This window comes from Phyllobates terribilis, unplaced genomic scaffold, assembly GCF_046119375.1.
Source record: "Phyllobates terribilis strain yellow unplaced genomic scaffold, ASM4611937v1 Scaffold_4__5_contigs__length_816908805, whole genome shotgun sequence".
Taxonomy (NCBI): Eukaryota; Metazoa; Chordata; class Amphibia; order Anura; family Dendrobatidae; genus Phyllobates; species Phyllobates terribilis.
The window spans coordinates 26,603,543-26,675,631 of record NW_027362764.1 but is presented as its reverse complement, the minus strand read 5'-3'; the positions used below and the strand labels follow the sequence as shown (position 1 = coordinate 26,675,631).

The 72,089-nt window shown below is 51.8% G+C and overlaps 1 protein-coding gene across 1 annotated transcript; it reads left to right on the top strand.

Annotated features, from left to right (window-relative positions):
* The first annotated feature begins 15,178 nt into the window (after positions 1-15,178).
* Positions 15,179-51,439, top strand: LOC141264834 (uncharacterized). Its single transcript, XM_073677189.1, has 3 exons — positions 15,179-15,507; positions 42,981-43,078; positions 49,273-51,439. The coding sequence occupies exons 2-3, from the start codon at positions 43,015-43,017 to the stop codon at positions 51,198-51,200; spliced, it is 1,992 nt and encodes a 663-aa protein (XP_073533290.1). The 5' UTR covers positions 15,179-15,507; positions 42,981-43,014; the 3' UTR covers positions 51,201-51,439.
* The last annotated feature ends 20,650 nt before the right edge of the window (positions 51,440-72,089 follow it).

Below are 72,089 nucleotides of genomic sequence, written 5' to 3'. Positions count from 1 at the left end.
GTCTGAGGACTACCCTCAGGAGGGAGCACAAAGAGGACATAGCTACTGAAGGGAAGTAGCGTGAATAAAGAGCTGTAAATAGTTACCCGTAAGGGTACAAGAACTGCTGCTAATTAAAATATGGTCCCCGTTGGGACTAGTGAACTGTTACCCGTGTGTCCCTATCCCTTAACAGGCTGAGGACTGTGAACAGCCATTCCTTATCCCCACTGGCCGAGGACTGAGAGCGGCCATATCCTGTAAATAATTATGTGTTTCTAGTAATTTATGGGAGTCTTTGGTGGATTTACCGGGAATCCTTTGTACATAGTTGGAGCGTAACCCAGGACGGACTAAAGACTGTTAAGGACTCGGGGCAGGACAGACCCCTACCTGGTTACGTCTCCCTGTTTTGGTGAAATGGACACCTTGCTTTTCTTCAAAACTGCACCTGGTTGCGGACACGCCGTAACCATCTTTATGTGTTTTTCTTATTGTATTATTATTGTTTATACCTTGTTATGTTTTTCTAAAAATATGTTTAGTCCCGGAGTACTAAATTTCACTAGGGGGGAATGTGGCACCCCAGGGGTCTGGTTTCCACAGTAACAGCAATGTTATGTCTGAGAGCAGGTGGGAGGTCTCTTGGTCAGGAATCCTATGCATGCCACACCTCCTGCCCAGTCCTGGAAGGGGAAGAACTTCCCCTATAAAAACCTGGGGCTGAGGCAGGGTTAGAGAGTTCAGAGGGAGAGTGCAGCCAGGAGGGCTGACAGGGAGCTGTGGCTCCGGCTGGGCCCAGCTCCTGGGCCATGCCAGAAGTAGAGACAGAGAAGAGAAGCAGCTATGGGAAGAAACATCAGGAGCTCTGTGGGAGCAGTGTTACAAGGAGTCAGGGGCTGGCAGCTGCAGAGCTCGCCCTGACTGAGAAGATTTCTTACCGGACCCGGAGTCCGAGGCTGTGGGGACTAACTCCTACCCAGCAGCAGAATCCATCAGGCAGGGGATTTCAGGTCCTCTGGCCAAGAAACCCGAAGGCACGGTCACACGCATGGGACCAGCACCGCCGTCGTGGAGCGGAAGCTACAAGAAGGCCCCGAGTCACCGGCCATACGGGTGAGCACCACACGGTACACTCAGGGACGTGGGCTACTTATACCCGCTTCTAGCAAGGCAGCCAGAAGAGTATCGTTAGTTTGGGAGGCCTACAACTCCGCCTGGCCAGGGGAGATCCCATCTGCTCAAGGACTGACCAGGCCCCAATCGCTAGCCAGTACTCCGGGAGGGTCTATCGTTGTCACCAGTAAAGACCCTGAACTACACCGTACCGTCTCTGAGTGGTTCCTGCTACCCCCATCATCCACGTCGGCTGCCCTGAGGCCATACCCCTCCCATTGGGGGTTATACCATCCCCGCTGCACGATCCTTCCACCGGCCTCAGCGGTCTGCCCTGCAGCGGCAGCTCCAAAGCTGCATTCAACGGGTGGCGTAGTCATCCAACATCTACTGCTAATAGACTCGCCACTTAGTTTGACTCCCTGGGCACGGACCGGGTCACCGCCACGAGACTACTACCCCCATCTGATCCGGCTCCGGGTAAGCCCCCGTGCACGCGATGCCGCACGACACAGAAGGCCCAGGGGCGCGTCACAAGCATGCTGGGATAACACCGGAGCATGCTGGGATAACACCGGAGCATGCTGGGATATCGCCCGAGCATGCTGGGATAACACCCGAGCATGCTGGGATAACACCGGAGCATGCTGGGATACCACCCGAGCATGCTGGGATAACACCGGAGCATGCTGGGATATCACCCAAGCATGCTGGGATCACACCTTATCCATGCTCTCTCATCCCTAGTTGCCAGGTGCTGCTGCCATCTCTCTACCTCGTTAGCGGTGACTGTAATGTCTCCCTCCTTGCACCGATCCTATGACAGGAAGCGACTGGCGGCAGGGAGAATAAATCGTCATTTTCTCTGTGTAGCCAACGCTTTTCCATTACGCCGTCTAGCCAGGCTTTACACCCTATGTACCTGCAGATTTCCCCATATCTGCAGATAAATAGCATTTTTCAAGGTGACAAGTTACCATTATAGGGACTCTGGCAGTACGGAAGGACTGATCGAACAAAGTCCTGCCGCTCAGTGCTCCAAGTGCGGCCAATCATGTAACTATAGTACAATCTGGAAAAGCATAACAAGTAATAAAACCGTTTATGGTGGGCTGTAGTGTGGACCCCAAGAGTCAGCTCCCCTGGTGAGCCCCAGGCACCCCAGTCCGACCCTCGAAATATACATATATACAGTAGATCACACCGTGATAGGAGGATTCAGAAAAGGTCACATGATGGAGGAACGAGGACGTCACCACCAGAGGAGGCGAAGAATCACTGATCCCGGGAATATAACAAATGGCAGAATATAAAGTGTGTAACATTACTGAGCACCATGTACAAAGTGCTGAGATAAAAGATGGAAAACAGATCTAAAAAGTGCACGGTGCTGATCACATGACACAAATATCAATATATATTCATAAAGTTATATGTAAATATGAATATATAATAGTAATGATAAGAGCTATCATTACACTGCTTCATCTGTATTACAGTGCGCTACCTATAAATGGCCACACGAGGGCAGCATACTCCAATATATTGCAAAGTACTCAGGAAAGGAGCTGCCTAAAGCGCATTGCTGAGTCAGGGCTGATCTGGCCACCAAAGTTATCAACCAGATATACACTGACCAATCATATAAACACAACACTGATGTTTTCTCCCATTTTTCATGAACTGAACTCAAAGATCTCAGACTTTTTCTATGGACACACAAGGCCTTTCTCTCTCCCTATTGATCACACATGTGTCTAGATCTGTGTTAGTGAGCTCTTCTCCTCTGCCGAGATCATCCGTCCTCCTCACTGGTGTGACATATCCAGATAAAGTGTCTAGATCTATGTTAGTGAGCTCTTCTCCTCTGCCGAGATCATCTGTCCTCCTCACCGGTGTGACATATCCAGATAATGTGTCTAGATCTATGTTAGTGAGCTCTTCTCCTTTGCCGAGATCATCCGTCCACCTCACCGGTGTGACATATCCAGATAATGTGTCTAGATCTGTGTTAGTGAGCTCTTCTCCTCTGCTGAGATCATCCGTCCTCCTCACCAGTGTGACATATCCAGATAATGTGTCTAGATCTGTGTTAGTGAGCTCTTCTCCTCTGCCGAGATCATCTGTCCTCCTCACCGGTGTGACATATCCAGATAATGTGTCTAGATCTGTGTTGGTGAGCTCTTCTCCTCTGCCGAGATCATCCGTCCTCCTCACCGGTGTGACATATCCAGATAATGTGTCTAGATCTGTGTTGGTGAGCTCTTCTCCTCTGCCGAGATCATCCATCCTCCTCACCGGTGTGACATATCCAGATAATGTGTCTGGATCTGTGTTAGTGAGATCTTCTCCTCTGCCGAGATCATCCGTCCTCCTCACCAGTGTGACATATCCAGATAATGTGTCTAGATCTGTGTTAGTGAGCTCTTCTCCTCTGCCGAGATCATCCATCCTCCTCACTGGTGTGACATATCCAGATAATATGTCTATATCTGTGTTAGTGAGCTCTTCTCCTCTGCCGAGATCATCTGTCCACCTCACCAGTGTGACATATCCAGATAATGTGTCTAGATCTGTGCTAGTGAGATCTTTTCCTCTGCCGAGATCATCCGTCCTCCTCACCGGTGTGACATAACCAGATAATGTGTCTAGATCTGTGTTAGTAAGCTCTTCTCCTCTGCCGAGATCATCCGTCCTCCTCACCGGTGTGACATATCCAGATAATGTGTCTAGATCTGTGTTAGTGAGCTCTTCTCCTCTGCCGAGATCATCCGTCCTCCTCACCGGTGTGACATATCCAGATAATGTGTCTAGATCTGTGTTAGTGAGCTCTTCTCCTCTGCTGAGATCATCCGTCCACCTCACCTGTGTGACATATCCAGATAATGTGTCTAGATCTGTGCTAGTGAGATCTTTTCCTCTGCCGAGATCATCCGTCCTCCTCACCGGTGTGACATATCCAGATAATGTGTCTAGATCTGTGTTAGTGAGCTCTTCTCCTCTGCCGAGATCATCCGTCCTCCTCACCGGTGTGACATATCCAGATGATGATCAGACGCACGATTATTGCACCGGTGCCATAGGCGGCCACAACAGAAGTCCACTCTAAAATGTACTGTACAGTATTGTGAGGCCCGGGGGGTCAGGAAACCAGTCAGTATCTGGGGTGACCACTATTTGCGGCACGCAATGCGACTCATCCCCTTCGCATAGAGTTGATCCGGTTGCTGAATGTGGCCGGCAGATTGTTGCTCTGCTCCTCTTCGATGTGTGAAGTTGCTAGATATTGGCAGGAACCTGAACACGTAACATGTACGCCGATCCAGAGCATCCCGAACATGCTCAATGGGTGACGTGTCCGGTGAGCCCGCTGCCATGCAGGAACTGGGATGTTCCCAGCTTCCAGGAATTGTGTACAGATCCTTACAACATGGGGCCGTGCGTTATCCTGCTGCAACATGGGGCCGTGCGTTATCATGCTGTAACATGGGGCCGTGCGTTATCATGCTACAACATGGGGCCGTGCGTTATCCTGGTTCAACATGGGGCCGTGCGTTATCATGCTGCAACATGGGGCCGTGCGTTATCCTGTTGCAACATGGGGCCGTGCTTTATCCTGCTGCAACATGGGGCCGTGCGTTATCCTGCTGCAACATGGGGCCGTGCGTTATCCCGCTGCAACATGGGGCCGTGCGTTATCCTGCTGCAACATGGGGCCGTGGGTTATCCTGCTGCAACATGGGACCGTGCGTTATCATGCTGTAACATGGGGCCGTGTGTTATCATGCTGCAACATGGGGCCGTGCGTTATTATGCTGCATCATGGGGCCGTGCATTATCATGCTGTAACATGGGGCCGTGCGTTATCATGCTGCAACTTGGCGCCGTGCGTTATCATGCTGCAACATGGGGCCGTGCGTTATCATGCTGCAACATGGGATCATACGTCATCCTGCTGCAATATGGGGCCATATGTCATCCTGCTGCAACATGGGACCGCGCGTTATAATGCTGCATCATGGGGCATGCGTTATCATACTGCATCATGGGACCGTGCGTTATCTTGCTGCAACATGGGGCCATACGTCATCGAGCTGCAACATGGGGCCGTGCGCCAACCTGCTGCAACATGGGGCTATGCGCCAACCTGCTGCAACATGGGGCTGTGCACCAACCTGCTGCAACATGGGGCCGTGCGCCAACCTGCTGCAACATGGGGCCGTGCATTATCCTGCTGCATCATGGGGCCGTGCTTTATCCTGCTGCAACATGGGGCCGTGCGTTATCCTGCTGCAATATGGGGCTGTGCGTTGTCATCCTGCTGCAATATGGGGCCATGCGTTATCCTGCTGCAACATGAGTGATGGTGGTGGATGAATAGCACGACAATGGCCTCAGTATCTCGTCACGGTATCTCTGTGCATTCACAATGGCATCAATAAATGCACTATGGTCCATAGCATACGCCTGCCCATACCATAACCCCACCGCCACCATGGGCCACTCGATTCACAACCTTGACATCAGCAATCCGCTCACCCACACAACGCCATACATGCAGTCTGCCATCTGCTCTGTACACTCATCCGTGAAGAGAACATCTCTCCAGACGCCATCCAATGTCAGCATTTGCCCACTCAAGTCAATTCTGACGTCAAGCAGCAGTCAGGTGGAGACCCCAATGAGGAAAACGAGTTGCAGTCAAGTGGAGACCCCAATGAGGGCGACAAGCTCCAGTCAGATGGAGACCTCATCAAGGAGGATGAGCTCCAGTCAAATGGAGACCACGATGAAGACGATTAGATTCAGTCAGGTGGAGACCCCGATGAGGACAATTAGCTCCAGTCAGATGGAGAACCCGATGAGGACGATTAGATTCAGTCAGGTGGAGACCCCGATGAGGACAATTAGCTCCAGTCAGATGGAGAACCCGATGAAGACGACGAGCTGCAGTCAGGTGGAGACCCCGAGGAGGAGGATGAGCTCCAGTCAGATGGAGACCCCGATGAGGACGATTAGCTCAAGTCAGATGGAGACCCTGATGAGGACAATTAGCCCCAGTCAGATGGAGACCCCGATGAGGATGACGAGCTGCAGTCAGGTGCAGACCCCGAGGAAGAGGATGAGCTCCAGTCATATGGAGACCCCGATGAGGACGATTAGCTCAAGTCAGATGGAGACCCCGATGAGGACAATTAGCTCCAGTCAAATGGAGAACCCGATGAGGATGACGAGCTGCAGTCAGGTGGAGACCCCGAGGAGGAGGAGGAGCTCCAGTCAGATGGAGACCCCGATGAGGACGATTAGCTCAAGTCAGATGGAGACCCCGATGAGGACAATTAGCTTCAGTCAGGTGGAGACCCCGATGAGGACAATTAGCTCCAGTCAGATGGAGAACCCGATGATGATGACGAGCTGCAGTCAGGTGGAAATCCCAATGAGGACGAACTGCAGTCAGGTGGAGACCCCAATGAGGAAAATAAACTACAGTCAGGTGGAGACCCCAATGAGGAAAATAAACTACAGTCAAGTGGAGACCACAATGAGGAAAATAAACTGTAGTCAAGTGGAGACCCCGATGAAGGCGACAAGCTCCAGTCAGATGGAGACCTCATCGATGAGGACGAGCTCCAGTCAAATGGAGACCCCGATTAGCTTCAGTCAGGTGGAGACCCCAATGAGGACAATTAGCTCCAGTCAGATGGAGAACCCGATGAGGACGACGAGCTGCAGTCAGGTGGAGACCCTGATGAGGAGGACAAGGCGCAGTCAGGTGGAGAACCCTGATGAGAAGGACGGGCTGCAGTCAGGTGGAGACCCTGATGAGGAGGACAAGGTGCAGTCAGGTGGAGACCCTGATGAGGAGGACAAGGTGTAGTCAGGTGGAGACCCTGATGAGGAGGACAAGGTGCAGTCAGGTGGAGACCCTGATGAGGAGGACAAAGTGCAGTCAGATGGAGAACCCGATGAGAAGGATGGGCTGCAGTCAGGTGGAGACCCCTATGAGGACGGGATGCAGTCAGGTGGAGACCCTGATGAGGAGGACAAGGTGCAGTCAGGTGGAGACCCTGATGAGGAGGACAAAGTGCAGTCAGATGGAGAACCTGATGAGAAGGACGGGCTGCAGTCAGGTGGAAACCTCAAGGACGACTAGCTGCAGTCAGGTGGAGACCCTGATGAGGAGGAGAAGGTGCAGTCAGATGGAGAACCCGACGAGGAGGACGAACTGCAATGAGGTGGAGACCTGAAGGACGACTAGGTGCAGTCAGGTGGAGACCCCGATGAGCAGGATGAGCTTCAGTCAGGTGGAGACCCCGACGAGGAAGACGAGCTACAATTAGGTGGAGACCCCGAGGAGGACGAGCTCCAGTCAGGTGGAGACCCCGATGAGCAGGACGAGCTGCAGTCAGGTGGAGACCCTGACGAGGAGGACAAGCTGTAGTCAGGTGGAGACCCAATGAGAGCGATGAGCTTCCCTGAAACGCTTTCTGACAGTTTGTGCAGAAATTCTTTGGTTATACAAACCGATTGTTGCAGCAGCTGTCCAGGCGGCCGGTCTCAGACCATCTTGGAGGTGAAGATGTTGAGGTCCTGGGCTGGGGTGGTTACACATGGTCTGCGGTTGAGAGTGACCTCTCTATAGTACTGGGGGCTGGTGACTTCTATAGTACTAGGGGGATGGTGACCTCCCTCTATAGTACTGGGGGGCTGGTGACCTCTTTAGTACTAGGGGGCTGGTGACCTCCCTCTATTGTACTGGGGGGCTGGTGACCTCAATAGTACTAGGGGGCTGGTGACCTCCCTCTATAGTACTGGGGGGCCAGTGACCTCTCTCTATAGTACGGGGGGCCTGTGACCTCTCTCTCTATAGTATTGAGGGTTGGTGTCCTCTCTATAGTACTGGGGGGGCTGGTGACCTCTCTCTATAATACTGGGGGGTCGATGTCTTCTCTATAGTACTGGGCGGCCTGTGACCTCTCTCTATAGTACTGGTGGGCCAGTGACCTCTCTATAATACTGGGGGGCTGGTGACCTCTCTCTATAGTACTGGGGGGCTGGTGACCTCTCTATAGTACTGGGGGGCTGGTGGCCTCTCTAAATAATACTGGGGGGCTGGTGACCTCTCTCTATAGTACTGGGGGCTGGTGACCTCTCTCTATAGTACTGGGGGGCTGGTGACCTCTCTATAATACTGTGGAGGCTGGTGACCTCTCTATAATACAGGGGGGCTGGTGACCTCTCTCTATAGTACTGGTGGGCTAGTGACCTCTCTCTATAGTACTGGGGGGCTGGTGACCTCTCTCTATAGTATGGGGGGACTGGTGACCTCTCTATAGTACTGGGGGGCTGGTGACCTCTCTCTATAGTACTGGGGGGCTGGTGACCTCTCTCTATAATACTGGGGGGCTGGTGACCTCTCTCTATAGTACTGGGGGCTGGTGACCTCTCTCTATTGTACTGGGGGGCTGTTGACCTCTCTATAATACAGGGGGGCTGGTGACCTCTCTATAATACAGAGGTGGCTGGTGACCTCTCTCTATTATATTGGTGGTCTAGTGACCTCTCTCTATAGTACTTGGGGGCTGGTGACCTCTATAGTACTGGGGGACTGGTGACCTGTCTCTATAGTACTGGGGGGCTGGTGACCTCTCTCTATAGTACTGGGGGGCTTGTGACCTCTCTATAATACAATGGGGGCTGGTGACCTCTCTTTATAGTACTGGGGGGCTGGTGACCTCTCTCTATAGTATTTTGGGGCCGGTGACCTCCCTCTATAGTACTGGAGGGTCGGTGACCTCTCTCTATAGTACGGGGGCCGGTGACCTCTCTCTCTATAGTATTGAGGGTTGGTGTCCTCTCTCTATAGTACTTTCGGGGGCTGGTGATCTCCCTCTATAGTAGTGGTGGGCTGGTGACCTCTTTCTATAGTATTGAGTGTTGGTGTTCTCTCTCTATAGTACTGGGGGGCTGGTGACCTCTCTCTATAGTACTGGGGGGGCTGGTGACCTCTCTCTATAGTACTGGTTGGCCAGTGACCTCTCTATAGTACTGGGGGGGAGCGGTGACCTCTCTATAATACTGGGGGTCCGGTGACCTCTCTCTATAGTACTGGGGGCTGGTGACCTCGTTCTATAATGCTGGGGGCTGGTGACCTCCCTCTATAGTACTGGGGGGCTGGTGACCTCGCTCTATAGTACTGGGGGGATGGTGATGTGGCACCCCTGAGGGTTTGGTCGCCACAGAGGTATTGCATCTCACCCAGAGGTGTGGTATCTCACTCTCAGGTAAGGAAGGAGTATGGCTCAGGACCCTAACACTACATCCACTACACCACATTTCCGGGGGACAGGGCGACAGTGCTCCTATGAGAGAGCACAACTGTCCCTGATCCCTGGCTGGAGTGGGGGGGGCACCTAGAGAGGGGGAACTAGGTAGTGGATGGGTGGAGGACGAAGATCCTGGGAGCACTGAGTAGGAGGTATAAAAGTAGGAACCATTTGGTTCAGTAGAGTCAGTCAGAGGAGGAAAGTGACAGGATCAGGGGCTCTGTATGAGCTCTGCTCCACAGGCAGGCCCTGCCAAGAGGCCTGAGCCTGGAAAGGAAAGGGAGCAGGACGGCTCCAGGAACGAGGAGAGAGGGGACCCTAGGGGTACGGGCCGTGCAGCTGCCACCCGTACGCCAGCCACTGCCAGTAGGTAGGGGGGTCAGGCCAGAAGAAGGGAACCGGATCCCTCAACCAGCAGAGACTACAGGGCTCAACTGGGAACCGGAGGCTGCAGAACTTCAAGTACAGCAGGCCGCCCACACCAGCCTCCAGGAAGGTAGCCACATAGGGCCAGGGGATGGAACACACGTCGCCCGCCAAGGCCCGAGGACACTGGACAGAGGTGCCGCTAGGTGTGAGGTACAAGGAGAGAGGCCAGAGAGGACACACTGAAGGGGGTCCTGATAAATACTCTGGAGATACATGAGGGTCGACCGAGCCCCTCACTGCGTGAGCACAGGACGCCGTGGGCTCTTACACTGGTCCTGTAAGTGGAACTTCTTAACCGTGAGTAAAAGATCTGGGACTGTGACGCGCCCCCTGGGCCGTGTGTGTGTGGGGATACCCGGAACCGGACCTTTTGTGGATGCTGGGGGCTGTAGTCCTTGCGTGGCGGGGACCCGGTCCCGTGGCTCAGGGTGGTCAACCCAAATGGCGGTCTATTTATAGGGTTTTGTGATTAAATATCCGACTATGCCACCCGTGGATTGCGGTCAGAGTGAACCGCCGCTGCAGGGCAGACCGCTGAGGCTGGTGTTGTGGGTGCAGCAGAGGGTGGTATAACTCCCCACGGGAGGAGTATAGCCTCAGGACAGTAAATAGGGATGTTGGTGCTGATGGTGCGCGGGAGCAGCAGTAACCACCTGGAGTCTGTCATGCAATTCAGGGTCTTTACTGTTGGCGGTATTAGGGGACCCGTCCGGAGTACAGGTTAACAATGGAGGCCTGGTCAGTCTCGGAGCAACTGGGAAATCCCGCTGGTCAGGGGGAGTTTGTAGGCCTACCGTGCTGACTTCACTCTTGGCTATCCTGCTGTAGTGTGGTGGTAGCCCACGTCTCTGAGTGTACCGTGTTGTTCTCGCCCGTATGACTGGCGACTGAGGCCTTCTGTACTTCTCACCCCTCCGGAGCAGTGGTGGTCCCCCTCGTGTGGCTGAGCCTCCGGGCTTCCTTGGGCCAGAGGACTTGAAGTCCCCTGCATGGTGGTTTTATGCTGCTGGGCTTATAACCCTCACAGCCTCGGACTCCAGTGTCCGGCTTTGTAAGTCTCTAACCAGGACGAGCTCTGCTAGCTCTCCTCCTGGCCTCGTGTTCCTCCTCTGCCTACAGGGACTCCTCAGCCTGCTGCTGACCTGTCCCTATCTGCAATTTCACTGGAACCTTGTCTGGAACTTGTCTCCCTAACCCCGTCCCAGATCAAGTTTATAAAGGGCAGATTTCTCCCCTCCCTGGACTGAGGCAGGAGGTGCTGAATGCTAATTGTCCCCAACCAGGGAACCTCCCACCTGCTCTCAGACATGACATTGCTGCCACTGTGGCAACCAGACCTGGGGTGCCACAACTGCATCATCTGGACTCTGTGATTCTTCTTACACCGCGACACCCTGCACTATCACCACCATCATCCACTCACGCTGCCCTGAAGCTACACTCTTCCTGTGGGGAGTTACACTACCTTGCGGCGCATATTACCAGCTTCAGTGGACTGCTCCGCAGCGGCGGTTCCCAAAAACCGCATTCCACAGGTGGCGTGGTCGGACATTAACATTTATACACATAGACTACCCTGGCTTGACCGCCCTGGGTCACGGACCGGGTCGCCGCCACGGTGACTACAACCCCCAGCATCTACAAGGCCCAACTCCGGGTACCCCCCCACGGCCCAGGGGGCGCATCAGTGACCTCTCTAAATTGTACTGGGGGGCTGATGACCTCTCTCTATAGTACTGGGGGGCTGGTGACCTCTCTCTATAGTAGTGGGGGGCTGATGACCTCTCTCTATAGTACTGGGGGGCCAGTGACCTCTCTATAGTACTGGGGGGGCCGGTGACCTCTCTATAGTACTGGGAGGGTCGGTGACCCCTCTTTATAGTACTGGGGGCTGGTGACCTTGTTCTATAATACTGGGGGCTGGTGACCTCTCTCTATAGTACTGGGGGGCTGGTGACCTCCCTCTATAGTACTGGGGGGCTGGTGACCTCTATAGTACTGTGGGACTGGTGACCTCTCTCTATAGTACTGGGGGCTGGTGACCTCTCTCTACAGTACTGGGGGGCTGGTGACCTCTCTATATAGTAATGGGGGGCCAGTGACCTCGCTCTATAGTATTGGAGGGCTGGTGACCTCGCTCTATAGTACTGGGGGGCCGGTGACCTCGCTCTATAGTACTGGGGGGCCGGTGACCTCGCTCTATAGTACTGGGGGCTGGTGACCTCTCTCTATAGTACTGGGGGGCTGGTGCCCTCGCTCTATAGTACTGGGGGGCTGGTGACCTCGCTCTATAGTACTAGGGGGCTGGTGACCTCGCTCTATAGTACTGGGGGGGCTGGTGACCTCTCTATAGTACTAGGGGGGCCGTTGACCTCTATATAGTACTGGGGGGGTCGGTGACCTCTCTTTATAGTACTGGGGGCTGGTGACCACGTTCTATAATACTTGGGGCTGGTGACCTCTTTCTATAGTACTGGGGGGCTGGTGATCTCGCTCTATAGTACTGGAGGGGTTGGTGACCTCTCTTTATAGTACTAGGGGGCTAGTGACCTCTCTCTATAGTACTAGGGGGCTAGTGACCTCTCTCTATAGTACTGGAGGGGCTGGTTACCTCTCTCTATAGTACTGGAGGGGCTGGTGACCTCTCTTTATAGTACTGGAGGGCTGGTGACCTCGTTCTATAACACTGGGGGGCTGGTGACCTCATTCTATAATACTGGGTGCTGGTGACCTATCTCTATAGTAGTGGGGTGCCGGTGACCCCTGGTCTGCGATGGTCTCCATGTCACAGAGGCTTCTTCTCTCCTAATTTCGGCACAGAGCTGACAATATCCCCCCGGCCCCCGCCTGACAGCTTCAGACAGCTGCACCATCACCCTCATCATCCTCAATGGCCAGCAGGAATCTCCATATGTTCCCAGTCCTGTGCAGCTGCCAGGAGTCAATCAAGAAGAGGAGGAGGAGGAGGAGAAGGAGGAGGAGGAGGAGGGTCCCTGCAATCTTCAGGAGGTTACGTTGGACTCCGAAGCTGTCAGTGCCTGCACGTCCTCCATCACTAATCAGCCTCTCCAGGACCCCGCTGTCTGCTGTCCTCCAGCACTAATCAGCCTCTCCAGGACCCCGCTGTCTGCCGTCCTCCATCACTAAGCAGCCTCTCCAGGACCCCCGCTGTCTGCCGTCCTCCAGCACTAATCAGCCTCTCCAGGACCCCGCTGTCTGCCGTCCTCCAGCTCTAAGCAGCATCTCCAGGACCCCGCTGTCTGCCATCCTCCAGCACTAATCAGCCTCTCCAGGACCCCGTTGCCTGCCGTCCTCCAGCACTAATCAGCCTCTCCAGGACCCCGTTGTCTGCCGTCCTCCATCACTAAGCAGCCTCTCCAGGACCCCGCTGTCTGCCGTCCTCCAGCACTAATCAGCCTCTCCAGGACCCCGCTGTCTGCCGTCCTCCAGCACTAATCAGCCTCTCCAGGACCCCGCTGTCTGCCGTCCTCCAGCACTAATCAGCCTCTTCAGGACCCGGCTGTCTGCCGTCCTCCATCACTAAGCAGCCTCTCCAGGACCACGCTGTCTGACGTCCTCCATCACTAACCAGCCTCTCCAGGACCCCGCTGTCTGCCGTCCTCCAGCACTAATCAGCCTCTCCAGAACCCCGCTGTCTGCCGTCCTCCAGCACTAATCAGCCTCTCCAGGACCCCGTTGTCTGCCATCCTCCAGCACTAAGCAGCCTCTCCAGGACCCCGTTGTCTGCCGTCCTCCAGCACTAAGCAGCCTCTCCAGGACCCCCGCTGTCTGCCGTCCTCCAGCAGTAATCAGCCTCTCCAGGACCCCGCTGTCTGCCGTCCTCCAGCACTAATCAGCCTCTCCAGGACCCCGCTGTCTGCCGTCCTCCAGCACTAATCAGCCTCTCCAGAACCCCGCTGTCTGCCGTCCTCCAGCACTAATCAGCCTCTCCAGGACCCCGTTGTCTGCCATCCTCCAGCACTAAGCAGCCTCTCCAGGACCCCGCTGTCTGCCGTCCTCCAGCACTAAGCAGCCTCTCCAGGACCCCCGCTGTCTGCCGTCCTCCAGCACTGAGCAGCCTCTCCAGGACCCCGCTGTCTGCCATCCTCCAGCACTAATCAGCCTCTCCAGGACCCCGCTGTCTGCTGTCCTCCAGCACTAATCAGCCTCTCCAGGACCCCGCTGTCTGCCGTCCTCCAGCACTAAGCAGCCTCTCCAGGACCCCGCTGTCTGCCGTCCTCCAGCACTAATCAGCCTCTCCAGGACCCCGCTGTCTGCCGTCCTCCAGCACTAATCAGCCTCTCCAGGACCCTGCTGTCTGCCGTCCTCCAGCACTAATCAGCCTCTCCAGGACCCTGCTGTCTGCCGTCCTCCAGCACTAATCAGCCTCTCCAGGACCCCGCTGTCTGCCGTCCTCCAGCACTAATCAGCCTCTCCAGGACCCCCGCTGTCTGCCGTCCTCCAGCACTAATCAGCCTCTCCAGGACCCCGCTGTCTGCCGTCCTCCAGCACTAATCAGCCTCTCCAGGACCCCCGCTGTCTGCCGTCCTCCAGCACTAAGCAGCCTCTCCAGGACCCCGCTGTCTGCCATCCTCCAGCACTGAGCAGCCTCTCCAGGACCCCCGCTGTCTGCCGTCCTCCAGCACTAAGCAGCCTCTCCAGGACCCCGCTGTCTGCCGTCCTCCAGCACTAATCAGCCTCTCCAGGACCCCGCTGTCTGCCGTCCTCCAGCACTAATCAGCCTCTCCAGGACCCCGCTGTCTGCCATCCTCCAGCACTAATCAGCCTCTCCAGGACCCCGCTGTCTGCCGTCCTCCAGCACTAAGCAGCCTCTCCAGGACCCCGCTGTCTGCCATCCTCCAGCACTAAGCAGCCTCTCCAGGACCCCGCTGTCTGACGTCCTCCAGCACTAATCAGCCTCTCCAGGACCCCGCTGTCTGCCGTCCTCCAGCACTAATCAGCCTCTCCAGGACCCCGCTGTCTGCCGTCCTCCAGCACTAAGCAGCCTCTCCAGGACCCCGCTGTCTGCCATCCTCCAGCACTAATCAGCCTCTCCAGGACCCCGCTGTCTGACGTCCTCCAGCACTAATCAGCCTCTCCAGGACCCCGCTGTCTGCCGTCCTCCAGCACTAATCAGCCTCTCCAGGACCCCGCTGTCTGCCGTCCTCCAGCACTAATCAGCCTCTCCAGGACCCCCGCTGTCTGCCGTCCTCCAGCACTAATCAGCCTCTACAGGACCCCGCTGTCTGCCGTCCTCCAGCACTAATCAGCCTCTCCAGGACGCCGCTGTCTGCCGTCCTCCAGCACTAAGCAGCCTCTCCAGGACCCCGCTGTCTGCCGTCCTCCAGCTGTAAGCAGCCTCTCCAGGACCCCCGCTGTCTGCCGTCCTCCAGCACTAAGCAGCCTCTCCAGGACCCCGCTGTCTGCCGACCTCCAGCACTAAGCAGCCTCTCCAGGACCCCGCTGTCTGCCATCCTCCAGCAGTAAGCAGCCTCTCCAGGACCCCCGCTGTCTGCCGTCCTCCAGCACTAAGCAGCCTCTCCAGGACCCCGCTGTCTGCCGTCCTCCAGCACTAAGCAGCCTCTCCAGGACCCCGCTGTCTGCCGTCCTCCAGCACTAAGCAGCCTCTCTAGGACCCCCGCTGTCTGCCCTCCAGGTAACTCTCTGTTCTTCGCCTCCAGATTTGTCGGTTCCTGGGATTGTGAGTAATATGTGATTTGTGGGTGAGGACTGATTCATTTTGTAGTCGCGGAGCCCCTCTTTATTATGGGGCGGTGCCCTCCTGTATGTGGGGGGACTCTAGACCTTACATGGCGGGTTGGGAGTTTATGGTGTTTGAGGAGATTTATTGGGCCCTGGGTGGAATAACATCACAAGAGGACACAGACCGGCGGGAGGGGATGAGAAGGATCCAGCAGTTCTAGGGTTAATGCGGTGGGATTTCTGCAGACCCTCATACACATGGGCACATGTTCTGTACGGGAGAGGGGATAAGTGGTGGGAAGACGTCCCTAGTGCCGCTTATCTCGGGGAGAGTGGAGTATTTTCCTCCCCGGTATATGGGGGCGCCACACAGAGGTGTGGTGGGCTTCCTGGCCCCCCAGCACACTTGTGATTTGCACACTTAGTCACGGGCCGACGAGCTGCTCTCCCTAATCCTGTCAATGTTCAGTGAAAACTGAGAGAAGCAGAAGAGAAGCTCGATGTCAGGGGGCCGCAGATATAAAGACCGCATCTGAGTGAGGTGGGCATGTGACGAGGGCTGGAGCAAGGACATTACACTATTAGGATCGGCTGCAGGGCTTCATCTTATAATTACAGGGTCGTCCAGGGTTCAGATGAAGTCTGCAGTCTCTCTATGTCTTCAGGCTTCTGAATTCTCACAGCGCCGGCACTGCTCACTTCTAGGATTCTCCCCCGCCGGTGGCAAGAGTGGACGGTCATGTCACCACAAGTATGGATCTGTATACTTCTGGCCACATTCCGACTAGACGTGTCCGGCCTCGCTCAATTCATTGTCATTGAGTGAGGCCACACATGTCTAGTCAGCATGTGACCTCATGTATACAAATCGCCAGCACGAGAGAATCCTGACAGCGTGCGGTGCACACCGTGAGAAGTCAGAAGTCTGCAGTCACAAATAATGACTGCAGACTCATCACAAACATGGACGACATCTTTAATGCTCCCAACATAAATGAAAATGTGATAATTATTCAGTATCAGAAATAACATTTACATCCCGGTACCTGATAGATGACGTTGTCTCCGGAGTCGTCTCTTTCTTCTCTTCTTCATCTTGTCCAGACGCCATAATGACTTTTCTCATCCACAGCCGTCTCTGCAGACTTCCATCTTCTCCGGTCTTCTGCAGTGTCATTATAATGCTCCTGAATAATAATATCTGCCCTACACTGAGCCCCTGAATAAATAATTGCCCCTCACTATATTCCCTACACAAAATATCACCCCGCACTGTCCTCTTATGGTACATGCCCACCACACTGCCCTATCCTCTCCATACTGGGCCCCCTCTTCACACTGTCCTCTCCATACTGGGACCCCTCTTCACACTGTCCTCTCCATACTGGGCCCCCTCTTCACACTGTCCTCCCCATACTGGGCCCCCTCTTCACACTGTGCTCTCCATACTGGGCCCCCTCTTCACACTGTCCTCTCTATACTGGGCCCCCTCTTCACACTGTCCTCCCCATACTGGGCCCCCTCTTCACACTGTGCTCTCCATACTGGGCCCCCTCTTCACACTGTCCTCCCCATACTGGGCCCCCTCTTCACACTGTCCTCCCCATACTGGGCCCCCTCTTCACACTGTCCTCTCCATACTGGGACCCCTCTTCACACTGTCCTCTCCATACTGGGCCCCCTCTTCACACTGTCCTCTCCATACTGGGCCCCCTCTTCATACTGTCCTCCCCATACTGGGCCCCCTCTTCACACTGTCCTCCCCATACTGGGCTCCCTCTTCACACTGTGTTCCCCATACTGGGCCACCTCTTCACACTGTCCTCCCCATACTGGGCCCCCTCTTCACACTGTGCTCCCCATACTGGGCCACCTCTTCACACTGTCCTCCCCATACTGGGCCCCCTCTTCACACTGCCCTCTCCTCTCCATACTGGGCCCCCTCTTCACACTGTGCTCTCCATACTGGGCCCCCTCTTCACACTGTGCTCTCCATACTGGGCCCCCTCTTCACACTGTCCGCCCCATACTGGGCCCCCTCTTCACACTGTCCTCCCCATACTGGGCCCCCTCTTCACACTGTCCTCCCCATACTGGGCCCCCTCTTCACACTGTGCTCCCCATACTGGGCCACCACTTCACACTCTCCTCCCCATACTGGGCCCCCTCTTCACACTGCCCTCTCCTCTCCATACTGGGCCCCCTCTTCACACTGTGCTCTCCATACTGGGCCCTCTCTTCACACTGTCCTCCCCATACTGGGCCCCCTCTTCACACTGCCCTCTCCTCTCCGTACTGGGCCCCCTCTTCACACTGCCCTCTCCTCTCCATACTGGGCCCCCTCTTCACACTGTGCTCTCCATACTGGTCCCCCTCTTCACACTGTGCTCTCCATACTGGGCCCCCTCTTCACACTGTCCGCCCCATACTGGGCCCCCTCTTCACACTGTCCTCCCCATACTGGGCCCCCTCTTCACACTGTGCTCCCCATACTGGGCCACCTCTTCACACTGTCCTCCCCATACTGGGCCCCCTCTTCACACTGCCCTCTCCACCCCATACTGGGCCCCCTCTTCACACTGCCCTCTCCTCTCCATACTGGGCCCCCTCTTCACACTGTGCTCTCCATACTGGGCCCCCTCTTCACACTGTGCTCTCCATACTGGGCCCCCTCTTCACACTGTCCGCCCCATACTGGGCCCCCTCTTCACACTGTCCTCCTCATACTGGGCCCCCTCTTCACAGGCGGCTGTGTCTCATGTGCCCCGCTGATCCCCCGCTGCCGCTCCTGTGGCGCCCCTGAGGGTTCGACCGCCACAGGAATGCTGCACTTCTTTAATGGAGTGTGGTGTTCCTCCTCTGAGGTAAGCCTGGTGTGATGGTAGTGACCTAGCCTTTTGCATCCAACACCACATTCCACCAGAGGGAGCTAGTATGCACTAGTGCTGCTCCCCTGGTTACAGGGAGACTGGGGAACACAAAGTGGTAGGAACCAGTTAGTGGGTGTGGGTGGAGGAACAGTTAGTCAGTTACACTTATAATTTCATATTTAATAGAATGCCATCTTTGATCTTGGTCTTTTTGGTTGCTGTAAAACTACTGTGTGTAATGTGACTCCCGCCCGGGAGTGCAGATCCTATGTGGGCCTGCACCGGCAAGGGACACAGCCCTCGTACCCTGGCCTTGGGACGAGAGGGCGGTTGCAGACAAGGAATGTCTCAACCCGGCCAAGGACCAGGATCAAGAAGGCCCGGGAGCTTTAGAGTGTGGCTCTGACGCACCCCCTGGGCCTGTGCTGTGCAGGGGGATACCCGGAGCCGGATCGCTGGGGGTTGTAGTCCTCCGTGGCGGTGACCCGGTCCGTGCCCAGGGCGGTCAAACCAGTGGCGGTCTTAAGTAATAACAATGTCCGACTACGCCACCCGTGGATTGCGGTCAGTGGGGACCGCCGCTGCGCTGCCGACCGATGAGGCTCATGTTGTTTGCGCAGCCGAATATGGGATAACTCCCCACGGGAGAAGTATTGCCTCAGGGCAGCTAATGTGGATGATGGGAGTGATGGTGTGAGCGTCCCAGAAGTAATGGTGCTGGTGCGGCGATGAAACACAGAGACGTGTGGTGCAGTTCAGGGTCTTTACTGATGGTATAAAGCAGACCCTCCAGGGAGTACTGGTTAGCAGTAGGGGCCTGGTCAGTCTGTGAGCAAGCAGGACCTCCCCTGGCCAGGTGGAGTTGTAGGCCTCCCCGACTATCTGCACTCTTTCCTGGCTACCTTGCTCTATGCGGGTAGAAGTAGCCCACGTCCCTGAGTATACCGTGTGGTGCTCACCCGTATGGTCGGTGACTTGGGGCCTTCCGTTAGCCTCCGCTTCACGATGGCGGTGCTGGTCCCTCGCTTGTGACCGTGCCTTCAGGTTTCTAAGGCCAGAGGACATGGAATCCCCTGCCGGTTGGATTCTGCTGCTGGACCTGAATGTCCCCACAGCCACGGACTCCGTGTCCGGGTAAGTGTCTTCAGCCAAGGCGAGCTTTCTAGCTTCCAGCCTCTGGCACTCGCTCCTGCTCCTACAGAGCTCCTGTTGTAACTTTCCCTGTGTCTGCTGTCCTCCAGACCTGACTGCGTCTCTGTCTGGGACTTCACTCTAGGCTCTGACTGCTCTACTTGTTCTGCAGGCTCTGTCTCTGTCTGGGACTTCACTCACTAATCCTGCCCCAGACCCAGTTTATAAGGGCAGATTCCTCCCCTCCCAGGTCTGGGTGGGCCGTGTTGCATGCTTAGGGCTCCTGACCAGAGAAACCTCCCACTTGCTCTCAGACATAATATCTCTATTACTGTGGTAACCAGACCCCTGGGGTGCCACATTCCCCCCTAGTAAATTTTAGTACTCCGGGACTAAACACATTTTTAAAGAAACATAAATACAGGGTATAACAATAACACAATAACATATTTACAAGAAGCTTTAGTTCTTTAAAGGTCACGGCGTGTCCGCCACCGGGTGTCCATATCACCCAAGGTGAAGTTTTAAGCGAAGTAGGGGACCTGTCCAAAGCAAACCCCTTGCGTTGGCCTTGGGCGTGGCTGCAAGGCTGGAGCTAGCTACTTTGGGCCGCAAGTAGGCCACGCCAGACAGGTTTTCCCTTCCGCGGCCGTCTTCGCAAGAGGCACCAAGGTGCAACTATCTACAAAACTGTTCCGGTTATCCAGTGTCCATAACCTGTTAGTCCAAATAAATCTGCAGGGTAACTGAGAAACATAATTAATAACAGGCAACAAACATAAACCATAAACAGTTAAACAGATAAATTCACAGTGCATGAGTTTAGATTTTCCAGCGAGCGGGCATCTGACCTCTAGTGACTCTAGTGGACCTACGGAGCTCACTAACTGGTTCTGCACTACAGGGTGTAGGAGGTGTTATGGGTAAGCTGAGCAGATGTCTGCGCACTCTTTGGCTCACTAGAGGCACGGCAGGCTCACTACTAGCAGAGGGTTGATTCTCCTGGGCTGCTGGTGTGGACTCTTCTGCCTCCTGGGCCGGCTGCTCTTCCAGCTCTACCTGGTCTTCTGTAGGCACTTGAGGGGCTGGCTGGAGAAAGGTGAGGACGGGCACCACGATAGCGTTGTTTACTTGTGTCCAGGACCGGGGAAAGTCTCCGAGTATGGTGCTGATCATTTCCTCCTTTTCCTCTACTGGTTGAGGGTCTTCCTGATCTTCATCCGTGTTTGCAACTTCTCGGGGCACTTTTTCAGGTGGTCTCTGGAGACAGTGGCTGTGGTCTCTCCTCCATCCTTGCTGATGACGTACACCTTTGGATTATGGTGGCTTGAGGGCAGTACGGTGTACGGGTCCTTTTCCCACTGGTCGTCCAACTTATGGAGCCGCCTTTTTCTTTTCAAGACCTGCTCTCCAGGTACCAGGGGAACAGCGGGAGCATGTTGGTTATAAGTCCTCTCCTGCCTTTCTCTTGATTGACAGAGACTTCGCTCGACGCTCTCCTGTACTTTCCGGTACTGCTGCTGCCGTTCTGTATCCCAGTCTGCCTCTGGCGAGGTGTCCTCGGGTATCAGGACTCCCATATCCAGGTCAATAGGCAGCTTACCAGGTCTTGCTCGCATTAGGTAAGCCGGGGTACAGTTGGTGGAACCTACCGGGATGTGGTTATACAGGTCCACCAGATCAGGCAGTTTCTCAGGCCACAGACTGCGTTCTTCCAGGGGCAATATTTTTAGCAGATCTATCACCACCTGGTTCATCTTCTCGCAGAGTCCATTGGTTTGGGGGTGATTTCTTGCAGCCATACAGGTTGCAGAACTCCTGGAAGACCTCCGCTTCGAAGGCTGGTCCTTGGTCCGTCAGCACTTTGTCCGGGTACCCGTGTGGGCGGCAGAAGTGCAGCTGGAAGGCTCTAGCTGCTGTTTGTGCTGTTAAGTCTTTGACGGGGACCACCACTAGGAATAGGGAGTAGTGATCCACGATGGTTAGGGCGTAGACATACCCGCTTCGGCTTGGAGCCAGTTTAACATGGTCCAGAGCGACCAATTCCAGCGACTGCCTGGTGATGATGGGCTGCAGGGGAGTCCTCTGGCTGGCACGGTCCCTTCTTCTTAGATTGCACGGGCCACAGTCTGGCTCCTCTCATGCCTATCCAGTAGAACCGTTCACGCAGCAGGAACTCCAGCTTCTTCCATCCGAAGTGCCCTGCCCCATTGTGGTAGGCCTCCAGCACCATAGCTGCGTCCCGTCTCGGTACCACCACCTGCCAGATCAGTTCATGTGTCCGGGAATTGACCATTCTGCGGCACAACTTCTCCTTATAGAGAAACAGTCTGCTCTTTTCCGTCCACAGTTGCTTGGTCTCTTCCGGAGCGTCTGAGTCCAGGCGGGCGTCAGCCTGGGTCAGCATCTCCTTCACCAGACAGACTGCGGGGTCGCTGTCTTGTGTCTCCGCCCAGTTGTAGTGGGGTAAGGGGTTGAACGTAGCGGATCGCTGGCCCCTCACACGGTGGGAATACTGGGTAATCCCATGACGGTGAAACGCAGGGAGTTCGATCTCTTCCAATTCTTCTGGATCCTCCCCTTCGTCCTTTAGGTTTGGCATCCTGGACAGGGCGTCCGCGTTGGTATTGGAGCGTCCTGCCCGGTACTTGATCGTGAACTCAAAATTGGACAGGCGGGCCATCCATCTCTGCTCCAGGGCACCCAGTCTTGCAGTGTCCAGGTGTGTCAACGGGTTGTTGTCCGTGTACACGGTGAACCTGGAAGAGGCAAGGTAATGCTTGAAACGTTCGGTTACTGCCCACACCACTGCCAGGAACTCCAGCTTGAACGAGCTGTAATTCTCAGGGTTTCTTTCCGTAGGTCGCAGTTTTCGGCTGGCGTAAGCAATTACCCGTTCTCTCCCCTGCTGGATCTGGGACAGTACGGCTTCTAGCCCGATGTTGCTTGCGTCCGTGTGGAGGATAAAGGGCTGGCTGTAATCAGGGTACGCCAGGATTTCATCCCCCGTGAGGGCCATCTTCAGCTGGCGGAAGGACTCCTCTTCCAGCTTTTCCCATTTGAAGGGTGGCTTCTGGTTTTTGGCCTTCCTGGACTGGCCTATCAGGAGGTCCTGCATAGGAGCTGCCTTCTTGGTAAAACCGGGAATGAATCTTCGGTAGTAGCCTACTAACCCGAGGAACTGCCGCACTTCCTTTATGCTGGATGGTCTTGGCCAGTCCTTAATCACGGTGATCTTGTCAGGGTCGGGGGCCACTCCGTCAGCACTCACCACGTGTCCCAGGTACTGTACCTTTGGCTTCAGTAGGTGACACTTTGAGGGTTTTACTTTTAGGCCATAGTTTGCCAGGGCTTCAAACACTTCTGCCAGGTGTTCCAGATGGTCCTCATAGGTCTTGGAATAGACGATGACGTCGTCCAGGTATAGTAGGACCGTCTCGAAGTTCCGGTGTCCCAGACAGCATTCCATCAACCGTTGGAAGGTTCCTGGTGCGTTGCAGAGCCCGAATGGCATACAGTTAAATTCGCTGAGTCTCATCGGGGTGGTGAATGCGTTTTTCTCCCGGTCCGCCTCTGCTACAGGAACCTGCCAGTACCCGCTAGTGAGATCCAAAGTAGAGAAGAAGTTAGCAGATTTTAATGCAGCTAAGAACTCTTCTATCCTTGGTAACGGGTACGCATCTTTGTGTGTGATACGGTTGACCTTCCTGTAGTCTACACACATTCTCATGGTGTTGTCTTTCTTTTTCACTAAGACTAGTGGAGCTGCCCAGGGGCTACAGCTGTCCCTAATTACCCCAGCCTCATTCATGTCTTTTAGCATCCCCTTGGCGTGTTGATAGTGTGCAGGGGGTACGGGTCGGTATCTCTCCTTTATAGGAGGGTGGTCTCCCGTTGGGATGTGATGTTCTACCCCCTTTACTCGCCCGAAGTCTAGCGGGTGTTTACTAAACACTCTCTCGTACTCTTGAACCACCCGATAGACTCCCTGTTTTTGGTGTGAGGGAGTGGAGTCAGTACCCAAATGCAGTTGCTGACACCAGTCCTCCATTGGTTTCTTAGAGCCGTTACCTTCCTCTGGTTGAGATGGAGGCAAGAGTTCCACGGCCTGTACAGAGTTCTGGTTGATGGTGAACAATTTGGCTAGCGTGGCATACCGGGGCAGGTATACTTCTCTCTCCCCGATATTTATGATGCGGACGGGCACCCTCCCATGGCGTACATCGACCACCCCCCGTGCTGTCAAAATGGTGGGCCTACTGTCTGAGTAGACGGGTTCTACCATTGCTTCGTAGTCTCTACCTCTTAGACCAATAGCTGCCCGGCACCAAATCATCATCTCACTTTTTGGGGGCATGGCAATAGGGAACGGGTCACACATTCTCACGCTACCTATTTCACCACCAGATATTTCCACCTGTTGCCGTTTCATCAGTGCCCGGATCTCTTTTTGGAGCACACGTTGCTGGCTGGAACTGGCGTTCTTGGCAACCTGCTGCAAAATAAGAATCACCTCTGCAAGACAGTTTTCAATTGCGTTAGTACCTAGGGTTATTTTTGGGTGACTCTCGCGACGGTCAATGTCCACAATGATAAGTCCTTGTGCCGGCAGTTCAACTTTACCGACCTTGATGGTCACTTCTTTAAATCCTATCTGTGGCACGGGCTTACCATTGCTGGCTATAATGCTCAGGTCGTCATCTGGGTAGCGGGTAATATCCGAGTCATTCCAGTACTGCTTGAAGAGCACGTACGGGATGGTGGTGACCTGTGACCCGGTGTCTAGTAAGGCACTCATAGGAATGCCATCCAGTACCACAGGCAAGACCGGACGTCCCCCTACGTATTTGTCACGCCAGTTTGATGGGCCTGATGATCTTATGCCTGGGGGTTGGCCCTCTACCCCAGGTTGTGCCCGTTTAAATGACAGTACCTTGCCATATGTCCGGGTTGATTGCAGCGGCGGCAGATGGGTCGTCCGTCCTCGTTGTACTGGTCGCTGGGTCTTCCTCTGGCCGGTGGGGTCCTCCTCAGTCGGCGCCACGGGACGTCCTCCGGTCCGGATGCCAGCTGGATCTTTCCTGGAGAAGAGACCTGTAAAGACTGCACAGTTCTGGTTAGCGCGGCAACGCTCTTAGTCAGCTCTTGGACCTGATGGTGCAGGTCTGTAGCCGGGTTATTGTTCAAAGCCTGCGCATCAGCTCCCACAGGCCCTGCAGACAAGGGCGCCGTCTCCTGGTGATAAGTGATAGCAGGGCGCCTGTGGGTCACAGCGCCACCTGGTGCCGGTTCTCGGAGCACCCGGATGGCTCTGTCCTTGAACTGTGCAAAGTCCAGGTCAGGGTCCTGTAAGGCCATTGCCCGCAACTGGGTTCGGTGGGCATTGCACAGTAGACCCTCAATAAATTGTTCGGTCAACAGCTTGTCTTCATTTCCCACGCTGTCAGGGTCTGCCTGCTTAATGGCTCTCAGGGCCTCTTGTAGGTTTAGAGCATAGTCTCTTATACTTTCATGTGCCCGTTGTTTGCACCCGTAAAATCTGAGCTTTATTTCGGCTGAGGTGCGGGTATCAAATGTGTCTTTCAGCCGGGCTAGTATCTCTCTGACAGTCCTCTTCTTCCCAGGTGACCAGGACTTTACCTCCCTTTGGGCTGCCCCGATTAACTGGGCCACCAGGATGCTCACTTTTTGCTCTTCTGTGAGGGGGTATACCTGGAAGAGGCTACCAAGTCTTTCTCTAAAGTCATTTAGGGTATGTGACTCCCCTGAGTACTGGGGTAGCCAGGTTGCCCCCGGGATATAGGGCATGGTGAATGGCATGACTGCTGCAGCGGTTGCGCTGGTGGTGGCTGTGGCAGTGGAGCTCCCCTCGGTGTCCGACATCCTCTTTCCCCCCTAGTGGACCGTGGCCTACCTTGCGATGCTCTTCTTCCGTAGGCCGCGGCTCCGCAGTCAATCGTCGGGGTAGAGGACCTGGCGTCGCGCTCTGATGACGTCAGCGTCGCTCTTCCTCCCTTCCAGGACCTTGCGCAGCGTCAGAGCGTGGGACGGAGCGTGGGGCGGAGCTTCGAATCTCGCGCGCTTTTGGCGTCCACGCCCCTCTTCTTCCCGCACGGCGTCCCGAAGATGGCGTCCGAAGGCGGGAAGCAGCTGCGGATGGCGGGAAGAAGGCAGAAGACGGTGGGAAATGGTCCAAGATGGCGTCTGATGGCGGGAATCAGCTCCGGATGGCGGGAAACGACTCCGGACGGCGGGAAACTTCACCACAGGTAAGTTCAAAAGTCTTTTTCAGGCACGCAGTACCCGGTGGTTGCGGGCACGAAATCCTGCCGACAACGCCAAAGTTGACTCACCCCCTGGGCCTGTGCTGTGCAGGGGGATACCCGGAGCCGGATCGCTGGGGGTTGCAGTCCTCCGTGGCGGTGACCCGGTCCGTGCCCAGGGCGGTCAAAACAGTGGCGGTCTTAAGTAATTACAATGTCCGACTACGCCACCCGTGGATTGGTGTCAGTGGAGACCGCCGCTGCGCTGCCGACCGCTGAGGCTGATGTTGTTTGCGCAGCCGAGTATGGGATAACTCACCACGGGAGAAGGCAGCTAATGTGGATGATGGGAGTGATGGTGTGAGCGTCCCAGAAGTAATGGTGCTGGTGCGGCGATGAAACACAGAGACGTGTGGTGCAGTTCAGGGTCTTTACTGATGGTATAAAGCAGACCCTCCCGGGAGTACTGGTTAGCAGTAGGGGCCTGGTCAGTCTGTGAGCAAGCAGGATCTCCCCTGGCCAGGTGGAGTTGTAGGCCTCCCCGACTATCTGCACTCTTCCTGGCTACCTTGCTCTATGCGGGTAGAAGTGGCCCACGTCCCTGAGTATACCGAGTGGTGCTCACCCGTATGGCTCCGCTTCACGATGGCGGTGCTGGTCCCTTGTTCGTGACCGTGCCTTCGGGTTTCTAAGGCCAGAGGACATGGAATCCCCTGCCGGTTGGATTCTGCTGCTGGACCTGGATGTCCCCACAGCCTCGGACTCCGTGTCCGGGTTAGTGTCTTCAGCCAAGGCGAGCTTTCTAGCTTCCAGCCTCTGGCACTCGCTCCTGCTCCTACAGAGCTCCTGTTGTAATTTTCCCTGTGTCTGCTGTCCTCCAGATCTGACTGAGTCTCTGTCTGGGACTTCACTCTAGGCTCTGACTGCTCTACTTGTTCTGCAGGCTCTGTCTCTGTCTGGGACTTCACTCACTAATCCCGCCCCAGACCCAGTTTATAAGGGCAGATTCCTCCCCTCCCAGGTCTGGGTGGGCCGTGTTGCATGCTTAGGGCTCCTGACCAGAGAAACCTCCCACTTGCTCTCAGACATAATATCTCTATTACTGTGGTAACCAGACCCCTGGGGTGCCATAGCTCCCTAGCAAATGGGTCCCGGGGAGGATGCAGACGGAGCGGAGTATGCCACCTGTCCTCGCCTACCTGATCTATTCAGAAGGATTCTGGCTGCAAGAGGGGTACCGGCCCCCGACACCCGATCTCGTACTCTATGTCCAGGACGGGAAAGCCCGGTTAGGCTCTGAGGATCCCGCCGGGCTTCGGATGGAGAGGAATTGCCACCCGAGCCATATACCTGAGAGGAGCTCAGAGGGAGACCTGGCCTATCTACACACGCACAGACAGGAAAGGGGAAAGTCTGTAGTGCAGGAACACTCTGGTGTAGGGATGCTACCTCACACTGGACTTCCTCGGAGGTAGTCGGACCCCCGTCCCTGGTGGTCGCAGGACTCCGCGAGGAGCAGGGAGAAGCCTTGCGCTGCTTATGAGAACTGTGAGTAAAGCCTTGGAAATTCATCCCTATGGCCTCCGGACTGTTCATTACGTGCCATACTACGCGACGTCGTGCCCGTACTCCCCGCGCTACTACTACTACCCCCTTCATCCTGCCTTGCCTGCCCTGAGGCCGCGCTCCGCCTGTGGGGAGCAGCGAGAACTTTAGCCGCCATGACATCGGGCCTCGGCGGACAGCTGGCAGCGCTGGTGGCGCATCACCAGACACCACAGGTGGCGTAGTCCACAAATACCACTCAACCCGGATAGCCCTAACATAATTTTCAATGTGACGGCCCTGGGCACGGAACGGGTCCAGGCCACGGCTGCATCCCCTCAACATCTGACCCGGCTCCGAGTATCCCCCATCTTCCCAGGGCAGGGCTTGCGAGCGTCACACTCCCCCACACCCACCACCATGCGGCCATACAATAATATAGTATTCGGACTATAAGACGCACCCCCCACTTTACTCCAAAATTTTGGAGGAAAAAAGTGCGTCTTATAGTCCGAAAAATACGGTAGTTAAAATACACGACAGCAACAAGAGCAGCAGTGTGAGCCCAGGGGTCTCCACTATCTGAGGGGTCTTACTCACGGCTGTTACTGAACACACAATGGAGCTATTTAAAAGAAAAAATACACAAGTCCCATGTAAATGGCGACCAATGAATGTGACAGATTAGTTCTGTAATTACATCACACCTGCTCTTAGCTGAGGAGCAATGAAGCTGTAAGGCTGTGTGCACATCATGCAGAAATGCTGCAGATTTTTTTTGCATCTCCCTGGCAGGAAAAACACATGTGGATTGTACATGCGGATTGTACATGCGGATTGTACATGCGGATTGTACGTGCGGATTGTACATGCGGATTGTACATGTGGATTGTACATGTGGATTATACATGCGGATTGTACATGCGGATTGTACATGCGGATTGTACGTGCGGATGGTACATGCGGATTGTACATGCGGATTGTACATGCGGATTGTACATGTGGATTATACATGCGGATTGTACATGCGGATTGTGCGTGCGGATTGTACATGCTGATTGTACGTGCGGATTGTACATGCGGATTGTGCGTGCGGATTGTACATGCTGATTGTACGTGCGGATTGTACATGTGGATTATACATGCGGATTGTACATGCGGGTTGTACGTGCGGATTGTACGTGCGGATTGTACGTGCGGATTGTACATGCGGATTGTGCGTGCGGATTGTACATGCTGATTGTACGTGCGGATTGTACATGTGGATTATACATGCGGATTGTACATGCTGATTGTACGTGCGGATTGTACATGCTGATTGTACATGCTGATTGTACGTGCGGATTGTACATGCGGATTGTGCGTGCGGATTGTACATGCTGATTGTACGTGCGGATTGTACATGTGGATTATACATGCGGATTGTACATGCGGGTTGTACGTGCGGATTGTACGTGCGGATTGTACGTGCGGATTGTACATGCGGATTGTACATGCGGATTGTACATGTGGATTGTACATGTGGATTATACATGCGGATTGTACATGCGGATTGTGCGTGCGGATTGTACATGCTGATTGTACGTGCGGATTGTACATGTGGATTATACATGCGGATTGTACGTGCGGATTGTATGTACGGATTGTACATGTGGATTGTACGTGCGGATTGTACATGCGGATTGTACATGCGGATTGTGCGTGTGGATTATACATGCGGATTGTACGTGCGGATTGTACATGCGGATTGTACATGCTGATTGTACGTGCGGATTGTACATGCGGATTGTACGTGCGGATTGTACATGCGGATTGTACATGCGGATTGTGCGTGCGGATTGTACATGCGGATTGTACGTGCGGATTGTACATGCGGATTGTACATGCGGATTGTGCGTGCGGATTGTACATGCGGATTGTACATGCGGATTGTACATGCGGATTGTACATGCGGATTGTACGTGCGGATTGTACATGCGGATTGTACATGCGGATTGTACGTGCGGATTGTACATGCGGATTGTACATGCGGATTGTACATGCGGGTTGTACATGCGGATTGTACATGCGGATTGTACATGCGGATTGTGCGTGCGGATTGTACATGCGGATTGTGCGTGCGGATTGTACATGCGGATTGTGCGTACGGATTGTATATGCTGATTGTACGTGCGGATTGTACATGTGGATTATACATGCGGATTGTACATGCGGGTTGTACGTGCGGATTGTACATGCTGATTGTACGTGCGGATTGTACATGCGGATTGTACATGCTGATTGTACGTGCGGATTGTACATGTGGATTATACATGCGGATTGTACATGCGGATTGTGCGTGCGGATTGTACATGCTGATTGTACGTGTGGATTGTACATGCTGATTGTACGTGCGGATTGTACATGCGGATTGTGCGTGCGGATTGTACATGCTGATTGTACGTGCGGATTGTACATGCGGGTTGTACGTGCGGATTGTACGTGCGGATTGTATGTACGGATTGTACATGCGGATTGTACGTGCGGATTGTACATGCGGATTGTGCATGTGGATTGTACGTGCGGATTGTACATGCGGATTGTACATGCGGATTGTGCGTGTGGATTATACATGCGGATTGTACGTGCGGATTGTACATGCGGATTGTACATGCTGATTGTACGTGCGGATTGTACATGCGGATTGTACGTGCGGATTGTACGTGCGGATTGTACATGCGGATTGTACATGCGGATTGTGCGTGCGGATTGTACATGCGGATTGTGCGTGCGGATTGTACATGCGGATTGTACATGCGGATTGTGCGTGCGGATTGTACATGCGGATTGTACGTGCGGATTGTACATGCGGATTGTACATGCGGATTGTACGTGCGGATTGTACATGCGGATTGTACATGCGGATTGTGCGTGCGGATTGTACATGCGGATTGTACATGCGGATTGTACATGCGGATTGTACATGCGGGTTGTACATGCGGATTGTACATGCGGATTGTATGTGCGGGTTGTACATGCGGATTGTACATGCGGGTTGTACATGCGGGTTGTACATGCGGATTGTACATGCGGATTGTGCGTGCGGATTGTACATGCGGATTGTGCGTGCGGATTGTACATGCGGATTGTGCGTGCGGATTGTATATGCTGATTGTACGTGCGGATTGTACATGTGGATTATACATGCGGATTGTACATGCGGGTTGTACGTGCGGATTGTACATGCTGATTGTACGTGCGGATTGTACATGCGGATTGTACATGCTGATTGTACGTGCGGATTGTACATGTGGATTATACATGCGGATTGTACATGCGGATTGTGCGTGCGGATTGTACATGCTGATTGTACGTGCGGATTGTACATGCTGATTGTACGTGCGGATTGTACATGCGGATTGTGCGTGCGGATTGTACATGCTGATTGTACGTGCGGATTGTACATGTGGATTATACATGCGGATTGTACATGCGGGTTGTACGTGCGGATTGTACGTGCGGATTGTACGTGCGGATTGTACATGCGGATTGTACGTGCGGATTGTACGTGCGGATTGTACGTGCGGATTGTGCATGTGGATTGTACGTGCGGATTGTACATGCGGATTGTACGTGTGGATTGTACGTGCGGATTGTACATACGGATTGTACATGCGGATTGTACATGCGGATTGTGCGTGCGGATTATACATGCGGATTGTACGTGCGGATTGTACATGCGGATTGTACATGCTGATTGTACGTGCGGATTGTACATGCGGATTGTACGTGCGGATTGTACATGCGGATTGTACATGCGGATTGTACATGCGGATTGTGCGTGCGGATTGTACATGCGGGTTGTACATGCGGATTGTACATGCGGATTGTACATGCGGATTGTACATGCGGATTGTACATGCGGATTGTGCGTGCGGATTGTGCGTGCGGATTGTACGTGCGGATTGTACATGCGGATTGTACATGCGGATTGTGCGTGCGGATTGTACGTGCGGATTGTACGTGCGGATTGTACATGCGGATTGTACATGCGGATTGTGCGTGCGGATTGTACATGCGGATTGTACATGCGGATTGTACGTGCGGATTGTACATGCGGATTGTACGTGCGGATTGTGCGTGCGGATTGTACGTGCGGATTGTACATGCGGATTGTACATGCGGATTGTGCGTGCGGATTGTACATGCGGATTGTACATGCGGATTGTACATGCGGATTGTACGTGCGGATTGTACATGCTGATTGTACGTGCGGATTGTACATGTGGATTATACATGCGGATTGTACATGCGGGTTGTACGTGCGGATTGTACGTGCGGATTGTATGTACGGATTGTACATGCGGATTGTACGTGCGGATTGTACATGCGGATTGTACGTGCGGATTGTGCATGTGGATTGTACGTGCGGATTGTACATGCGGATTGTACATGCGGATTGTGCGTGCGGTTTATACATGCGGATTGTACGTGCGGATTGTACATGCGGATTGTACATGCTGATTGTACGTGCGGATTGTACATGCGGATTGTACGTGCGGATTGCACATGCGGATTGTACATGCGGATTGTACATGCGGATTGTGCGTGCGGATTGTACATGCGGGTTGTACATGCGGATTGTACATGCGGATTGTACATGCGGATTGTACATGCGGATTGTGCGTGCGGATTGTGCGTGCGGATTGTACGTGCGGATTGTGCGTGAGGATTGTACATGCGGATTGTGCGTGCGGATTGTACATGCTGATTGTACGTGCGGATTGTACATGTGGATTATACATGCGGATTGTACATGCGGGTTGTACGTGCGGATTGTACATGCTGATTGTACGTGCGGATTGTACATGCGGATTGTGCGTGCGGATTGTACATGCGGATTGTACATGCGGGTTGTACGTGCGGATTGTACGTGCGGATTGTACGTGCGGATTGTACATGCGGATTGTGCATGTGGATTGTACGTGCGGATTGTGCGTGCGGATTATACATGCAGATTGTACGTGCGGATTGTACATGCGGATTGTACATGCTGATTGTACGTGCGGATTGTACATGCGGATTGTACGTGCGGATTGTACATGCGGATTGTACATGCGGATTGTGCGTGCGGATTGTACATGCGGGTTGTACATGCGGATTGTACATGCGGATTGTACATGCGGATTGTGCGTGCGGATTGTACGTGCGGATTGTGCGTGCGGATTGTACATGCGGATTGTGGGTGCGGATTGTACATGCTGATTGTACGTGCGGATTGTACATGTGGATTATACATGCGGATTGTACATGCGGGTTGTACGTGCGGATTGTACGTGCGGATTGTATGTGCGGATTGTACGTGCGGATTGTACGTGCGGATTGTACATGCGGATTGTGCATGTGGATTGTACGTGCGGATTGTGCGTGCGGATTATACATGCGGATTGTACGTGCGGATTGTACATGCGGATTGTACATGCTGATTGTACGTGCGGATTGTACATGCGGATTGTACATGCTGATTGTACGTGCGGATTGTACATGCGGATTGTACGTGCGGATTGTACATGCGGATTGTACATGCGGATTGTGCGTGCGGATTGTGCGTGCGGATTATACATGCGGATTGTACGTGCGGATTGTACGTGCGGATTGTACGTGCGGATTGTACGTGCGGATTGTACATGCGGATTGTACATGCGGATTGTGCGTGCGGATTGTACATGCGGGTTGTACATGCGGGTTGTACATGCGGATTGTACATGCGGATTGTACGTGCGGATTGTGCGTGCGGATTGTACATGCGGATTGTACGTGCGGATTGTGCGTGCGGATTGTACATGCGGATTGTACATGCGGATTGTACATGCGGATTGTACATGCGGATTGTGCGTGCGGATTGTACATGCGGATTGTACGTGCGGATTGTACATGTGGATTGTACGTGCGGATTGAACATGCGGATTGTATGTGCGGATTGTGCATGTGGATTGTACATGCGGATTGTACATGTGGATTGTACATGCGGATTGTGCGTGCGGATTGTGCGTGCGGATTGTACGTGCGGATTGTACGTGCGGATTGTACATGCGGATTGTACATGCGGATTGTACGTGCGGATTGTACATGTGGATTGTACGTGCGGATTGTGCATGTGGATTGTACATGCGGATTGTACATGTGGATTGTACATGCAGATTATACATGCGGATTGTGCGTGCGGATTGTACGTGCGGATTGTACGTGCGGATTGTACGTGCGGATTGTACATGCAGATTGTACGTGCGGATTGTACGTGCGGATTGTACATGCGGATTGTACGTGCGGATTGTACGTGCGGATTGTGCGTGCGGATTGTACATGCAGATTGTACGTGCGGATTGTACGTGCGGATTGTGCGTGCGGATTGTACGTGCGGATTGTGCGTGCGGATTGTACGTGCGGATTGTACGTGCGGATTGTGCGTGCGGATTGTGCGTGTGGATTGTACATGCGGATTGTACGTGCGGATTGTACGTGTGGATTGTACGTGCGGATTGTACATACGGATTGTACATGCGGATTGTACATGCGGATTGTACATGCGGATTGTACGTGTGGATTGTACATGTGGATTGTACATGCGGATTGTACGTGCGGATTGTACATGTGGATTGTACGTGCGGATTGTACATGCGGATTGTACATGCGGATTGTACATGCGGACTGTACGTGCGGATTGTACGTGCGGATTGTGCATGTGGATTGTACATGCGGATTGTACATGTGGATTGTACATGCGGATTATACATGCAGATTGTACGTGCGGATTGTACGTGCGGATTGTACGTGCGGATTGTACGTGCAGATTGTGCATGCGGATTGTACATGCGGATTGTACGTGCAGATTGTGCATGCGGATTGTACGTGCGGATTGTACGTGCGGATTGTACGTGCGGATTGTGCCTGTGGATTGTACGTGCGGATTGTACATGCGGATTGTACATGCGGATTGTACATGCGGATTGTACGTGCGGATTGTACGTGCAGATTGTACGTGCGGATTGTACGTGCGGATTGTGCGTGCGGATTGTACGTGCGGATTGTACGTGCGGATTGTGCGTGCGGATTGTACGTGCGGATTGTACGTGCGGATTGTGCGTGCGGATTGTGCGTGCGGATTGTACGTGCGGATTGTACGTGCGGATTGTACGTGTGGATTGTACATGCGGATTGTACGTGCGGATTGTACGTGTGGATTGTACGTGCGGATTGTACATACGGATTGTACATGCGGATTGTACATGCGGATTGTACATGCGGATTGTACGTGCGGATTGTGCGTGCGGATTGTACATGCGGATTGTACGTGCGGATTGTGCGTGCGGATTGTACATGCGGATTGTACGTGCGGATTGTACGTGTGGATTGTACGTGCGGATTGTACATACGGATTGTACATGCGGATTGTACATGCGGATTGTACATGCGGATTGTACATGCGGATTGTACGTGCGGATTATACATGCGGATTGTACATACGGATTGTACATGCGGATTGTACGTGCGGATTGTACGTGCGGATTGTACGTGCGGATTATACATGCGGATTGTACATACGGATTGTACATGCGGATTGTACATGCGGATTGTACGTGCGGATTGTACGTGCGGATTATACATGCGGATTGTACATACGGATTGTACATGCGGATTGTACATGCGGATTGTACATGCGGATTGTACGTGCGGATTATACATGCGGATTGTACATACGGATTGTACATGCGGATTGTACATGCGGATTGTACGTGCGGATTGTACGTGCGGATTGTACATGCGGATTGTACATGCGGATTGTACGTGCGGATTATACATGCGGATTATACATGCGGATTGTACATACGGATTGTACATGCGGATTGTATATGCGGATTGTACATGCGGATTGTACATGCGGATTGTACGTGCGGATTATACATGCGGATTGTACATACGGATTGTACATGCGGATTGTACATGCGGATTGTACATGCGGATTGTACATGCGGATTGTACGTGCGGATTGTACATGCGGATTGTACATGCGGATTGTACGTGCGGATTATACATGCGGATTGTACATACGGATTGTACATGCGGATTGTACATGCGGATTGTACATGCGGATTGTACATGCGGATTGTACGTGTGGATTATACATGTGGATTGTACGTGCGGATTGTACATGCGGATTGTACATGCTGATTGTACGTGCGGATTGTACATGCGGATTGTACGTGCGGATTGTACATGCGGATTGTACATGCGGATTGTGCGTGCGGATTGTACATGCGGATTGTACGTGCGGATTGTACATGCGGATTGTACATGCGGATTGTGCGTGCGGATTGTACATGCGGATTGTACATGCGGATTGTACGTGCGGATTGTACATGCGGATTGTACATGCGGATTGTACGTGCGGATTGTACATGCGGATTGTACATGCGGATTGTACATGCGGGTTGTACATGCGGATTGTACATGCGGATTGTACATGCGGATTGTGCGTGCGGATTGTACATGCGGATTGTGCGTGCGGATTGTACATGCGGATTGTGCGTACGGATTGTATATGCTGATTGTACGTGCGGATTGTACATGTGGATTATACATGCGGATTGTACATGCGGGTTGTACGTGCGGATTGTACATGCTGATTGTACGTGCGGATTGTACATGCGGATTGTACATGCTGATTGTACGTGCGGATTGTACATGTGGATTATACATGCGGATTGTACATGCGGATTGTGCGTGCGGATTGTACATGCTGATTGTACGTGTGGATTGTACATGCTGATTGTACGTGCGGATTGTACATGCGGATTGTGCGTGCGGATTGTACATGCTGATTGTACGTGCGGATTGTACATGCGGGTTGTACGTGCGGATTGTACGTGCGGATTGTATGTACGGATTGTACATGCGGATTGTACGTGCGGATTGTACATGCGGATTGTGCATGTGGATTGTACGTGCGGATTGTACATGCGGATTGTACATGCGGATTGTGCGTGTGGATTATACATGCGGATTGTACGTGCGGATTGTACATGCGGATTGTACATGCTGATTGTACGTGCGGATTGTACATGCGGATTGTACGTGCGGATTGTACGTGCGGATTGTACATGCGGATTGTACATGCGGATTGTGCGTGCGGATTGTACATGCGGATTGTGCGTGCGGATTGTACATGCGGATTGTACATGCGGATTGTGCGTGCGGATTGTACATGCGGATTGTACGTGCGGATTGTACATGCGGATTGTACATGCGGATTGTACGTGCGGATTGTACATGCGGATTGTACATGCGGATTGTGCGTGCGGATTGTACATGCGGATTGTACATGCGGATTGTACATGCGGATTGTACATGCGGGTTGTACATGCGGATTGTACATGCGGATTGTATGTGCGGGTTGTACATGCGGATTGTACATGCGGGTTGTACATGCGGGTTGTACATGCGGATTGTACATGCGGATTGTGCGTGCGGATTGTACATGCGGATTGTGCGTGCGGATTGTACATGCGGATTGTGCGTGCGGATTGTATATGCTGATTGTACGTGCGGATTGTACATGTGGATTATACATGCGGATTGTACATGCGGGTTGTACGTGCGGATTGTACATGCTGATTGTACGTGCGGATTGTACATGTGGATTATACATGCGGATTGTACATGCGGATTGTGCGTGCGGATTGTACATGCTGATTGTACGTGCGGATTGTACATGCTGATTGTACGTGCGGATTGTACATGCGGATTGTGCGTGCGGATTGTACATGCTGATTGTACGTGCGGATTGTACATGTGGATTATACATGCGGATTGTACATGCGGGTTGTACGTGCGGATTGTACGTGCGGATTGTACGTGCGGATTGTACATGCGGATTGTACGTGCGGATTGTACGTGCGGATTGTACGTGCGGATTGTGCATGTGGATTGTACGTGCGGATTGTACATGCGGATTGTGCGTGCGGATTATACATGCGGATTGTACGTGCGGATTGTACATGCGGATTGTACATGCTGATTGTACGTGCGGATTGTACATGCGGATTGTACGTGCGGATTGTACATGCGGATTGTACATGCGGATTGTACATGCGGATTGTGCGTGCGGATTGTACATGCGGGTTGTACATGCGGATTGTACATGCGGATTGTACATGCGGATTGTACATGCGGATTGTACGTGCGGATTGTGCGTGCGGATTGTGCGTGCGGATTGTACGTGCGGATTGTACATGCGGATTGTACGTGCGGATTGTGCGTGCGGATTGTACGTGCGGATTGTACGTGCGGATTGTACATGCGGATTGTACATGCGGATTGTGCGTGCGGATTGTACATGCGGATTGTACATGCGGATTGTACGTGCGGATTGTACATGCGGATTGTACGTGCGGATTGTGCGTGCGGATTGTACGTGCGGATTGTACATGCGGATTGTACATGCGGATTGTGCGTGCGGATTGTACATGCGGATTGTACATGCGGATTGTACATGCGGATTGTACGTGCGGATTGTACATGCTGATTGTACGTGCGGATTGTACATGTGGATTATACATGCGGATTGTACATGCGGGTTGTACGTGCGGATTGTACGTGCGGATTGTATGTACGGATTGTACATGCGGATTGTACGTGCGGATTGTACATGCGGATTGTACGTGCGGATTGTGCATGTGGATTGTACGTGCGGATTGTACATGCGGATTGTACATGCGGATTGTGCGTGCGGTTTATACATGCGGATTGTACGTGCGGATTGTACATGCTGATTGTACGTGCGGATTGTACATGCGGATTGTACGTGCGGATTGCACATGCGGATTGTACATGCGGATTGTACATGCGGATTGTGCGTGCGGATTGTACATGCGGGTTGTACATGCGGATTGTACATGCGGATTGTACATGCGGATTGTACATGCGGATTGTGCGTGCGGATTGTGCGTGCGGATTGTACGTGCGGATTGTGCGTGAGGATTGTACATGCGGATTGTGCGTGCGGATTGTACATGCTGATTGTACGTGCGGATTGTACATGTGGATTATACATGCGGATTGTACATGCGGGTTGTACGTGCGGATTGTACATGCTGATTGTACGTGCGGATTGTACATGCGGATTGTGCGTGCGGATTGTACATGCTGATTGTACGTGCGGATTGTACATGCGGATTATACATGCGGATTGTACATGCGGGTTGTACGTGCGGATTGTACGTGCGGATTGTACGTGCGGATTGTACATGCGGATTGTGCATGTGGATTGTACGTGCGGATTGTGCGTGCGGATTATACATGCAGATTGTACGTGCGGATTGTACATGCGGATTGTACATGCTGATTGTACGTGCGGATTGTACATGCGGATTGTACGTGCGGATTGTACATGCGGATTGTACATGCGGATTGTGCGTGCGGATTGTACATGCGGGTTGTACATGCGGATTGTACATGCGGATTGTACATGCGGATTGTGCGTGCGGATTGTACGTGCGGATTGTGCGTGCGGATTGTACATGCGGATTGTGCGTGCGGATTGTACATGCTGATTGTACGTGCGGATTGTACATGTGGATTATACATGCGGATTGTACATGCGGGTTGTACGTGCGGATTGTACGTGCGGATTGTATGTGCGGATTGTACGTGCGGATTGTACGTGCGGATTGTACATGCGGATTGTGCATGTGGATTGTACGTGCGGATTGTGCGTGCGGATTATACATGCGGATTGTACGTGCGGATTGTACATGCGGATTGTACATGCTGATTGTACGTGCGGATTGTACATGCGGATTGTACATGCTGATTGTACGTGCGGATTGTACATGCGGATTGTACGTGCGGATTGTACATGCGGATTGTACATGCGGATTGTGCGTGCGGATTATACATGCGGATTGTACGTGCGGATTGTACGTGCGGATTGTACGTGCGGATTGTACGTGCGGATTGTACATGCGGATTGTACATGCGGATTGTGCGTGCGGATTGTACATGCGGGTTGTACATGCGGGTTGTACATGCGGATTGTACATGCGGATTGTACGTGCGGATTGTGCGTGCGGATTGTACATGCGGATTGTACGTGCGGATTGTGCGTGCGGATTGTACATGCGGATTGTACATGCGGATTGTACATGCGGATTGTACATGCGGATTGTGCGTGCGGATTGTACATGCGGATTGTACGTGCGGATTGTACATGTGGATTGTACGTGCGGATTGTACGTGCGGATTGTATGTGCGGATTGTGCATGTGGATTGTACATGCGGATTGTACATGTGGATTGTACATGCGGATTGTGCGTGCGGATTGTGCGTGCGGATTGTACGTGCGGATTGTACGTGCGGATTGTACGTGCGGATTGTACATGCGGATTGTACATGCAGATTGTACGTGCGGATTGTACGTGCGGATTGTGCATGTGGATTGTACATGCGGATTGTACATGTGGATTGTACATGCAGATTATACATGCGGATTGTGCGTGCGGATTGTACGTGCGGATTGTACGTGCGGATTGTACGTGCGGATTGTACGTGCGGATTGTACATGCAGATTGTACGTGCGGATTGTACGTGCGGATTGTACATGCGGATTGTACGTGCGGATTGTGCGTGCGGATTGTACATGCAGATTGTACGTGCGGATTGTACGTGCGGATTGTGCGTGCGGATTGTACGTGCGGATTGTACGTGCGGATTGTGCGTGCGGATTGTACGTGCGGATTGTACGTGCGGATTGTGCGTGCGGATTGTGCGTGTGGATTGTACATGCGGATTGTACGTGCGGATTGTACGTGTGGATTGTACGTGCGGATTGTACATACGGATTGTACATGCGGATTGTACATGCGGATTGTACATGCGGATTGTACATGCGGATTGTACGTGTGGATTGTACATGTGGATTGTACATGCGGATTGTACGTGCGGATTGTACATGTGGATTGTACGTGCGGATTGTACATGCGGATTGTACATGCGGATTGTACATGCGGACTGTACGTGCGGATTGTACGTGCGGATTGTGCATGTGGATTGTACATGCGGATTGTACATGCGGATTGTACATGTGGATTGTACATGCGGATTATACGTGCAGATTGTACGTGCGGATTGTACGTGCGGATTGTACGTGCGGATTGTACGTGCGGATTGTACGTGCAGATTGTGCATGCGGATTGTACATGCGGATTGTACGTGCAGATTGTGCATGCGGATTGTACGTGCGGATTGTACGTGCGGATTGTACGTGCGGATTGTGCCTATGGATTGTACGTGCGGATTGTACATGCGGATTGTACATGCGGATTGTACATGCGGATTGTACGTGCGGATTGTACATGCAGATTGTACGTGCGGATTGTACGTGCGGATTGTACATGCGGATTGTACGTGCGGATTGTACGTGCGGATTGTACGTGCGGATTGTACATGCAGATTGTACGTGCGGATTGTACGTGCGGATTGTACATGCGGATTGTACGTGCGGATTGTACATGCAGATTGTACGTGCGGATTGTGCGTGCGGATTGTACGTGCGGATTGTACGTGCGGATTGTGCGTGCGGATTGTGCGTGCGGATTGTGCGTGCGGATTGTGCGTGCGGATTGTACATGCGGATTGTGCGTGCGGATTGTACGTGCGGATTGTACGTGCGGATTGTGCGTGCGGATTGTGCGTGCGGATTGTGCGTGCGGATTGTACATGCGGATTGTACGTGCGGATTGTACGTGTGGATTGTACGTGCGGATTGTGCGTGCGGATTGTACATGCAGATTGTACGTGCGGATTGTACGTGCGGATTGTGCGTGCGGATTGTACGTGCGGATTGTACGTGCGGATTGTGCGTGCGGATTGTACGTGCGGATTGTACGTGCGGATTGTGCGTGCGGATTGTGCGTGCGGATTGTGCGTGCGGATTGTACATGCGGATTGTACGTGCGGATTGTACGTGTGGATTGTACGTGCGGATTGTACATACGGATTGTACATGCGGATTGTACATGCGGATTGTACATGCGGATTGTACATGCGGATTGTACGTGCGGATTATACATGCGGATTGTACATACGGATTGTACATGCGGATTGTACGTGCGGATTGTACGTGCGGATTGTACGTGCGGATTATACATGCGGATTGTACATACGGATTGTACATGCGGATTGTACATGCGGATTGTACGTGCGGATTGTACGTGCGGATTATACATGCGGATTGTACATACGGATTGTACATGCGGATTGTACATGCGGATTGTACATGCGGATTGTACGTGCGGATTATACATGCGGATTGTACATACGGATTGTACATGCGGATTGTACATGCGGATTGTACGTGCGGATTGTACGTGCGGATTGTACATACGGATTGTACATGCGGATTGTACGTGCGGATTATACATGCGGATTATACATGCGGATTGTACATACGGATTGTACATGCGGATTGTATATGCGGATTGTACATGCGGATTGTACATGCGGATTGTACGTGCGGATTATACATGCGGATTGTACATACGGATTGTACATGCGGATTGTACATGCGGATTGTACATGCGGATTGTACATGCGGATTGTACGTGCGGATTGTACATGCGGATTGTACATGCGGATTGTACGTGCGGATTATACATGCGGATTGTACATACGGATTGTACATGCGGATTGTACATGCGGATTGTACATGCGGATTGTACATGCGGATTGTACGTGTGGATTATACATGTGGATTGTACATACGGATTGTACATGCGGATTGTACATGCGGATTGTACATGCGGATTGTACGTGCGGATTATACATGCGGATTGTACATACGGATTGTACATGCGGATTGTACATGCGGATTGTACATGCGGATTGTACATGCGGATTGTACGTGTGGATTATACATGCGGATTGTACATGCGGATTGTACGTGTGGATTATACATGTGGATTGTACATACGGATTGTACATGCGGATCCGCACCTGGAGATGTTATACTGATAACATATTGATCAGTGGATGGACACAGTTGGATTTGCAGGAATTTATAAGACCCCCCGCCTTGTCTGGATAGAGTCATTAAAGGGGATTGATAATAAAATATAAACTGACCTGTATAAGAAAGATCCGGCGATCACCAGCAGGCTATAGTATGAAGGAGAGCCCACCCTTCACACCATCAGGGCCACCAACTAAGGGGGGATTTCTCTGGTTTTGTGGTAATTGTTCCACCTTCGAATCCTTCAGAATAAAGGCTTCAGAGTTCATGTATGAGATATTGGAAAGTAACTAGTAAGGAAGTATGATGAAGAACACCTACATTATCGGTAAGAATAATGGAGGAGCGGAGCAATGTAGAGATATAAGGAGCGACGCTCCAGAATAATATTATGGGAAATGTAGGAAAGCCGTCGTGTCAGAAGAGCTGATGGCTCCTCTTTACTGATCTTCTCTGCTCATCTAGAACTTTCCATCTGACTTTTCCTTCATTCTGTGACTTTTCCTTTTGTGACTTTTCTTCCTTTCTCGGATGTTTTCTTCCAGCTGTAAGTTTTCCATTATTTCTTTTACAGCTCTGAAATCCGGGTAAAGATTTGAAGAATCTTAATGCTGAAAGCCATAATGAAGAATGAAGAAAGTGATGTGCGATGCAGAGAGGACGATCCTACAGGTAACCGCCCCGGTGAGGAGTCACCACGAAATAAAGCCGAGCCACATTCTCATTCACCGGACAGGTCTGAATTTACCAAACTCCACAGATTTCCTGGGAAATTCCATTCACTGAGAAGTTATTGTCTGCAAACTGAAAGTCCCTTATTATGTTCTGGGGTCTCTCCGGACCCTACAGCTTAATAAACTTATATTTACCCCACTGCTCAGCTCTCCGGCCCCTCCGCTCCTCACCGTCACCGTCCGGTTCTCTGCGCATCTTCTTATCGCCGGTGAGCTCTGGATCCTTGGGCCGGGACTTCTGGTCCTGATGAGGCCGGGATGTTTCTGATCAAGTGTGAATACGGTCACAATGTCATGCCTGGAAACTGCTTTCACCAAAGCCTAATTTCTGACTTAGCGTGAAGAAGCCGAGGTTCCAGTCCTCACCGGCGATAAGAAGACGCGCAGAGGACCAGACGGTGACGGTGAGGAGCGGAGGGGCCGGAGAGGTGAAAAGGGATTATACATAGTCATCTTATTTTTAACCTTTTGATGGACGGTTACAGAGCAGCAAAATAACGACCAGCAGCTGTGATACTGCTGAATCTGCGCAGAAGACCGTGACCCAGGGCGGTCAGTAAAAAGGGGATTTTATAGTTTTTATGTATGAAGTTCGTGACACCACCTGTGGTACTCCACAGGTAGAGCTTAGCTCCAGGGCAGTGTAGATGTTGTAAGGAAGTAGATGATGCTGGGCGGTGTAGTGCAGGGGTGATGGCGCAGTTAATAATCAGTCTACAACTCAATGGCGGTTTCCTCTTATGTTTACTTGCGGTGATTAGGCAAACCGAGACACGGGTACTGGCTAGAAGTGGAAGTCCGGGCAGCCTGCAAGCAAGTAAGGAATCCACCTCGCCAGGTGGAGTTGTAGGCCTTCCCTTTGCGCTGACCTCTTTGGACCTGCTGCTTGTAGCTATGCGGTGGCCCTCGTCCCTGAGTGCAACGTTTCTGTGCTCACCCGTATGGCAGGCAGCTCAGGCCTTGCTGATGCGTCGCTCCCATGTGGCGGTGCTGGGCCCTCTGTGCTGCTGAGCCTCTGGGCGTCTGGTGGGGCCAGGAGACCTGCAGTCTCCTGCCCTCCGGTTTCTGCTGCTGGGCCTTCGGTGCCCCACAACCTCGGACTCCGGTGTCCGGTTCTTCTGCGCTTCTTTCCTCTGGGGTGAACTGCCGTGCAGCTCCGCTCCCCAGCTCCTTCCTCGTCGCTGTCCTGTATTCAACTCCTCACACTAAGTCTAACTAACCCCGCCTATAGATCCCAGTTGCCAAGGGGAGGGGCCTCCCGTTGCTGGTCTGGAGCCAGGAAAGTGTTGCATGTTAGTATACCTGACTAGGAGACCCCTGCTTGCTTCCAGGCATGGCATCACCCCTTGTGAGGGATTCAATGCCACTGTGGCAACCAGACTCCTGGGGTGCCACACAGACATGAGGCGTCATGGAGACCACAGACAGGTAGCAGAGTTACTGAAGACCACAGGCTGACTGGTGACTTAAAGACTGGAAGCCGCAGGCAGACATGAGGCGCCATGGAAACCTCAGACAGGTAGCAGAGTTACTGAAGACCGCAGGCTGACTGGTGACTTAAAGACTGGAAGCCGCAGACAGACATGAGGCCCATTGAGACCTCAGACAGGTAGCAGAGTTACTGAAGACCACAGGCTGACTGGTGACTTAAAGACTGGAAGCCGCAGGCAGACATGAGGCATCATGGAGACCACAGACAGGTAGCAGAGTTACTGAAGACCACAGGCTGACTGGTGACTTAAAGACTGGAAGCCGCAGGCAGACATGAGGCACCATGGAGACCACAGACAGGTAGCAGAGTTACTGAAGACCGCAGGCTGACTGGTGACTTAAAGACTGGAAGCCGCAGGCAGACATGAGGCACCATGGAGACCACAGACAGGTAGCAGAGTTACTGAAGACAGCAGGCTGACTGGTGACTTAAAGACTGGAAGCCGCAGGCAGACATGAGGTGTCATGGAGACCTCAGACAGGTAGCAGAGTTACTGAAGACCACAGGCAGACAGGTGACTCAAGGACTGGAAGCTGCAGACAGACAGAAGGTGTCATGGAGTCTACACAGAGGTAGCAGACTAAACTCCGGAGTAACAAGAAAGTGTAAATTCCTTAGAAGCCAATGACGGCTATGAGATATTCTGGAAACCGCCGGCGAACACACAGTAAAGGTCCTAGAGGACCGAAAACAGGTAGCAGACAGAACTCTGGAGTAACTAGAAAGTCTGAAAATCATGGAAGCAGCAGACAAATAGGAGACGTCCTGAAGACTGTGGATAGGAACTGTGCACAGACAAAATAAAAGTGTTACTAGAAAGCCTTTACACCTAGATACAAGTGTGTGTATTGGGAGGCCTTACATAGGCCTGGGAAGGTCAGCACTTGGGAGCCCGCCAGGCTACCTGCAAAGCCTAACATGAAGCACAAGAACATTTGTAGGGGTGTAGTGAACAAAGCCCTGAAACGAGACAGGAGCGTAACAAGAACTCCATCCCCAGACTCCTCTGGCAGTGCCGTAATATCCCAGAGAACCAATGGGTCCAGTGTTTCAATTGTCACTGTCTGCGGAGCATTGGGAGGGCCACATACACATGGACGTCTGATTCTTCTGACTAATGTGCATGGGGCTGTACCTGGTCTCCTGGTCCCTGCTGTGAGATCACAGTTTACACCTCTGTACACATTAGACTGATAGAATAGAATCATAGAATGGTAGAGTTGGAGGGGACCTCTAGGGTCATCTGGTCCAACCCCCTGCTCAGTGCAGAAGTCACTAAACCATCTCAGACAGATGTCTGTCCAGCCTTTATTTGAAGACGTCCATTGAAGGAGAACTCACCACCTCTCGTGGCCGCCTGTTCCACTCATTGATCACTTCACTGTCAAAAAGTTTTTTCTTATATCTAATCTGTGTCTCCTCCCGTTCAGTTTCATCCCATTGCTTCTAGTCTTTCCTTGTGCAAATGAGAATACGGCAGGGCTCGGAAGGGAAGGAGCGCCGTTTGACTTTTTGAATGTAAAATTTGCTTGAATAATTAGCGGATGTGCCCCTGATGTGCCTAAACAGTGGAAACCCCCCACAAGTGACTCCATTTTGGAAACTACACCCCTCAGGGAACTTATCTAGATGTGTGGTGAGCACCCTGAAACCCCCAAGTCCTTTACAGAAGTTTATAACATGGAGCCATGAAAATAAAAAAAAATCAAACTTTTTCCACAAAAATGATGTTTTAGCCCCAATTTTTTTATTTTCACAAGGGTAAGAGGATTTCTTGGATGGACCCCAAAAACTGTTGTGCAATTTCTCCTGAGTACGCCAATACCCCATATGTGGGGAAAATACAGTGTTTGGGCGCACGGCAGAGTTCAGAAGGGAAGGAGAACTGTGTGATTTTTTGAACACAAAATTGGCTGGATTCAAGAGCGGATGCCATGTCGCGTTTGGAGAGCCCCTGTGTGCCTAAATAGTGGAAACCACCCACAAGTGACCTCATTTTGGAAACTACACCCCTCAAGGATTTTATCAAGGGGTATAGTGAACATTTTGAACCCAGAAGTACAACACAGAATTTGATAACATTAGGTCATCATATTGAATAAGTTGTCATCATTAGTCTTGAGCGCAAGGGCTCACTACTTGAGTTTGCATCGGGTACTCAGGTATGCACCAAGTATCACAGGTGCTCGAGTGATCTGTTCGAATCACCGCCCGCATGTTTCACGGTTATTAGACACCCAAAAAAAAACATGCGGGTATTGCTCGTGCATGGATGGCAATCACCGCGAGTTTTTTTTGGCCGCGAAGCATATGGGGCGGAGACTCGAGCATGTCACTTGAGCACCCGCGATATTCAGTGCATACCCGAGCACCCGATGCAAACTCAAGTAGCGAGTACTTTCGCTCAACACTAGTCGCCATATCGTGATATTTTTTTTTTTTTTTTTACTTTTGAAAAAAATCCCAACCCCAACCCTAACCCTAGCCCAACCCTCTCCCCAACCCTAACCCTATCCCAACCCTAACCCTAGCCCAACTCCAAGCCCAACCCTAACCCCTACCCCAACCCTAACCCGAACCCTAGCACAACCCTAACCCCAACCCTAGCACAATCCTAACCCGAGAGTTTATTTTTTACGCCGTTCCTCGTGCGGTATAAGTGATTAGACGACTTTATTCTTCGGGTCGGTGCGATTACAGTGATACCAGAATCATATCGGGTTTTTATGACTGACAGCTGTCACACACTAAAAGACGCATTTTTTTGTAAAATCTAGTTTTTGCATCGCCATATTTTGAGAGCTATAATTTTTCCATATATGTGATGGCTTGTTTTTTGCGGGATGAGTTGACGTTGTTATTGGTGCCATTTTCAGGCACGTGACATTTTTTGATCGCTTTCTATTCTGATTTTTGGGAGGCAGAATAAACAAAAACCAAAAATTCCGGAATTGTTTTTTTTTTTTTTTTTCTTTATTCTGTTCCGCGTGTGGTAAAATTGATAAGGCAGCTTTAGTCTTCGGGTCAGTACGTTTACAGCGGTACCACATTCATATCGTTTTTCTATGTTTTGGCGCTTTTACACAATAAAAACAATTTTATTAAAAAAAATATTTTTTAGCATTGCTTTATTCTGAGAGCTATAACTTTTTTATTTTTCAGCTGATGGAGCTGTATGGCAGTTTGTTTTTTGCGGGACAAGATGACGTTTTCAGCGGTACCATTTTTATTTATATTAGTCTTTTTGATCGCGTGTTATTCCATTTTTTGTTTGGCGGTAGGGTGATAAAGCATTGTTTTTTGCTTCATTTTTTTTTACCGTGTTCACTGAAGGGGTTAACTAGTGGGACAATTTTATAGGTCAGTTTGTTCCGCGGCGATACCAAATAAAAGTACACATATTTATTTATTTTCAATAATATTTATTGATGGGTACATTATATTTTTGTTTTTGGTGGATTATTTTTTTCATATTTTTACTTTTTTTTTTTTTTTTTTCACTTTCCGATACCTTTTTTTTACTTTGATACTTTGTCCCACTATGGGACTTTCACTTTTTTTATTCTGATCGCCTGTATTATTCTGATAGACTGTAAGCGCTGCAGATGCAGAAAATACTTTGGTCATGCACTGCACATGACCAAAATATCTTCCTGCTGTCTGGTGACCCGGATGTTGTCATGACAACATCGGGTCGTCATGGCAACATCCGGGAAGCCGCAGCAGAGAGAGCTGGAGGCCAGGAGAGGAGGTGAGTATTGCGATCAACTCCCCTTGCCCCGTAATGCTGCGATCGACTTCGATCGCAGCATTGCGGGGGTTAATGTGCCGGGAGCCGCGCGGGACCACTCCCTGCACATAGTACAGGGTGTCAGCTGTGACAATCAGTTGACACCCGGCGGCGATCACGCCCGCATAGCTTGTGTGCTCGCGCGATCGCCATGACGTATTAATACGTATCAGGCTCTTAAAGCCCAGGGCGCAGATACGTATTAGTACGTCTTGGGCTTTAAAGGGGTTAAACAGACCTATTAAACCTAAGGCATAAACAAAATGCACATACACTCTGCTGTAAGTAAAAGCAATAGTGCATATAAATAACACTGGGTACTTAGTAAATGCAGTTTTTGATTAAAAAACAACAACATGTGAACATGCTCCTATTTTGCATGCATAAAACTGAACTTTACCTCCAGTTCATTTTTTTGGGGTTAAGTCTCAGGCTTCTGCACTTAGTGCAGGTAAGGGGTGCGGCCGACCTTTCTGTGACCTGGACATTACCTTTATATAGCTTCCCATTTTGCTGGGTACTCATATTGCTCGGCCCTTATTCACATTGACATCACTTTGACACATGATAAGGTTTTAATACTAAATGATCGGACAATCCTGATTTGGGTTCACCTTGCCGCTGGTGGGATGAATTTTACACTTTTTAAAATCAAAAGCAATCAAAAACAGAGTTTATTCAGTGTGTTATTTCTATGCACTGCTGCTGTTACTTATTTACTTGCTGCAGGGGAGATGGTTAGTTTCTTATACCTTGCAATTTGTATGGGAATTTTTTTTTTTAATGTTCAGATAAATGTAATATTTAAGGTTTTATTATTTAAATATAATATCAGTTTTATTCTTGGCAGATGACTGTACCAGGAGCTCTGAGAGACATCTGATATCTCTAGAATTGAATGCAGAAGATTATAGTATCACACAAGATACATGTACTCAGCATGCCGACATGTCAGCTATACCCCCATCCGTCAACAGCAGAGATCGATCATCTGATGATTTTAATGTATTATTACCTCCTAATTCATCACAGACTGTTAAGCAAAATAAAAGTCACAGAAGAAATGCTGAAGATCAAACAGCTACCACAACGGAGAAGCCATTTTCATGTTCAGAATGTGGGAAATGTTTTACATATAAATCAAATCTTGTTTCACATGAGAGAATTCACACAGGAGAGAAGCCATATTCATGTTCAGAATGTGGGAAATGTTTTACATATAAATCAAATCTTGTTTCACATGAGAGAATTCACACAGGACAGAAGCCATATTCATGTTCAGAATGTGGGAAATATTTTGTTCATAAATCACAGCTTAGCATTCATGAGAAAATTCACACAGCTGAAAAGCTATTTTCATGTTCAGAATGTGGGAAATGTTTTGCTCAGAAATCACAGCTTAGCATTCATGAGAGAATTCACACAGGTCAGAAGCCATATTCATGTTCAGAATGTGGGAAATGTTTTATTCAGAAATCACAACTTAGTATTCATGAGAGAATTCACACAGGAGAAAAGCCATTTTCATGTTCAGAATGTGGGAAATGTTTTACATATCAATCAAATCTTCTTTCACATGAGCGAATTCACACAGGAGAGAAGCCATATTCATGTTCAGAATGTGGGAAATGTTTTGTTCATAAATCACAGCTTAGCATTCATGAGAAAATTCACACAGGTGAAAAGCTATTTTCATGTTCAGAATGTGGGAAATGTTTTGCTCAGAAATCACAACTTAGCATTCATGAGAGAATTCACACAGGTCAGAAGCCATATTCATGTTCAGAATGTGGGAAATGTTTTATTGAGAAATCATATCTTATTACTCATGAGAGAATTCACACAGGAGAGAAGCCATTTTCATGTTCAGAATGTGGGAAATGTTTTACATATAAATCAGTTCTCGTTTCACATGAGAGAATTCACACAGGACAGAAGCCATTTTCATGTTCAGAATGTGGGAAATGTTTTGCTCATAAATCACAACTTAGCATTCATGAGAAAATTCACACAGGTGAAAAGCTATGTTCATGTTCAGAATGTGGGAAATGTTTTGCTCAGAAATCACAACTTAGCATTCATGAGAGAATTCACACAGGACAGAAGCCATATTCATGTTCAGAATGTGGGAAATGTTTTATTGAGAAATCATATCTTATAAGTCATGAGAGAATTCACACAGGAGAGAAGCCATTTTCATGTTCAGAATGTGGGAAATGTTTTGCTCGTAAATCACAGCTTAGCGTTCATGAGAGAATTCACACAGGACAGAAGCCATATTCATGTTCAGAATGTGGGAAATGTTTTACTCAGAAATCATATCTTATAAGTCATGAGAGAATTCACACAGGAGAGAAGCCATATTCATGTTCAGAATGTGGGAAATATTTTACATATAAATCAGTTCTTGTTACACATGAGAGAAGTCACACAGGACAGAAGCCATATTCATGTTCAGAATGTGGGAAATGTTTTATTGAGAAATCATATCTTATAAGTCATGAGAGAATTCACACAGGAGAGAAGCCATTTTCATGTTCAGAATGTGGGAAATGTTTTGCTCGTAAATCACAGCTTAGCGTTCATGAGAGAATTCACACAGGACAGAAGCCATATTCATGTTCAGAATGTGGGAAATGTTTTACTCAGAAATCATATCTTATAAGTCATGAGAGAAGTCACACAGGAGAGAAGCCATATTCATGTTCAGAATGTGAGAAAAGTTTTACACAGAAATCATCTCTTAACAAGCATAAGAAAATTCACACCGAGAAGTAGTCATTTTATAGTCACATTCTAACAAAAGTACATGGCGTCTTGAAAGCTTAGATTTCTATGGTCCATTACCTTCCTGGAGCGACACTTTTGCTCTTAAACCCATTGGCTATAATTCCACATGTGTTAATTCATAGTTTTGATGCCTTCAGTGTGAATGTACAATTTTCATATTCATGAAAATACAGAAAATCTTTAAATGAGAAGGTGTGTCCAAACTTTTGGTCTGTACTGTATGTGTATATATATATAATTGTACATTCACACTGAAGGCATCAAAACTATGAATTACCACATGTGGAATTATATACTTAACAAAAAAGTGTGAAACAGCTGAAAATATGTCTTATATTCTAGGGTCTTCACAGTAGCCACCTTTTGCTTTGATGACTGCTTTGCACACTCTTGGCATTCTCTTGATGAGCTTCAAGAGGTAGTCACCGGAAATGGTTTTCACTTCACAGGTGTGCCCTGTCAGATTTAATAAGTGGGATTTATTGCCTTATAAATGGGGTTGGGACCATCAGTTGTGTTGTGCAGAAGTCTGGTGGATACACAGCTGATAGTCCTACTGAATAAACTGTTAGAATTTGTATTATGGCAATAAAAAAGCAGCTAAGTAAAGAAAAACGAGTGGCCATCATTACTTTAAGAAATGAAGGTCAGTCAGTCCGAAAAATTGGGCAAACTTTGAAAGTGTCCCCAAGTGCAGTTGCAAAAGCCATCAAGCGCTACAAAGAAACTGGCTCACATGAGGACCGCCCCAGGAAAGGAAGACCAAGAGTCACCTCTGCTTCTGAGGATAAGTTTATCCGAGTCACCAGCCTCAGAAATCGCAGGTTAACAGCAGCTCAGATTAGAGACCAGGTCAATGCCACACAGAGTTCTAGCAGCAGACACATCTCTACAACAACTGTTAAGAGGAGACTTTGTGTAGCAGGCCTTCATGGTAAAATAGCTGCTAGGAAACCACTGCTAAGGACAGGCAACAAGCAGAAGAGACTTGTTTGGGCTAAAGAACACAAGGAATGGACATTAGAACAGTGGAAATCTGCGCTTTGGTCTGATGAGTCCAAATTTGAGATCTTTGGTTCCAACCACCGTGTCTTTGTGCGACGCAGAAAAGGTGAACGGATGGACTCTACATGCCTGGTTCCCACCGTGAAGCATGGAGGAGGAGGTGTGATGGTGTGGGGGTGCTTTGCTGGTGACACTGTTGGGGATTTATTCAAAATTGAAGGCATACTGAACCAGCATGGCTACCACAGCATCTTGCAGCGGGATGCTATTGCATCCGTTTGCGTTTAGTTGGACCATCATTTATTTTTCAACAGGACAATGACCCCAAACACACCTTCAGGCTGTGTAAGGGCTATTTGACCAAGAAGGAGAGTGATGGGGGGCTACGCCAGATGAACTGGCCTTCATAGTCACCAGACCTGAACCCAATCGAGATGGTTTGGGGTGAACTGGACCGCAGAGTGAAGGCAAAAGGGCCAACAAGTGCTAAGCATCTCTGGGAACTCCTTCAAGATTGTTGGAAGACCATTTCTGGTGACTACCTCTTGAAGCTCATCAAAAGAATGCCAAGAGTGTGCAAAGCAGTCATCAAAGCAAAAGGTGGCTACTGTGAAGAACCTAGAATATAAGACATATTTTCAGTTGTTTCACACTTTTTTGTTAAGTATATAATTCCACATGTGTTAATTCATAGTTTTGATGCCTTCAGTGTGAATGTACAATTTTCAAAGTCATGAAAATACAGAAAAATCTTTAAATGAGAAGGTGTGTCCAAACTTTTGGTCTGTACTGTATATATAAAATCATCAGTACTTTTCAACAATCTGACCAGAAAAAAAAACTAACAAAATTCAAGAAGAAACACATGAGTCCTTGTCAAACCCTTCAGATCATAAATGGCCGGTCATGTAGCAGCGCAAATAACTCTACAAATCTGACGTGACACCACTTGCTCTCACTGAGCGCAGCACCGGGGACACTCGCTGCAGCTCGTCTGCTGAGCGGTCACATGGATTACAGCGAGGAACACTTAGGAAAGGTTAGTATATGGATTTTTTATTTTATTCTTATTTTTACAGATGGACACTGCAGGAGCAGACACTACTACTCTCATCATTGTCCCTGCTGGTGCTGATCGCAGCATCGGCAGGGAACCTTGATGAGGGCAGTGTTCAGCACCCGGCGCTTAGAAACAGCGGTAACTGTACCGCTGATTACCAAGCACCGGTCCGTGTCACACGGATGTCATCATTGTAACAAAGAAAATGACGGCACTTCCACCACAAAAACTAGGTGTGAACAGGTGCTTACTAAGAGCAGCTGACGCACCCCTGGGCCTGTGTCGCGCTGCGTTGCACACGCGGGAGCTTACCCGGAGCCGGATCTCTTGAGGGTTGTAGTCTCGTGGCGGTGATCCGGTCCGTGCCCAGGGAGTCAGACTAAGTGGCGCTGTATTAGCGGTAGATGTTGGACGACTACGCCACCCGTTGAGTACAGCTAAGGAGCTGCTGCTGCAGGGCAGACCGCTGAGGCCGGTGGTAGGATTGTGCAGCGTGATAGTATAACCCCCAACGGGAGGGGTATGGCCTCAGGGCAGCCGACGTGGATGATGGGGGTAGCAGGAACCACTCAGAGACGGTACGGTGTAGTTCAGGGTCTTTACTGGTGACAACGATAGACCCTCCCGGAGTACTGGCTAGCGATTGGGGCCTGGTCAGTCCTTGAGCAGATGGGATCTCCCCTGGCCAGGCGGAGTTGTAGGCCTCCCAAACTAACGATACTCTTCTGGCTACCTTGCTAGAAGCGGGTATAAGTAGCCCACGTCCCTGAGTGTACCGTGTGGTGCTCACCCGTATGGCCGGTGACTCGGGGCCTTCTAGTAGCTTCCGCTCCACGACGGCGGTGCTGGTCCCACGCGTGTGACCGTGCCTTCGGGTTTCTGGGCCAGAGGACCTGCAATCCCCTGCCGGTCGGTTTCTGCTGCTGGATAGGAGTTAGTCCCCACAGCCTCGGACTCCGGGTCCGGTGATAACTTCTCAGTCAGGGCGAGCTCTGCAGCTGCCAGCCCCTGACTCCTTGTAGCACTGCTCCCACAGAGCTCCTGATGTTCTTTCCTATATCTGCTTCTCTTCTCTGTCTCTACTTCTTCTCTACTCACTAACCCTGCCTCAGCCCTAGGTTTATATAGGGGAAGTTCTTCCCCTCCCAGGACTGGGCAGGAGGTGTGGCATGCATAGGATTCCTGACCAAGAGACCTCCCACCTGCTCTCAGACATAACATTGCTGTTACTGTGGAAACCAGACCCCTGGGGTGCCACATTCCCCCCTAGTGAAATTTAGTACTCCGGGACTAAACATATTTTTAGAAAAACATAACAAGGTATAAACAATAATAATACAATAAGAAAAACACATAAAGATGGTTACGGCGTGTCCGCAACCGGGTGCAGTTTTTGAAGAAAAGCAAGGTGTCCATTTCACCAAAACAGGGAGACGTAACCAGGTAGGGGTCTGTCCTGCCCCGAGTCCTTAACAGTCTTTAGTCCATTCCTAGGTTACGCTCCAACCATGTACAAGGATTCCCAGTAAATCCACCAAGGACTCCTATAAATAACTAGAAACACATAATTATACACAAGCAACAAGAAAAACAGGTAACCACAAATAAAACAATTTATACACTTCAAATCCTCCAACGTGCGGGTAACTGGCCTCTAGTGGCCCTAGTGGACCTACGGAGCTGACTGTCTAGCCCTGAACTACAGGGTGTAGGAGCTGTCAAGGGTAAACTGGGCAGCTGTCTACCGGCTCTTTGGCTCACTAGGGGTACGGCAGGCTCACTATAAGCAGAGGGTTGATCCTCCTGTTCTGCTTGTGTGGAGTCTTCTGCCTCCTGGACCGGCTGCTCTTCCAGCTCTACCTGTTGCTCCGTAGGCACTTGGGATGCTGGTTGGAGGAACGTGAGGACGGGTACCACAACTGCACCATTGACTTGAGTCCAGGACCGAGGGAAGTCTCCGAGCACAGTACTAACCATATCCTCCCTTTCCTCTACGGGTCGATGGTCTTCTTGTTCCTCTTCAGGGTTCCGTAGCTGTTCAGGACACTTCTTCAGGTGATCCCGGGATACAATGGCTATGGTCTCCCCTCCGTCTTTACTGATGGTACAGACTTTCGGGTTCTCGTGGCTTGAGGGCAGTATGGTGTACGGGTCCTTCTCCCACTGGTCGTCCAACTTGTGGAGCCGTCTTTTCCTCTTCAAGACCTGCTCTCCGGGTACCAGGGGAACAGCGGGAGCATACTGGTTGTAAGTTTTCTCTTGTCTTTCCCTAGCCTGACAGAGACTTCGCTCCACGCTCTCCTGTACTTTCCGGTACTGCCGCTGCCTCTCTGTGTCCCAGTCTGTTTCTGGTGAAGTGTCCTCGGGTGTCAGGACTCCCATTTCCAGGTCAACAGGTAACTTACCAGGTCTCGCCCTCATTAGGTAAGCCGGGGTACAGTTGGTGGAACCTACCGGGATGTGGTTGTATAGGTCCACTAGATCGGGCAGCTTCTCAGGCCACAGACTGCATTCTTCCAGGGGCAACGTTTTCAGGAGATCCATTACCACCTGGTTCATTTTCTCACAAAGTCCATTAGTTTGCGGATGATAGGGTGTCGTCCTTATCTTCCGGCAGCCATACAGATTGCAGAATTCCTGGAAGACCTCCGCTTCAAAGGCAGGTCCCTGGTCCGTCAGCACTTGGTCCGGGTACCCGTGTGGACGGCAGAAGTGCTGCTGGAAGGCTCTAGCTGCTGTTTGAGCCGTTAAGTCCTTGACGGGGACGACAACCAAGAACCGGGAGTAATGATCCACAATGGTTAACGCGTAGACATAGCCACTTCTGCTTGGGGTCAGTTTTACATGATCCAAGGCTACCAGTTCCAACGGCTGCCGGGTGACGATGGACTGCAGGGGAGTCTTCTGGCTGGCACGGTCCTTCCTTCTTAGGTTGCACGGGCCACAGTCTCTGCACCACCTCTCGATGGTTCCCCTCATGCCTACCCAGTGGAACCGCCCACGCAGCAGGAACTCCAGCTTCTTCCATCCGAAGTGTCCAGCCCCGTCATGGTATGCCTCCATCACCATGGCTGCGTCTCTCCGTGGCACCACTACTTGCCAGATTAGTTCATGCGTCCGGGAGTTAACCATTCTCCTGCACAACTTCCCCTTGTAAAGGAACAGTCGACTCTTCTCAGCCCACAGTTGCTTGGCTTCCTCCGGAGCGTCTGGGTCAAGGCGAGCCTCTGGCCGAGTCAGCATCTCTTTTACCAGCCGGACGGCAGGGTCACTGTCTTGCGTTTCCTCCCAGTCGTAGTGAGGCAAGGGGTTAAACGTAGCGGCTTGCTTACTCCTTACCCGATGGGAATACTGGATAGTCCCATGACGGTGGAACGCGGGGAGTTCGACTTCTTCCAGTCCCTCTGGATCTTCTCCTACGTCCGGTAGGTTTGGCATCCTGGACAGGGCGTCCGCGTTGGTATTGGAGCGTCCTGCCCGGTATTTGATTGTGAACTCGTAGTTGGACAGACGGGCCATCCATCTCTGCTCTAGGGCACCGAGTCTTGCCGTGTCCAGGTGTGTCAACGGGTTGTTATCCGTGTACACGGTGAACCGGGAAGAAGCGAGGTAGTGCTTAAAGCGTTTGGTGACTGCCCACACCACTGCCAGGAACTCTAGCTTAAATGAGCTGTAATTCTCAGGGTTTCTTTCGGTGGGTCGCAGTTTTCGGCTAGCGTAAGCGATTACTCGTTCTTTCCCCTGCTGGATCTGGGACAGTACGGCTCCTAGCCCGATGTTACTTGCGTCGGTGTAGAGGATAAAGGGCTGGCTGTAATCAGGGTACGCCAGGATTTCATCCCCCGTGAGTGCCATCTTCAGCTGGCGGAAGGACTCTTCTTCTAACTTCTCCCATTTGAAGGGCGGCTTCTGGTTCTTGGCCTTCCGGGACTGGCCTATCAGGAGGTCCTGCATAGGAGCTGCCTTTTTGGTGAAACCGGGGATGAATCTGCGGTAATAGCCTACCAACCCGAGGAACTGCCGCACTTCCTTTACACTGGAGGGACTTGGCCATTCCTTAATTGCGGTGATCTTATCAGGGTCGGGAGCCACTCCGTCAGCGCTCACCACGTGTCCCAGGTACTGCACCTTTGGTTTCAAGAGGTGACACTTGGAGGGTTTTACCTTTAAGCCGTAGCTTGCCAGAGCTTCGAACACTTCCGCCAGGTGTTTCAGGTGGTCCTCATAAGTCTTGGAATATACGATGACATCGTCCAGGTACAACAGGACCGTCTCGAAGTTTCTGTGGCCCAGACAGCACTCCATTAATCGTTGGAAGGTTCCCGGTGCGTTGCAGAGTCCGAACGGCATGCAGGTAAACTCGCTAAGTCCCATCGGGGTGGTGAATGCGGTCTTCTCCCGGTCCGCCTCTGCTACAGTAACCTGCCAGTACCCACTAGTGAGATCCAAGGTAGAGAAGAAGTTAGCAGATCTTAAAGCAGCCAAAGACTCCTCTATCCTTGGTAAGGGGTACGCATCCTTGTGTGTGATACGGTTGATTTTCCGGTAATCTACACACATCCTCATGGTGTTGTCTTTCTTTTTGACTAAGACTAGTGGAGCTGCCCAGGGGCTACAGCTATCCCTGATCACCCCAGCCTCCTTCATGTCTCTAAGCATCCCCTTGGCGTGTTGGTAGTGTGCAGGGGGTACGGGTCGATACCTCTCTTTTATGGGAGGATGGTCTCCCGTGGGGATGTGGTGTTCTACCCCCTTGACTCGCCCGAAGTCTAACGGGTGTTTACTAAACACTCTCTCGTACTCTTGCACCACCCGATAGACTCCCTGTTTCTGGTGTGAGGGAGTGGAGTCAGTACCCAAATGTAGTTGCTGACACCAGTCCTCCATTGTTTTCTGAGAGCCGTTACCTTCCTCCGGGGAAGATGGAGGCAAGGGTTCTACGGACTGTATGGAATCTTGATTGATGGTATACAATTTGGCTAGCGTGGCATACCGGGGCAGGTACACTTCCCTCTTCCCGATATTTATTATGCGAACGGGCACCCTCCCATGGCGTACATTGACCACCCCCCGTGCTGTCAAAATGGTGGGCCTACTGTCTGAGTAAACTGGTTCTACCATTGCCTGGTAATCTCTACCTCTCAGACCAATAGCTGCCCGGCACCAAATCATCATTTCACTTTTCGGGGGCATGGCAATAGGGAAAGGGTCACACATTCGCACGCTACCAATCTCACCACCGGAGAGTTCTAGCTGTTGCCGTCGCATCAGTGCCCGGATCTCTTTCTGGAGCACTCGCTGCTGGCCGGAGCTGGCGTTCTTGGCAACCTGCTGTAAAAGGAAAATCACCTCTGCAAGACAATTTTCAATTACATTAGTTCCTAGAGTTATCTTTGGGTGACTCTCGTGTTTGTCAATGTCTACAATGTCTACAATGATCAGTCCCTGTGCTGCCAGTTCGACTCTACCGATTTTAATGGTCACCTCTTTAAATCCAATCTGTGGCACGGGCTGACCATTGCTGGCGATGATACTCAAGTCGTCGTCAGGGTAGCGGGTGATATCCGAGTCATTCCAGTACTGCTTGAAGAGCACGTACGGGATGGTGGTGACCTGTGACCCGGTGTCCAGTAGGGCACTCATAGGAATGCCATCCAGTACCACGGGTAAGACTGGACGTCCTCCCTCGCGCCAGTTCGATGGGCCTGGTGATCTTTTTCCTGGGGGTTGGCCCTCTACCCCAGGTTGTGCCAGTTTAAAGGACAGTACCTTGCCATATGTCCGGGTTGATTGCAGCGGCGGCAGATGGGTCGTCCGTCCTCGTTGTATCGGTCGCTGGGTCTTCCTCTGGCCGGTGGGGTCCTCCTTGGTCGACGCCACGGGATGTCCTCCGGTCCGGATGCCAGCTGGATCTTCCCTGGAGTGGAAACCTGTAAAGACTGCACAGTTCGGGTTAGCGCAGCAACGCTTTTAGCTAGCTCTTGGACCTGATGGTGCAGGTCTGGAGAAGAGTCATTGTTCAAAGCCTGCGCATCAGCTCCCACAGGCCCTGCCGACAAGGGCGCCGCCTCCTGGTGGTAAGTGGTAGTGGGGCGTCTGGGGGTCACAACGCCACCTGGTGCCGGTTCTCGAAGCACCCGGATGGCTCTGTCCTTGAACTGTGCAAATCCCAGATGAGGGTCCTGTAAGGCCATTGCCCGCAACTGGGTTCGGTGGGCATTGCAATATAAACCCTCTATAAATTGTTCAGTCAACAGCCTGTCCTCGTCTCCCACGCCGTCAGGGTCGGTCTGCTTAATGGCTCTCAGGGCCTCTTGTAGGTTCAGGGCATAGTCCCTTATACTCTCATGTGCCCGCTGTTTGCACCCGTAGAATCTAAGCTTGATCTCGGCTGAGGTGCGGGTATCAAAGGTGTCCCTCAGCCGGGTTAGTATCCCTGCGACAGTCCTCCCCCCAGGTGGACAGGACTTTACCTCCCTTTGGGCTGCTCCGGTTAATTGGGCCACCAGGATGCTCACTTTTTGCTCCTCTGTGAGGGGGTACACCTGGAAGAGGCTATCCAGCTTTTCTCTAAAGTCATGCAGGGTATGTGACTCCCCTGAGTACTGGGGTAGCCAGGCTGCCCTCAGGATATAGGGCATGGTGAAAGGCATGACCGTAACAGCGGTGGCGCTGGCGGGGATTGAAGCGGTGAAGCTCTCCTCCGTATCCGACATCCTTCTCCCCCCTAGTGGACCGTGGCCTACCTTGCGATGATCCTCTTCCGTAGGCCGCGGCTCCGCAGTGGATCGTCAGGGTTGAGGACCTTCCATCGCGCTCCTGTGACGTCGGCGTCTGCTGGGCTCCTTCCAGGACCTTACGCAACGTCCGGACGTGAGGCGGGGCTTCAGTTCTCGCGCGCTTTCGGAGTCCACGCCCCTCTTCTTCCCGTGCGGCGTCCTCAAGATGGCGTCCAATGGCGGGAAAACTCCACGTATGGCGGGAAGAAGGCCGAAGATGGCGCCGGATGGCGGGAAAACTCCACCGATGGCAGGAAGGAAGCGGAAGATGGCGCCGGATGGCGGGAATCTTCACCACAGGTAAGTTTGAACAGTCTTTTTCAGGCACGCAGTACCCGGTGGTTGCGGGCACGAAATCCTGCCGACTACGCCAAAAGTTGACGCGCCCCTGGGCCTGTGTCGCGCTGCGTTGCGCACGCGGGAGCTTACCCGGAGCCGGATCTCTTGAGGGTTGTAGTCTCGTGGCGGTGATCCGGTCCGTGCCCAGGGAGTCAGACTAAGTGGCGCTGTATTAGCGGTAGATGTTGGACGACTACGCCACCCGTTGAGTACAGCTAAGGAGCTGCTGCTGCAGGGCAGACCGCTGAGGCCGGTGGTAGGATTGTGCAGCGTGATAGTATAACCCCCAACGGGAGGGGTATGGCCTCAGGGCAGCCGACGTGGATGATGGGGGTAGCAGGAACCACTCAGAGACGGTACGGTGTAGTTCAGGGTCTTTACTGGTGACAACGATAGACCCTCCCGGAGTACTGGATAGCGATTGGGGCCTGGTCAGTCCTTGAGCAGATGGGATCTCCCCTGGCCAGGCGGAGTTGTAGGCCTCCCAAACTAACGATACTCTTCTGGCTACCTTGCTAGAAGCGGGTATAAGTAGCCCATGTCCCTGAGTGTACCGTGTGGTGCTCACCCGTATGGCCGGTGACTCGGGGCCTTCTAGTAGCTTCCGCTCCACGACAGCGGTGCTGGTCCCACGCGTGTGACCGTGCCTTCGGGTTTCTGGGCCAGAGGACCTGCAATCCCCTGCCGGTCGGTTTCTGCTGCTGGATAGGAGTTAGTCCCCACAGCCTCGGACTCCGGGTCCGGTTATAACTTCTCAGTCAGGGCGAGCTCTGCAGCTGCCAGCCCCTGACTCCTTGCAGCACTGCTCCCACAGAGCTCCTGATGTTCTTTCCTACATCTGCTTCTCTTCTCTGTCTCTACTTCTTCTCTACTCACTAACCCTGCCTCAGCCCTAGGTTTATATAGGGGAAGTTCTTCCCCTCCCAGGACTGGGCAGGAGGTGTGGCATGCATAGGATTCCTGACCAAGAGACCTCCCACCTGCTCTCAAACATTGCTGTTACTGTGGAAACCAGACCCCTGGGGTGCCACACAGCTACCTCCATATATAATGAACAAATAAAGTAGCACACTGTAACACTGAGTATATAGATATGAAATATGAATAGCATAACTGCTGCAGAAAATAGAAATAAATGAAAAAAGTTTTGAAATTTTTTTTTTTTTTTTGAAATTTTTTTTCAAAAAATGTTTCATTTATTTCTATTTTCTGCAGCAGTTATGCTATTCATATTTCATATCTATATACTCAGTGTTACAGTGTGCTACTTTATTTGTTCTTTTTCACGGATGTCATCATTGACTTGAATGGGTCCATGTGATCCGTGCTGCCGACCAAAAACAGACATGTCAGCGTGTGGATCACACGGTCTGTGGACCACAATGACATGTGCGCAGACCCATAGATTTCAATGGGTCTGCGTGTGTCAGTGTCTATGGTACGTGTGGAAACAGTCACCACACGTATTGGACAAACTGACGTCTGAAATAGGCCTAAAATGGGGTTGTTTGAGTAGTGGAAAACCCCTTTAAGGAGTTAACAGCAGCTGGTGGAGCTCAGTTCCACCCACGACTGCGAGAGACAGATTCTGGCTGTAACTGCGCCCCGACACAGACAGCTGCTCAGCATTAGGGCTCTTTCACATGACCGAATATTACGGGTATTGGAAAAAACAGTACTGGAGATATCCGAGTCACTGTTTACCTGTGTGGAATACGTGTGGCAACCGTGTGCTCCCCATGTGCCGCATCAGGATCACACGTACTGATGCCTGGGAATTAGCGGTACAATTAGTGCTGTTCCCAAGCACGGGGTGCTGGAGGCTGTTACAACTCTCCTGTTAGGTTTTTTTTAGTTTGCTGGTCACATGACCATTTTGCCTATTTAATCCGGCTCCACCCTCCTGGCTTTGCTGGACTTCATTTGTATTTACTACTGTTGAGCTAGCTTGTTGCTCTATTGCCGTTCTCTGTTAGTTTTGCTAGGTCTTCGGACCTCTATGCTTTTTGTTGTGTGTTTGTCTTTGACTGCTACTATTTCTGCTAGGAGGTGTCCAACTTGTCCCAGTCCCTAGATCTTGTAGGGATCCCTCCCCCACATCTATAGGTCTGCGTTCAGACTAGCCGAGGACTTTAGCGGGTCTGATCGCAGGATCAGGTTCCCCGTTACATCGTAGGGATCTAGTTTAGTTCTATTGTAGGGACAGATCTCCTGCCTTTCCTTAGTTTCTGCAGCAGATCATAACAGAGGCATCACTCATCATTGTCCCCTACTTGCGCTGCAATCACCACAAGCAGAGGACAATGTTGAGAGTTGTATTGTGCCGCCGCTGTGTCTAGCAAGTGTTAAAATAAGAATAAAATGAAAATATACTTATACTCACCTGTCTCACGCTGTAATCCATCTGACCGACAGGCGACCTTATACGCCGAGGAGCAGAGCAGAATGACTTGCTGCAGCGAGCGGACCCCTGACCTGCGCTGTCACTCAGTGAGCTCAGGGCAGGTCAGAGTCCTGCTCGCTGCAGCGAGTCATTCTGCTCTTGTGGCACCCTGCTGTTCACAGGTACCACAGAGCCCAAAAGGGTGCATGGACGGACTTCTCCACAAGAGGCCCTCACTACATACAGACACCTCCACCTGATACCACCAGAGGGAGCCCTGTTAGGGATATATATACTGGAGGGTGGATTTAGGTAGTCAGAGTGTGCTGATGCTAGATCAGTGAAGTAGCAGCACGCTGGCTGCTGTGCTGAGGCAAGCCAAGGCCTACAGCATGTGCTGAAGCCTGAGGGGCCCCGAGTGTGGCCAGAGGCAAGCAGAGAGGAGTTAAGGGGGCAGAGGAGCATCATAGGCTCACCCCAGAACATAAACCGGACACCGGGTCCGCGCCTACAGGGTCCTCTACACCCAGTAGGGATTACCGGCATACCAGGAGGACTACAAGTCCCTGGTAAACCTGAAGCTAAACCCATTTACAGGACTAGGAACCACGAAGGCCCCAGCATCCAGAGATCATGGTAGCCAGAGAAAAGTCCTACTACCAAGCCGACAGGTGAGAAAGTGAAACAGCGTAGAAGCTAGGCCTAGCTCAGGGCAGGTAAGAAGCATCAGAGAAAGGAAGAAACGGACTAGGAGGCCTTATACCCGCTCACTGGGGAGAGTCCAAAAGTACACCCTTCCTACCGAGTACCCTGGACCGTACCTGTTATCCACACCAGTAAAGTTACTGAAGTGAATCTCCTGTGTGCGTGTCCGTCATTCCCCCTGATCCGACCTGGCCACCTCTCACCTACATCCCTTTCATCCACCCTGCCCTGGGGCCCGCTCCACCTGTGGGGAGCCGTTCCAACCCAGCGGCCCTATCAACTGCCCCAGAGGTCTGCAGCAGCGCTGGTACCTATTACCAGAAACCACAGGTGGCGTCACGAGACAAAAACTGCTATCCGTTCTATCAAGTGACAAAGCCCCCTTTTAAAGAGAGACCCCAGAGTACGGGTCCGGGAGCCGACTGCTGTGACATTCCAAAGAAGGTAAAGGCCTGGGTACCGAGTAACCCCTATATATCTCCCCCTGGGGCGACATCTCTCTTCCTGGTGTCATGAACAGGATTTCGTGCTCGTTGCCACCGGGTACTGTGTGACGTAATTGAATTGTGTTTAAACTGTGGTGAACATCGCCGCCATTACCGCGCCGCCGCGCGGAAAGAAGAGGGGCGTAACTGCGGGAACCAGAGAGGCATGACTGTTGGTAGCGGGCGAAGCCCAGGCCCCGCCTCGACGCCGAACCAGGAAGAATCAGGTCCTGGAAGGAGACCGTCGCCTGCGGAGCTCTGGCCTACCTGATCAAAGCAAAGAAGGTAGGCCACGGTTCACTAGAGGGGCACAACCATGGCTGACGACCAGCAAAACGCCGGAGCACCGGTTAACGCTCCTGATGCTCAACTTGTGCCCGGCGCTGACCAGGTCGGAGCAGCCGCCCCACAAGCAGGGGTCACGATTCCAGTCATACCCATGGCCCTGCCATACATCCCTGGAGCGAAATGGCTTCCCCAGTATGATGGTAAACCAGACACCCTGTCTGGGTTCAAAAGGAAAATATGAGGTGTACTGGACATGTACTGAATGACTGGCAAACAGAGAGCCGCTGTTGTGCTGGGACAATTGACTGGTGCTGCAGAGCGGAAAGTTGAAACTGACCAGGAGTCAGTATCCATTATATTCAAGAAACTGCAAACTGTCTTTGAAAACCGCACTGAGACAGATCTCCGGATGAGGTTCTACCACTGTACCCAGAAACCTGAGGACAGTGTCCGGGACTATGCGTGGAGCTTACAAGAGGCCCTGCGGGCCCTGAAACAGGTTAGTCCAGCCAGCATACACGATGAAAATAAAATGCTGACAGAACAATTCATCCGGGGGTTGAGGTCCCAGGAGGAGAGCAGAACTGTACGGTGGTGTGCCTTAGATCATCCAGATGCCACCTTTGACGCCCTGAAGGACATGGCTATAAAGGGTCTGCAGCCCCTGGAAACAACAGATACTGCTATACAGAGTTGCCAGGGTGGGGCCACCCCAGTGCCCGCAGCATCCACTACTTCTTCGTTAACAGCTGAAGCAAAAGTGCAAACACCACCTCCTAGCGAGCTGGACAGCCTGCTCTGAAGTCAGCTAAGTAAAACTCTGACCACTGTCCTGAGCGCCCTGCATCTACGGACGGAGCCCGAGGCGGGTGAAGGATCCTACTCGCCGACAGTCCTGAGGATGTTCCCTGGATGAGGAGAAGGAGGACAACGCCACCCCGTGAGAGGACCAACGTCGCCCTCCAAGAGAATTCGTCTGCTACCGTTGCCACAAGGCAGGCCACACCGCACGGACCTGTCCTTTAAACGGGCAAACCCTGGGGCCGAGGGCCGACACCCAGGAGTAAACCAACCAGGCCCATCAAGCTGGTACAATCGGTTTGTAGGAGGAAGACCTTTCCTGTCTATTGTGCTGGATGGCATCGCAACACCTGCCCTACTGGACACCGGATCACAGGTAACCATCATACCTGATGTCCTCTACAAGTTGTTCTGGTCCATAGATGAACTCCAGCCGCCAAACCCGAACCTCTCTGTGTATGCCTCCAATGGCCTTCCCCTTAAACTAATTGGGGTTAAGGACGTGACAGTGAAGGTGGGAAGAGCGGAATTAAAGGACCAAGGACTGATTGTAGTAGAGTCTAACCCTGGTGATACAGACTTGTATATGATACTTGGTACAAATATTGTTGGTAACTGTTTGGGAGAAGTGTTGTTCTTGCTCCAACACATGGCTGACACTGCCAAACCAGGGCAGAGGAGGGTGCTCCAGAAAGAGATCCGAACCCTTATGTACCAGCAACAGGTAAAGCTAACAGGTGGTGAGATTGGTAATGTACGGGCCACGTTACGCCACTGTTGCCAGGTTGTATACTGTGAATAATGATGCCATACACACAGTGGAACCCTTGACCCCACCCGACACGGTGGAGGACAATGACTCCGAAGCTCAGCAGGAGGATTGGTGTCAACAGCTCCATGTTGGGACTGACGCCACTCCTGTCCATCAAAAACACGGTGTCTACAGGGTGGTTCAGGAATATGAACAGGTGTTTAGTAAACACTCACTTGATTTTGGAAGGGTCAAAGGGGTACAACACCATATACCCACTGGTAACCATCCACCCATCAAGGAGCGTTACAGACCCATACCACCAGCACATTACCAGAAAGCGAAGGAAATGTTGCGTGACATGAAAAAGGCAGGGGTAGTAAGGGATAGCTGTAGCCCCTGGGCAGCTCCCCTGGTCCTGGTCAGGAAAAAGGACGGTAGCATGAGGATGTGTGTAGATTATAGACAAATTAATCGAATAACACATAAAGATGCATACCCTTTGCCCCGTATAGAGGAATCCCTGGCTGCACTAAAATCTGCCAATTACTTTTCCACATTGGATCTCACTAGTGGGTACTGGCAAGTCTCTGTTGCTGAGGAAGACCGGGAGAAGACAGCCTTCACCACCCCGATGGGATTATGCGAGTTCAATAGTATGCCGTTTGGACTCTGCAATGCCCCCGGAACGTTCCAGAGGTTGATGGAGTGTTGCTTAGGACACCGGAACTTCGAGACTGTGTTACTATACCTGGATGACGTTATTGTGTACTCCAGGACGTATGAAGACCATCTAAAGCACCTGGCGGAGGTATTTGAAGCATTGTCCCGGTATGGGATGAAACTAAAGCCTTCCAAGTGCCACCTGCTCAAACGGAAGGTTCAGTACCTGGGACACATAGTCAGCTCAGAGGGAGTAGCACCAGACCCGGAGAAGGTCATTGCCATCCAGAAGTGGCCTGAACCAAGGAATGTCAAAGAAGTACATCAATTTCTGGGACTGGTCGGGTACTACAGGAGGTTCATAAAGGACTACACCAAAAAGGCAGCACCTTTACAAGATCTCCTGGTAGGACACTCCAAGAGAGGTAAAAGTCCCCCATTCCAGTGGGGCAAGGGACAGGCTGAATCCTTTGCAGTAATGAAGGAAGTCATAACTGGTGAAGAAATCCTGGCTTACCCCGAATACAGCCAACCTTTCCTTTTGTACACTGACGCCAGAAACGAGGGACTGGGAGCTGTGTTGTCCCAGAAGCAAAACGGCAAAGAAAAGGTGATTGCCTATGCCAGTAGAAAGCTTCGCCCTACTGAGAGGAACCCGGAGAATTACAGTTCCTTCAAGCTGGAGTTCCTGGCCTTGGTCTGGGCTATCACTGAGAGATTCAAGCACTACCTAGCCTCAACTAAATTTACGGCCTTTACTGATAACAATCCCTTGACACACCTGGAAACAGCCAGGTTTGGAGCTATGGAACAGCGTTGGGTGGCCAGGTTGTCAAATTATCAGTTCACGATAAAGTACCGCGCAGGTCACAAGAACACCAAAGCTGATGCCCTGTCAAGAATGCCCCACCAGTCGGACACCGAGGATGAACTGGACAATCTCGAAGAAATTGAACTACCTGCTTTCCACAGAAATGGAATTGTCCACGAGCAGCACACCTCCAGAAGATGCCGTGGTAAGACACTAAACCCTTTACCTCATCACAGCTGGAAGGAAACCCAGGACAGTGACCTGGTTGTCAGCCTCATCAAAGGACTGATAACCCAAGAAGGTTCTCACCTGGAGAAGGATGCTCCCCCACAAGCCAAGCAACTATGGAATGAGAGAAGCCAGCTGTTCATCTACAGAGAAAAGCTGTGCAGAAGATATGTCAACCCCAGAACCCATGAAATGGTGTGGCAGATCGTAGTGCCAAGGACAGATGTGACACCCCAGGGGTCTGGTTGCCACAGTAATAGAGATATTATGTCTGAGAGCAAGTGGGAGGTTTCTCTGGTCAGGATCCCTAAACATGCAACACGGCCCACCCAGACCTGGGAGGGGAGGAATCTGCCCTTATAAACTGGGTCTGGGGCGGGATTAGAGCAGTCAGAGGGGAGCTGCAGACAGTTCCAGACACAGGGAAAGCAAGAACAGGAGCTCTGTAGGAGCAGTAGCAGAAGTCCAGGGGCTGGAGCTGAGCAGAGTTCGCCCTGGACGAAGATACTAAAGCTGGACACAGGAGTCCGAGGCTGTGGGGACTGATATACACCCAGCAGCAGAAACCAGCCGGCAGGGGATTCCAGGTCCTCTGGCCATAGAAGCCCGGAGGCTCAGTCACAAACAAGGGACCAGCGCCGCCATCCAGGAGCGGAGGCTAACAGAAGGCCCCAAGTCACCAGCCATGCGGGTAAGCACCACACGGTATACTCAGGAACGTGGGCTACTTGTAACCGCTGACAGCAAGGTAGCCAGGAAGAGTGCAGATAAACGGGGAGGCCTACAACTCCACCTGGCCAGGGGAACTCCTGCTTGCTCGCAGACTGACCAGGCCCCTTATACTAGCCAGTACTCCCGGGAGGGTCTGCCTTGTACCATCAGTAAAGACCCTGAACTGCACCTCACGTCTCTGTGATTCCTTGCCGCTCCAGCACCATTAGCACTGGGACCCTCACACCATCACTCCCATCATCTTCCACATTAGCTGCCCTGAGGCAATACTTCTCCCGTGGGGAGTCATCCCATACTCAGCTGCGCAAACAACATCAGCCTCAGCGGTCTGCAGCGCAGCGGCGGTCCCCACTAACCGCAATCCACGGGTGGCGTAGTCGGACACTTATTACAACATTTAGACTGCCACTGGTTTGACCACCCTGGGCACGGACCGGGTCACCGCCACGGAGAACTACAACCCCCAGCGATCCGGCTCCGGGTATTCCCCCTGCACAGCAGCACCGCACAGGCCCAGGGGGTGCGTCAACTTTGGCGTAGTCGGCAGGATTTCGTGCCCGCAACCACCGGGTACTGTGTGCCTGAAAAAGAGACTTTTATACTTACCTGTGGTGAAGTTTCCCGCCGTCCGGAGTCGTTTCCCGCCATCAGACGCCATCTTGGACCGTTTCCTGCCGTCTTCTGCCTTCTTCCCGCCATCCGCAGCTGCTTCCCGCCATCGGACGCCATCTTCGGGACGCCGAGCAGGAAGAAGAGGGGCGTGGACGCCGAAAGCGCGCGGGATCCGAAGCTCCGCCCCACGCACCGACGCTGCGCAAGGTCCTGGAAGGGAGAGAGAGCGACGCTGACGTCATCGGAGCGCGACGCCAGGTCCTCAACCCCGACGATCGACTGCGGAGCCGCGGCCTACGGAAGAAGAGCATCGCAAGGTAGGCCACGGTCCACTAGGGGGGAGGAGGATGCCGGATACCGAGGGGAGCTCCACTGCCACAGCCACCACCAGCGCAACCGCTGCTGCGGTCATGCCCTTCACCATGCCCTATATCCCGGGGGCAACCTGGCTACCCCAGTACTCAGGGAAGTCACATACCCTAAATGACTTTAGAGAAAGACTGGATAGCCTCTTCCAGGTGTACCCCCTCACAGAAGAGCAAAAAGTGAGCATCCTGGTGGCCCAATTAATCGGGGCAGCCCAAAGGGAGGTAAAGTCCTGGCCACCTGGGAGGAAGAGGACTGTCAGAGAGATACTAGCCCGGCTGAAAGACACATTTGACACCCGCACCTCAGCCGAAATAAAACTAAGATTTTATGGGTGCAAACAACGGGCACATGAGAGTATAAGAGACTATGCTCTAAACCTACAAGAGGCCCTGAGAGCCATTAAGCAGGCAGACCCTGACAGCGTGGGAAATGAAGATAAGCTGTTGACTGAACAATTTATTGAGGGTCTACTGTGCAATGCCCACCGAACCCAGTTGCGGGCAATGGCCTTACAGGACCCTGACCTGGACTTTGCACAGTTCAAGGACAGAGCCATCCGGGTGCTCCGAGAACCGGCACCAGGTGGCGCTGTGACCCACAGGCGCCCTGCTATCACTTACCACCAGGAGACGGCGCCCTTGTCTGCAGGGCCTGTGGGAGCTGATGCGCAGGCTTTAAACAGTGACCCGGCTACAGACCTGCACCATCAGGTCCAAGAGCTGACTAAGAGCGTTGCCGCGCTAACCAGAACTGTGCAGTCTTTACAGGTCTCTTCTCCAGGAAAGATCCAGCTGGCATCCGGACCGGAGGACGTCCCGTGGCACCGACTGAGGAGGACCCCACCGGCCAGAGGAAGACCCAGCGACAGATACAACGAGGACGGACGACCCATCTGCCGCCGCTGCAATCAACCCGGACATGTGGCAAGGTACTGTCATTTAAACGGGCACAACCTGGGGTAGAGGGCCAACCCCCAGGCATAAGACCATCAGGCCCATCAAACTGGCGTGATAAATACGTAGGGGGACGTCCAATCTTGCCTGTGGTACTGGATGGTATTCCTGTGAGTGCCCTACTAGACACCGGGTCACAGGTCACCACCATCCCGTACGTGCTCTTCAAGCAGTACTGGAATGACTCGGACATAACCCGCTACCCAGATGACGACCTGAGTATCATCGCCAGCAATGGTCAGCCCGTGCCGCAGGTGGGATTCAAAGAGGTGACCATTAAGATCGGTAAAGTCGAACTGGCGGCACAAGGACTGATAATAGTGGACATAGACCGTCATGAGAGTCACCCTAGAATAACCTTGGGAACTAATGTGATTGAAAATTGTCTTCCAGAGGTGATTCTCATTTTACAGCAGGTTGCCAAGAACGCCAGTTCCGGCCAGCAGCGTGTGCTCCAAAAAGAGATCCGGGCACTGATGAAGCGGCAACAGGTGGAACTATCTGGTGGTGAGATAGGTAGCGTGAGAATGTGTGACCCGTTCCTTATTGCCATGCCCCCAAAAAGTGAGATGATGATTTGGTGCCGGGCAGCTATTGGTCTAAGAGGTAGAGACTACCCGTCTACTCAGACAGTAGGCCCACCATTTTGACAGCACGGGGGGTGGTCGATGTACGCCATGGGAGGGTGCCCGTTCGCATCATAAATATCGGGGAGAGAGAAGTACACCTGCCCCGGTATGCCACGCTAGCCAAATTGTTCACCATCAACCAGAATTCTGTACAGGCCGTGGAACTCTTGCCTCCATCTCAACCAGAGGAAGGTAACGGCTCTAAGAAACCAATGGAGGACTGGTGTCAGCAACTGCATTTGGGTACTGACTCCACTCCCTCACACCAGAAACAGGGAGTCTATCGGGTGGTTCGAGAGTACGAGAGAGTGTTTAGTAAACACCCGCTAGATTTTGGGCGAGTAAAGGGGGTAGAACATCACATCCCCACGGGGGACCATCCTCCCATAAAGGAGAGATACCGACCCGTACCCCCGGCACACTACCAACACGCCAAGGGGATGCTTAGAGACATGAAGGAGGCTGGGGTAATCAGGGACAGCTGTAGCCCCTGGGCAGCTCCACTAGTCTTAGTGAAAAAGAAAGACAACACCATGAGAATGTGTGTAGACTACAGGAAGGTCAACCGTATCACACACAAAAATGCATACCCGTTACCAAGGATAGAAGAGTCCTTAGCTGCATTAAAATCTGCTAACTTCTTCTCTACTTTGGATCTCACTAGCGGGTACTGGCAGGTTCCTGTAGCAGAGGCGGACCGGGAGAAGACCGCATTCACCACCCCGATGGGTCTCAGCGAATTTAACTGTATGCTGTTCGGGCTCTGCAACGCACCAGGAACCTTCCAACGGTTGATGGAATGCTGTCTGGGACACCGGAACTTCGAGACGGTCCTGTTATACCTGGACGATGTCATCGTCTATTCCAAGACCTACGAGGACCACCTGAAACACCTGGCAGAAGTGTTCGAAGCTCTGGCAAACTACGGCCTAAAGGTGAAACCCTCCAAGTGTCACCTCCTGAAACCAAAGGTGCAATACCTGGGACACGTGGTGAGTGCTGACGGAGTGGCTCCTGACCCTGATAAGATCACCATGATTAAGGACTGGCCAAGACCCTCCAGCATAAAGGAAGTGCGGCAGTTCCTCGGGTTGGTAGGCTACTACCGAAGATTCATTCCCGGTTTCACCAAAATGGCAGCCCCTATGCAGGACCTCCTGATAGGTCAATCTCGGAAAGCCAAAAACCAGAAGCCGCCCTTTAGGTGGGAAAAGCTGGAAGAGGAGTCCTTCTGCCAGCTGAAGATGGCCCTCACGGGGGATGAAATCCTGGCATATCCAGACT

What these genes read in the sequence shown, in the direction of transcription:
- LOC141264834 (XM_073677189.1), top strand. Translation starts at nt 43,015, where the DNA reads ATGCTGAAAGCCATAATGAAGAATGAAGAAAGTGATGTGCGATGCAGA. An exon ending in CAGAGAGGACGATCCTACAG is followed by an intron (nt 43,079 to 49,272) that starts GTAACCGCCCCG and finishes TATTCTTGGCAG; the next exon opens with ATGACTGTACCAGGAGCTCT.